Raw genomic sequence first — 57,661 nt, 5'->3', positions numbered from 1 at the left:
TGGGGCTGCTTAGCCTAACACTTTCTTTCATTTATTTTTATTTTTTTAATTCTTCTTAGCTATACATAAATGACAACAGAGTGTATTTTGACGTACATACATAGGGTATAACTTCCCATTCTTGTGGTTGTACATGAGGTGGGGTTGCACTGGTCGTGTATTCATATATGAACATGGGAAAGAATGTTGATTCATTCTACTGTCTTTCCTATTCCCATCCCCACTCCCTTCCCTTCATTTCCCTTTGTTTAATCCAACTAACTTCTATCTCCCCCCCACCATCGTGTGTTAGCATCTGCATATCAGAGAGAATATTCAACCTTTGGTTTTAGGGATTGACTTATTTCAATTTAGCATGATAGTCTCCAGTTCCATCCATTTACCAGCAAATGCTATAATTTCATTTTTCTTTAGCTAAGTAATATTCCGTTGTGTATATATACCGCATTTTCTGTATTCATTCATCTGTTGAAGGTTGGTTCCAAGGCTTGGCTATGATAATGTTTTTTTCCAAATGACACTCAATACTGCCTGCCAGCTCTGAGTTGACCTGTCTGATCCCCTGGGAGCCTGTGAGCTCTCAAAGGTGGAGGTTGAGTCACCTTGTACCCCCCTGGGTTTCCTCTACATCATCTAACACCTGGTCTCCCAGCAGGGGCAGAAAAATGCTTTCAATGAATGAATGAACCAATGCCTTGCTTTGCCAAGTATTGTTTGTTTGCTTGTTTGTTTCTGTACTGGGGATTGAACCCAGAGCTACCTCTTTGGCCTTTTTATTTTTTATTTTGAGAAAGGGTCTCACCAAGTTGTTGAGGGTCTTGCTAAATTGCTGAGGCTGGCCTCAAACTTTTGATCCTCCTGCCCCAGCCTCCCACATTGCTGGCATTACAGGTGTGTGACACTGCACTGGCTCTAGTGGTTTTTGGTCTGCGTTTTCTCTCTCTTGCCGGCTCTCACCCCCTGTCCTGCTAGTCTCTGGCATACTATGTATTTTGTTTATCATTGTGTCCCTCATGAAGGAAGATCATGAGAGAGCAGGGAATTTTGGTCCATTTTGTTTGCTTCTGTATTTTGCACATAGTAGGTGATCAATAAGTGTTTTGAATGATTTCTCTAAGCAGTTCTGGAAGGAAGAAATTTATGCTTCTTAGTGTCTCCCATAGGAAGGGCCTAATAACAAGGCTGTGAAGGGATACATGGGGATGTGGCTCATTCTTGGACTCCCCATTCCATTGGGGAGCCCCTTCACAAGCACATCCTGGAGCAGCACTGGAATCCCCTGGAACACTCAGACTCTTACCCAGCACTGTCCCTATGCTTACGCCTGGACTGGGGATCAAAAAGACCTGGGCTCAGACTAGGGAAGATGAGCAGGTTCCCGATCATAGCACATAGGTCTCTATGGGGTCCCTTTTGGGGGTTCCTGGAGCCTGGAGGCTCCTGGTCCCCCACTAAGGAAAGTTTCTTTTTTTTTTAATATTTATTTTTTACTTCTTGGCGGACACAACATCTTTGTTGGTATGTGGTGCTGAGGATTGAACCCGGGTCGCACGCATGCCAGACAAGCACGCTACCGCTTGAGCCACATCCCCAGCCCAGGAAAGTTTCTTAAGAATCAGGTGCATTGGTGCACACCTGTAGACCCAGCTATTTGGGAGGCTGAGGCTGAGGATCACTTGAGTCCAGGAGTTCAAGACCAGACTGGGCAACATAGCAAGACCCTCTTGAAAGAAAAAAAAAATCAGGATGGAGAAAGACTCAGAATCCTGTGCTTTTCTTCTTCTGCAGAGCCTGCAGTTGGATTTGGGAGTTTCCCATTAGGCCTCAACTTACAGGGACAGGTAGATGCTGAGGGCTCAGAAGCTGGGAAGCTGGGTCTAGGGCCCCATGGCCTCAGAGTGACACAGCTTCTTTCCTCCCACCCTTGGGGGGGCAGTACTGAGCCCCTTTGCGGACTGGCTGCCTCCAGGGCACCCCACACCATGGGACTAGGCTCTGCCAGCATCCACCTCCCTCTGTCTCAGCCCACTCTCCCAGGACCCCTCCACCTCACCCAGGCTTGCTCCAGGTGGGACTGCTCCTTCCACGTTCCCAGACCTGCTTTTATAGGCTTGGGGGAGATTTTCTGTTTCCTGAGTTTATTTCTTTAGTGGCCTCCTTGAGCCTCCCTTATGCAGATGCCTTCCCCAGGCAGCCGTGATGGTGGGGTGGTGGGCCCCTCTGCTGTCCCCTCAGTGGACTGAAGGAGGAAGTGTTCCTGCCAACTGGTCTGACCATCAGGAGCCTGTTGTTTCCCAGTCTGAGGAAGAGGCCTAGCTCTCTTCCTTAGGGAGCACTCGGTCTGACGGAGGCCACATCTCCATTTCTGGAGGGAGGCTCTAGTCTACAAGAGGGACCGGCGTGTGGCAAAGGCCCCATTAGTGCCTACCTGTGGAGTACAGCATGCTGGTGGCTTTCCTGGTATGTGACTACTTGACAGTTGAAGGTTCTGGGGGGAGGAGGAGCAGAGGCACCCCTCCCCCATCCCAGAACTCTCCCATGGCGGGGTGTGTTTAACTGCTGCCTCCCCCTTCTCTCCTTCCCACTTGTCCTCACCAACTGGTTCTGCCAGTAACTGGCCCCTTCCTTATCTGTCAGTCCCAGGTTCCACACCCAGCAGCCTCTCTCTCAGTCCAAGGCCAGCTGGGGTTTTTGTGGTACTGGGATTGAACCCAGGGGCACTTTACTACTCAGCCACACACCCAGCCCTTTTTATTTAATTAATTAATTAATTTGGTATCTGGGATTGAACCCAGGACTGTTTAAACACCGAGCCACACCCCTAGCCCTTTTTTATGTTTTATTTAGAGGTAGGGTCTCACTGAGTTGCTGAGGCTGGCTTTGAACTTGCAATCCTCCTGCTTCAGGCTTCCGACCTGCTGGGATTACAGGCGTGGGCCATTGAGCCTGGCTTGTTTTACTTATTCTTTTTTTTTTTTTTTTTTTTAAGAAAGAGTGAGAGAGAATGAGAGAGAATTTTTTTTTAATATTTATTTTTTAGTATTTGGCGGACACAACATCTTTGTTGGTATGTGGTGCTGAGGATCGAACCCGGGCCGCACGCATGCCAGATGAGCGTGCTACCGCTTGAGCCACATCCCCAGCCCTACTTATTCTTAATTATTATTATTATTTTGGCATCAAGGATTAAACCCAGGGGTGCTTAACCACTGAATCACATCCCCAGCCCTTTTAATTTTTTTTTTTTTTAAATTTTGAGACAGGGCCTCACTAAATTGCCCAGGCTGGCCTTGAACCTGTGAACCTCCTGCCTCAGCCTCCTGAGTTGCTGAGATTAAGCATGTCCAGCAAGGCTAGTTTTTTTTTTTTTTTTGAAAGTCTTCTTTCCAATGTTCCCACTGACATGCAGTTGTGGCACTGCTGTCTCCACATGGCACTCTCCTGTGTGCTGTCTTGGTCATTGTCTCCTCCTCCTCCATCTTCTTCTACTGGGGATTGAACTCAGGGGTGCTTTACCACTGAGTTACATCCCCAGCCTTTTTAATTTTTTTTCTCTTTGCGTATTTTTACTGGTGCATTGTAGTTGTACATGTGACAGGCTTTGTTGTGACACGTCTGTGCAGGCACACAGTGGAGCAGTATAATTTGGGCAATATCACTCCCCAGCACATCCCCATTTCTTCTCCCATCCCATGGTCCCTTGCCTCTTCTGATGGTCCTTTGATTTTCATGAGATCTCCACCCCACCTTTCTTTTCCTTTTTCCCCTCTAGCTTCCACATAGGAGAGGAGACTCATGACCCTTGACCTTCTGAGTTTGGCTTATTTCACTTCACATAAGGGTCTCAAGTTCCATTCCTTTTCCTGCAAATGACACTTTCTTTATGGCTGAATAAACCCCATTGTGTATCTATACCGCATTTTCTTTATCCATTCATCTGTTGATGGGCACCTAGACTGGTTCCATAGTTTGGCCATTGTGAACTGTGTTACTATAAACATGGGTATTCATGTGTCACTGTAGTATGATGACATTATTTATTTTTAATTTTTTTGGTGGTGCTGGGGATCAAACCCAGGGCCTTGTGCAAGCAGTCTACCAACTGAGCTAATATCAGCCCAGTATGATGATTTAATTCTCTTCCTTTTTTTATTTTGGTACCAGGGATTGAACCCAGGGGTGCTTTACCACTGAGCCACATCCGCAGTGCCCTACCTTATTTCTTTATTTATATGTGGTGCTGAGAACCAAACCCAGTGCCTCACACATGCTAGACAAGTGCTCTATTACTGAGCCACAACCCCAGCCCCTCCAAGCCTCCTTTTTATATTATATTTAAAGACAGGCTCTCACTGAGTTTGCTTAGGGTCTTGATAAACTGTTGGTGCTGGCTTTGAACTCACGATCCTCCTGCCTCAGCCTCCTAAGCTGCTGGGATCACAGGCATGAGCCACTTTGTCCAGTGATTTTTTTTAATAGTCCTGGAGATTTAAGGTGTGTGGATGGGCGCTCTACCACCGAACTAGTATGTCCCCAGCCCTTTTTACTCTTTATTTTGAATGAGGGTCTCCCTAAGTTGCCTGGGCTGGTCTTAAACTTGTGATCCTCCTGCCTCAGCATCTCCCTGTGGCCCAATCCCTGGCTGGGTTCGTAGGTGTGCACCACTGTGTCTGGCTTGAGTTGGGTCTTCTGACTAGAGGGTGGGAAGGGGGCTGCTCAGGGAGGGCTCAGACATCTCTGGGGACATGGGGCTGCAGGGGGGATTCCACTCTGAGATGCTCAGGAGGGACTCCCCCAGTGTGGAGCTTATGGCTTTGTCTCCTGACTGTTGTCCTGTTTGTGGGACTCTGGGGACAGTCAGAGGGGCTGGCATCGTCTCTCCTGCCTCTGAGACCCCTGAAGTCTGTCCCCTTTCCCTAGTGGAGAAACGGAGGTTCCAGACGAGAAGCCCCTCGCCCTGGCTCCCGCAGGGAGTGGGAGCAGATCCTCTGGTTGAACAGAGGGTAAGGTGAGGGTCCAGCCCGTGCGACTGGGGCACAGTACAGATCAGATAGTTTTCTTTCTGTTTTATTTTAAAGGAAAAAAAAAAAAAAAAAAAACAGTGCAAAAACCCATTTTCCAGTGTCAGCCATGCCCACCCCCACCCCCAGGTCACCCCCGGCTCAGGGCCTGGCTCCTCCTCTAGCTCGGTACCCCTCCCCTCTCATGCATCCCTAGGGGCTGGAGGTTCCATATCCCTGGGGGAATTAAGGGGAGGAAAGAACTGGGGGGGCAGCCCTGATCTGCCTGCCCCCCCAGGTCTCCAGCCATGGCACCAGGTACCCCTCTTGGCTCTCATTAACCCTTTCCTGTCCACACTACTGGGGGTACTGATCCGGGGGAACTCCCTCCACACCCCTCTTTGCCCCGGGGCCGGCTCGGGGCTCTCCTCACTGAGGTTGGGGGACTCCCTCCCTCCCTCCATGGTGGGGGGAGAGTGTGGAATTCCCAGGTTTAAATACCTTAATGAAAGCAGGGGATGGGGGAGGAAGGGGCTTTAGATCTAATAAATTATTAGCGTTTTAGTGTCCGTGGGGGCAGGGCGGGCAGGGCGGTCGGCCTCCAGGGCCCCCCCTCCCCTTACTGGTGAACTTCATTCTCTATGAGGCTGTCCTCGCAAGACTGGAAATCTGTGTCCGTGAGGCCATCAGGTGGCATCAGCAGCTCCTCATCTTGGGATGAGGATGATGGGGGCTCGTCCCCCGAGCTCCCGGGAGCCCCGTCCCCGTCCCCGTCCCCCTCTGAGTCCTGCAGCACCTGAGCGATGTATTTCTGAGGGGAGGAGTAGGAGTTCGGGTGAACAGCTGCCCCTAAGGGCTGGGGGGGAATGAGAGTCTTGGGGGCTGTGGGGACCAAGGGTCTGGAGACAGGGAGTGTGGGGCAGCCCTCCAGTGAAGCAAATCCCCCCCTCCCTCCCCAGTCCCCAGGCTTCCCTCTCTGGAGGATTCATAGGACACCCAGTTTTGGGGTTGTCTCCATTAGAGGCTCCCCAGGTTTAGCCATGGAGTGGGACACTCACCGCAGATTTCGGGACAGCAACAGCAGTGGGAGGCCGTCCATTACTTCTGGGGCCCACAGCATCTGTCTCCGTGTGCTCAATCTTGAGGGCCCAGAATAAATTATGGATTGGAGGACATGTCTTGGCACTTGGCACCCACCGCAGCCCCATATCCTCTCAATACTCCATTGACCCTGCCCCTGGCCTCCTCCCTTTCCCCTCTAACCCCCCGCCAGCTTCTGCTCAGAGTCAAGACCCCACACCTTGTAGTTGTGGGCACTGAGGTATTTGAAGTGTCCGAAGCAGACGTGGCAGAGACAGATGACGATGGTGATGACCAGGACGACGAACGTGAACATGGATGTGGGCGCTAGGAACCCTGGCATAGGTGGTGGGCAAAGAACGGAGCTGCTACCTGTCCTTCAGGCTCCTTCTCAGGGGCTCACTGCGCCCACTTCTGGTGCCTTCTGAATGTACTCCCCCACTTCCATGAGCTACAGTTTCACCGTGACCTCTCCCGGTCCCTTGCTGTGACCCCCAGCCTGCGGCGCTCCTGTGCTACTCTGCTTTGACTGTGGGCAGCCCCCCTCTGCCCCCACCTCCCAGCTCCCTGAGGGGGGCGGGTGGCCCTCACCCGTGCGCATGGTGGAGAAGAAGAGCAGCCAGAAGAGGCAGAGGATGGGCGCAGCCACCACCTGGTTCACGGCCCCGGAGTGGATCTTCTTGTCCAGCTTGGCCGGCAGGTAGGCGTAGTAGAGATTGTACCTGTCTACCAGGTGCTTCAGCAGCATGTACATGAGCCCTGGGGGAAGCCACATGGCCCTGACCTCGGAACCAGCGCTACGGGACCTTTGTGGGTCTGTCACAGGTTGCCCTGGCTTCCCGAGGTGGCCTTTCACACCTCCGGTCCCTTCCCAGCCCTAATACAGGATGGTGTCCCATGCTCCTGGCAGATCACAGAGCTCCAGCCTCCTCCACTCCTGGCCTTCATTCTCTGGTCCCTCACTAGAGACTCTCAGGAATCCACTCATTTGGTCAGTAAGAATCCTCCTGAAACCCATCCTGCTTTTTCCTACTCCTGTCCCTCAACCAGTGAGTACAAATGAAGCAACACGTTCTATTTCCCTGGAGACGGAGGGAACGGTTCACGAGGACAAGGATGTTAGTTGGGAGTGTGGGGTTTCACTAGCCAGAGAGGGTGGTTAAAGGGTTAGGGATGTTACTGGGGGGAGGCAGAGGCTATTGGTGGGGAAAGAGAAGCTTTGCTAGACATCATCAAAAAGGAAGAGAGAACTGCCAAAGTCACACAGCTCTGCTACGGAGGGCAGCTCCACCCAAAGGTCTTTTTTGGGTTCCAAGGACTGTGAACAGTGTAGATGCCTGCGTAGGTGTGTATGGTGTGTGTAACACGTCAGTGGGAATGTGACGTGTCCACGTATATCCAGTTGGGTAAGGACATCAGTATGGGCACATAGGCCCTGTTGGCGTGACTCTGCTGGGGGACCCAGCACACCAGGTGGGTCCAGGTCCATTCCTGAGCTGAGATGCTCTCCCCCTCTTCCCCTAGGCCGGGCCCCAGACTGGGCCAGGGACCAGGCGGGAGGTCGGAGGGGCCGGTCTCCCACTGGGGCCCTGTCCACTCGGGGTGGCCTGCCTTACTAGAGTGGAGCGGGTGAGGCCCTGGGTTCCCCCGAGCAGGGCCCAGGTCCCGGCGCGGCGGTGCCTACCGAAGGGCACGATGATGGGGCAGGTGATACTGTAGGTCATGACCACCGTGAAGACGCACATCATCCAGGCGTAGGCTGCGCCAAACTGGAACTCGTAGGCCTGATGCTGGGGGGGACATGGGCAGGAGGGTGGCTCAGGGTGAGGGGGACAGGCTGCAGGAGGTCGGGGCAGGTGGGAGAGGGAAGCCAGGAACTCTGGGGCTGGGAGTGAAGTCACCGGGAGCAGGGACCTGATGTTTGGGGAAGGGAGGGCAAAGCAGATGGAGAGAGGGACTTGACTGAGGGGAGTGGGGGGTCGTGATGGGGCCTAGAAAGGGGCCTTCCAGGGACCAGGGGCTGGGAGGTTGGGGGCAAAAGTTGGGAGGATTGGGGATGGGGTGCCTAGAGCCTTCTTGGGGAACTGGGGCAGAAGGACGCTAGATCTATGGAGCTAGACCTCTCCCAATTCCCAGAAAAAACACTATAGCTTCAGAACTCAGGGACCTCTAGGGTCATCTACGTCAACCCTCAGCTACACATATGGGAAAACTGAGGCCCCGGATGGAAGGGGATGGCCCAGGGCGGTAGACCTGGGCTCCCCAAGTCCCAGAAACCCTCGCCCAACTGCTGCTCTTTCTGGATGGGCCACCAGGGGGCACTGTGCGGGCCGCGGCTGCCCCAGCCGGCCATACCCGCTTCACGTTGCGTCTCTCAGCAGCCGAGCGCGCCAGGCAGAGCCGGATCATGTACATGAGCAGGCCTGGGATGCGCAGCAGGTCCATGGCGTTACCGATAAAGGCTGAGGCAATGACGTAGTTCACGAAGAAGGCGCCGTTGTCCGGCAGGAACACACACCTGCGGGCACCGGGTGCTCCAGCACTGCACCCTTGGGGTCACCCAGTGGCCGCCTGTCTACTGCCAGCATGACAGCACACCAGCCTCACCCTCAACCTGCATCCTTCACGTGGACATCCCCAGCTCAGCACCCCACAGCACCTGTACCCCAGTCCCTCAGCAGTGTGAACCTCAGAGACAGAAGCCTGAGTGTCAGCAGACATCCCCAAAGCAAGACCAGGTACTCTCAGAATGTAAATGGATGTAGCCTGACAATGAGCCCAAGTTCTCTAGAACTTGCCTTACAAAAACTCATGGAGAAAGTGCTCAAGATTGTCCCAAACTACCAGAGTGTTCAGGGTGTGTCTAAGATCTCCACAGATAACCCTAGTGGGACCCTCAAAGACTCCCAAGGATGTGAACTGCAGGAGCACCCAGAAAGTTCTCCCCTTAGAGCTTAATCCAGAGTTAAACCCAGAAGGTGAACCTCAGTCACCTCTACAGACAAGCTTCAGAGACCCTTCCCCAGGAATCTGCAGGGGAGGGAACAAGACCTTTGTCAATGCTCGAGACCCCTCAAGTGTGAGTCCAAGATCCACACAGGACTACGGCAAGCCCCTGGAGCTTTTGCACATAACTACAGCCATGCTATTACCCCCAACATGCCCTCACAGGGACTCTCAGAGAAGATGCCCACAGAGGACTCTCCCGTCACACTGCAAACAAGAGCCCGAAACTTCAGATGTTCCCAGAACTTATGCTGCATCAGCACCACAAAGTGTGAACCCCAAAGCCCCCAGAGACATGCCAAGCTGTGAGACCAAGAGCCTCCCATGGCCACTCAAAGGTGTGAGCTCCAGGGACCATCAGGGATACCCTGGGAATCCTCAAGTCGCTCCCAAAGTACGACCGAGATCCCACTACCATTACCTCTCCGGCCGCCCAAGCAAAACTCAAGACTCCCATAGTCAGTCTGGAATGTGAGCTGAGATCCCATAGAAACCCCCAAGTGTGGGCCCCAAAGCTCTTTAAGCACCTTGAGGGTGAGCTCAGCCTCCAGACAGGTTCCCATCTCCACACCCCAGGCACCCTGTGGGCGCCTCTTTCAGAATGACCCTGCAGACCCGTGGTGGTGTCAGCCCCTCTTCCCACAGGGGCTGGGGGGTGGCAGGGTCTCTCAGGCATGCCTGCCCCTGCCATCCGGTCTCACTCCTCAGGGGCCCCCATCACTCACTCAAACCGAATAGCTGCCTCAGCCAGGAATTTCTTGTCGAAGAGCCAACGGAAGAAGAGGTCTAGGCTGGAGGGGAGGAGAGAAGTGGGGTGGGGTGTGGGGTGGGAACGGCAGAGAATACCAAGGGAGGGGGTGTCCCCCCATGAGCCTCTGGAGAGGCCCCAGACACAGGACAGATATCTCAGGAGGCCTGGGGACGGCCAGGCTCTGGATGGTGTGCTCTTGCTTTGTAGAGCAGGAGCCTGAACTGTCTCCCTTCCCTGTCCTGCAACCCCCGACCTGGCTCCCATCCCATCCTCTGAAGCTCACCTGCTCAGTCCCAGAGAGGGCAGGAGCAGCACCATAAAGATGAGGAAGGTGTAGCACTTGTGCATGGTGGTCCTGTTCTCCCCGGAGCTGAAGGGCAGCAGGGGTCAGAGGTCAGACAAGCCCAGCCTCCAAGACCAAGACAGTGTCCCTAGAGGGTTCCCATAGAAGGGGGGCTCCCCAAGGTGAGGACACAGGGCTCCATCCATTCCCTGCCAGCATTGGGCTGGCAGGGCAGGCAGCCCGAATGGCAAAGGGCAACCCTTTCCCTAGTGGGGTCAGTGTACAACTAGAGGCCACTGCAGACAGTGTGTGACCTTACCGTGTCCAGTGGGCTTCAAAGAAGGCAGAGTAGTAGACGATGGTGGGGAGCAGAGCCGAGAAGCACCACAGCAGCAGGGTAGGGAAGAACTGGGTGATGATGGGGTTCTGCAAGGGACATGGAACAGGGGTCAGTTCAGTGGGCCCAGCTTGTTTTGCACACCTGCCTCCTTCTCCACTGAGTCCTGGGCCCACAGCTCTCCAGGCCCCATGTCAGAAGTCCAAAACACCTGGAGGGCCAGGCCGTAAACAAGTACAGTTCCAGGGTGAATGATACGCCCTTGATGAACACCTACTATGTGCAAGCACTGATGTACTTTGTAAATGTTAATCCTCACAACAATGACACTGGCCCATTATATAGGATGGGTCAACTATGGGGAAAAGAGAGCAGATAACTGACCCAGCTAGCAAGCTGTGAAGTGGGGGGATCTGCACAGGGGGTCTGGGTCTTATCCATTATGCTGTTATCACTCAGTGATTTTCAAATTGTCTTCCTTCGGCTGATTTTGTTGAGACAGGGTCTTTCTACATTGCCTAGGCAGCCCCAGACTCCTGGGCTCAAGCAATCCTCCTGCTTCAGCCTCCCAAGTAGCTGGAGCAGCAGGTAAGTGCCACAGTGCCTGGCAGACTGTCTTCCTTTGAATGTTGGGTTCTAAAGCAGTATGCTGTGTGGAGGGGGGCCTGGGGAGGCCAGGCAGAAATGTCCACCCCACTGTTATCTACAAAGCCTGCTTTCCCACACGGGTTTCATGCTAATAAAGGGATCAGACTCTAAGTGAAGCCAAGGATCTAGTCTAACCCTTCCAATTCCCAGTTGAAAAGACAGAGGGATGAGAAAAAGGGACTTTTCCAAGGTCACATGTTTGATCAGGACTGGACTCTCTTCCCTGGGTGTCTCTAGGAGTTGTAAACCCAAGGGTGGTCTCCCCTGGGGGCATCTTGGAGGGGCCAGGCAGGGACAAACAGGACCAGAGCCAGGCTGGGCAGTGGGGAGGAGGCCTTCAGGGCCTGGCATCTATGGTCCCGAAGGGCTGGGAGGGTGTGGGCCTCACGTTGAGGTACTCCACAGGCTTGGTGACGTTGAACTTGTCCATGGTGGTGATGATGATGGCCGGGGTGGTGAGGAAGAAAAGGAGGATGAAGAGGACGACATTGATGACCAGGCAGCGCAGCCACCAGATGAAGCCGCGGATGGAGAGGTGCTCCCTGGGAAGGCGAGGGAAGGATCACTCCAGGGACCCAGGACCCAACTGGTCCCCAGTGACACCGAATCCCTCCCCGTCCTCCTCCTCCCCACTGCTGGCATCCCTTTTGCTCACCAGTAGATGTTCTGGGGGTCGGGGGCATAGGACACGGTCCAGTTAGAGATGTGCAGGGACTCACTGCAGGAGGAGGGCCGTGGCTCCCCACGACAGGTGCAGCCCTGGCACTTACACACGTTGAAGTCCTTCAGGATGCTGGGGAACGGGCACCAGTTACTGTGGCCCCCGCTGGGGATCCCACTGCCAATGCTGGCTGTGAGACAGGGACCTGGGAGTCCCAGCGGGCTGTTTGGGGACAAGGGCCAGGGGTGAGGGCAGGGTGGGGGACTCACATGGCGGTGATGGTCTCATTGTGGAAGGTGACAAATGCCATGCCTAGAGGCTTCTCGTTCACCTTCTCCTTCTCTCGCTTGTAGTCCTCCTTCAGCTTCTGCTCCAGCTTTGTGTAGTACTCAATGGCCTCCACCTGCCAGGGCGGGCAAGGGCCAGGGGCTCTGGTCATAGGGATGGGCTGGTACCCAGAGGCCGTGTGCTTACTACGTGCCAGTCCTGATCCTTGAATTGTTTTAAATTATTATTTTATTTTTGTGGGACTGGGGATTGAACCCATTCTACCACAGAGCTACATCCCAGCCCTTTTATTTTTTTGATATTTATTTTTTAGTTTTAGGTGGACACAATATCTTTATTTTACATTTATGTGGTGCTGAGGATCAAACCCAGTGCCTCGTGCATGTTAGGCGAGCGCTCTACCACCGAGCCACAACCCCAGCCCCAATTCCAGCCCTTTTAAAAAAATTTTTAAGACAAGGCCTCACTAAGTTGGTGAGGCTGGTCTCAAACTTGAGATCCTCCTGCCTTAGCCTCCCAAGTTGTTGGGATTACAGGCATGCACCACTGTGCCCAGCATCCTTGAGGCTTTTTTACATGTGTGGAGTATCTTACAAGGTAGGTAGAATTAGCCCCATCTTGTAAACAAGGAAACAAGGCACAGAGCAGTTAAGGAAATTGCCCAAGGTCATTGCTGTTAATCAATACAGCACAAGGCTATTTTTTTTTTTTTTATGGTACTAAGGGTCAAACCCCAGGGTGCTCTACCACTGCATCCCAAGTCCTTTTTATTTTTATTTTCCATTTTGAGACAGAGTCTTGCCAAGTTGCCCAGGCTGGCCTTGAACTTGTGATTTTTCTACCTCTGCATACTTCTGAAATTATAGATGTGCACGCAGCTTCTATCTGACCTTGTCTTTTTTTCTTTCTGATGTTTTTTAATCTGGGGTTTGAAAACCTGGTCCCTATATGAACAGGACAAACCCAACAGTGGGAAATGGGGCTCTGAGGACTCCAGGGACAGGTGGGGACCCACTGGGGCAGGGGACCCAGTCTAGCCTCCTCCGGGAGTCTGTTTCCTTTTGGGTCTTACTGTGCCCCATGCCTGTTAGTGCATTCATTCCTGGGGCTGCGGGACAAGTTCCACCCTGAGGTGCACTCATCTCTGCTACAACTTGTCTCTCCCAGATCTGTGCAGTCCTCCTGCGACCTGTCAGGGGCTGTGGGGGCCCAGCTGCCAGCTCACATCATACCTGCTCGCAGCCACGCACCACGCAGCAGCAGAGGTGGCCGCAGGGCTTAGGGTTGATCATGGTGGGCACGTTCTCCTTGCTCTGCAGGTTAGTGAAGTAGAGCTTTCCCCGCTCGGCCTTCTTCCTGTGGAACCCAAGTGCCTGTCACCCAGCATCCAGTGTGGCTGGGGCTGGCTTGGGAGGATGGGTAGGAAGCTCAGCTGGAGAGACCCATTCCCTAAGGACAGGAGCTGCCTGTTCTTGGATTTGTTTAGGATGCGTGGTCCAGACACGCCCCCACCCAGGCCTTGCTCTTTCCAGAGTTGAAATAATAGGTACTTTGAATTAAATTCAAATGCCCTTGAAGCACCTGGAAGGGGACCTAGGTTCTCATGTGGCAGTCAAGATGCTCTCCACAATGGGTGGGTGGCCCTTGGTGTCACCCTCCCCTGTCCCCAGCCCTGGTACCTCTCAGCATCAAGGAACATAAGTCGAGCCACGTTGTAACAGGGGCGGGCCTCAAGAACCGTGCAATTGGGGTAGGCCTCCCTGAAACAGAGTCCAGTTGTCATCTTCTGCAGTGACACCGGCCACCTGCCGCCCTGTTACTCAGAACTCCATTTCTTGCAGACACACATCCCCAATCCGAGCACCCCTTTTCACAGTCTACAGAAGTGACAGTTCCCCAGAAATAAGACTTTCCTGTTAACCAGGGGTAGTGGTGCACGTCTGTAATCCCAGTGACTTGGCAGCCTGAGGCAGCAAGATTGTTAAGTTCAAAGCCAGCCTCAGCAACCTAGTGAGGCCCTAAGCAGCTCAGTGAGGCCCTGTCTCTAAATAAAAAAATTAAAAAAAAAAAAAAAAGGTGGGGTAGGGTGGGGATGTGGCTTAGTGGTTAAGTGCTCCTGGGTTTGATCCCCTGTACCAAAACCAAAACCAAAACCAAAACCAAAAAAAAAAAAAACCTCTTTGCTGTTTTATTTTGTTTTGCAATGCTGGGAATTGAACCCAGGTTTTTTTTTTTTTTTTTGCACAGTAGAGCTTGAACCCAATCCTTGTGCACAATAGACAAGTGTCTTACTATTGAGCTTCATCTCAGTCCTTTTGATTTCCTTTTATTTTTAGATAGGATTTTGCTAAATTGCCTAGGCTGGCTTCAGCCTCCCATGTAGATGGGATTATAGGTACAGCGTGCCACCATGCCTGGCAAGAATGAAACTTTGAAATTCCACCTCATGCTCATCCAATTGGGGTGGGGCACAGGTATGCATGGGAGCTGTGAAGGCAGTGTGTGTGATGAACCCAGATGTGTGAGGACATCCGGGCTAGGCCAAGGCTAGGGCTTGATTCTTATGCAAGGCTATGAACTTGAGGTTGAAAGAAACTGTTTCTAGTTAAGCTGTTTGCTTAACCCTGTTTGCAGAAGACAGATCTTGTCCTGATCCAACACTCGGACTTGACTACCCCAACCAACGTACAGTCCTGTCTACAGATGACCTAGTCCCCAAACGAATTCCCTAACCTTGATTTGAGATTAACTAGAGAGACTGTCTGACTCACCAACGCTCGGTGTCCGGCAGGGCTCTTTGAATGCTCCCTGATTGAGTGGTGGAGCAGTTCCTTTTTTTTTTTTTTTTTTTTTTTGTGGTAGTGGGGATTGAACCCCCAGGGCCTTGTGCACGAGAGGCAAGCACTCTACCAACTGAGCTATATCCTCAGCCCAGCAGTTCCTTTTAAAATCTGATTGCATACTGCTCCTGGATCCTAACCTTAACCTAGACTGAGTCCCTATCTTTTTATGTTTTATTAAAATTTTAATGAAGGACCTCCAAGTATTAAAGATCCTTGAGATACAGTTCTAAAGCAACGAGATGGACTTGGCAAACTCATGAGAATTTAGCAATTTAAATCTGGGATGGGGTCCTTGTAAATGAACCTTCCAGAGCTGACAGAACTTTCCCGGATAATGTTGATGCTCACAACATTTTAAGTTTCCTCTTTGGAAGGGCATGTTCTCATTCTCCCTAGACTAATGGCAGATCCTCTAAACCAGCTGCACAGGCCTCTGATTTTGCACACGGGATGTTCCCTAGTCTGTTGAGACAGTCTTCCAATCCAGATAGACCCAAGACCTGGATCACAAGCCCTCACTGACCTTGATGACCACCCCAGAAGCTCAACGAAGACAAGAGCTGCCTCTTGTTTATCACTGTATACCCAGGCCTGTCCTAATCACTTGCATACAGAGGTGCTTAATAAACTGGGCTGACCAAATGGACCAATAATATGCCTATTCCACAGTGCTCCTCCCACTGATCCCCAAAACTCCAATCAGGAGCTCTCTCACCCCTGCTTATAAGCTGATCACTAATTTTAATCACAGATTGTTTCCTAAAGAAAGCTCTAGACCAACCCATTAAACAAACAACCAGGACTGTAACTTCCCTAGTCACTCCCAACAGGTCTGGTTCTTCTTTCGTCTTCCTGGCCTGAAACCCCGAGTAGGTGCACCACACCATGTGCTGAGTGAACAGGAGGCTACAGGCAGGTCCACTCCCTCACGGTGCTCAGGTTTCTGCCCTGATAGGGTCGTCTGGTGCCCACCCCACTGGAAAGAGCAACACATACCGACCCCTGTCACTCTGCCTTTTTTCCTGCTTTGGATCTTAGCAACTCCCTGACTTGACATAGTGTCTGCTGCTAGCTCATTGTTCGTTATCTGCCTCCCCTGACTAAGAGGTAAGCAAGTGAGGGCGGGCCTTTCTTTCCTTGTTTCCTGGTGTAGCCTCTGCTCCTTCCCCAGAACAGGCACACAGTGCACCAGGTATTTGCATTAAGAGAACAGACATCAGCACAATAGGTATCAGCTGACAGCTGATTCCAACTGGACAAGAATATGAAAATGTCACTGAATTCTGAGCACACACTATCCTCAGTCCTGACCCAAATGGACCCCAATGCTGAACACAGCTGGAACCTTGGATGAGACCCTAGATAGTCCCTCACACTGATCAAAGAAGATCTAATTTTTGGGAGCGGGAGGTACCAGGGATTGAACTCAGGGGTACTTGACCACAGAGCCACATCCTCAGCCCTATTTTGTATTTTATTTAGAAACAGGGTCTCACTGAGTTGCTTAGCACCTCTCCATTGCTGAGGCTGGCTTTGAACTTGTGATCCCTCTGCCTCAGCCTCCAAAGCCACTGGGATTACGGGCATGCGCCATTGTGCCCAGTAAGGAAGATCTAATTTTGACAGGTGTTCTGTGTGAGGATAGGGCTTGTTTCTAATGTATCTATGCCTGTCACATAGAAGGCGTACAATAAGTGAATGTCATGTGAATGAGTATCCATTCAATAATGCCAACCTCAACCCAGGCTTAACCCTGTAACACTGGGCCCTGGAATCTGACCCTGATTCAATACTGACTCCTAACCCTGCCCAACCTCTGTCCCTGATTGGATCGCATGCTGGCCTGATCCAGGACAGTGACTGAACTCTGATTCAGGCCAGGTGACAGCAGATCCAATTCCAAGAATACACCCTGATTCTGACCACAGTTCATGTCCTGGTCAAGACCACCGATCCCATTATCATGACCACTGCTGACTCTTGACTCTGACCACACACTGAGACCCATCTCTGATCAGATCTTGGTCTAGCTCCTGAGGCTGATCTCCACGGTGTGAACCCCGAGAGCCTGATGACTTTTCATTCATCCTTTGGAGTCCCAAAGCCCATAAGAGCAACTCATGACCACCAGCACTTGAGAAAGTTTGGTGAGTGAACAGATGAATGTATGAAAGGTCCCCCAATTCTGTACCAAATTGTCCCTACATATTCACACAGATGGGCCATTAACTAAGACTCCCTTCCCCCATGAGCTGCCCCAAGGTACACCCCTGGCCATGGGGGGACAAGGTGAGTGCCCTCTTTGCCCCTCAGTGTCTCTGTCCTTCTCTCCAGTGTCTGGCCACCTGGTTGTCCTGGAAATGCCTCTCCTCCAGACAGAACTCCAGAGCTAAAAAGCCCCACACCACACACAGCCCAGGGGAACCCATGAACTTCAGAATGCCATTGATAATTTTAAAGAAGCAGCACATTTTCAACGCACCCTGGGCCAACAACCTAGTCCAAGTTGGGAGGAGTTGTGGGATGGTGGAGGGAGCCAATGTTGTACTCTGCAATATTTTACTTTATTTCTCCTGCTCTTTAGGTGGAGAGAGAGGATGCTGGGAATTGAACATGCTAATTGAACACCCCGGGACCTGAGCTTGCTAAGCACACAATCCACCAGCCCTCTCCTACTCTTAAAGGGGCCTATCACCCAGGCCGCGTGCTATACTACCCTGGAATGAGAGACCATCTTTCCTGATCTGACCTCTACCCTGTTGCAGACCTCTGAGTTCCAGAGTATGAGGATGCTCTTAGGAGGGTCTGCAGACCTAAGGCTGGGGAGGGGGCAGCTTACTCACTCGAAGTGCTTCTTGATCTTTTCTGACTCTGCATATTTGGAGATTCCGTTGATGAAGAGAGTCCGCTTCACCTGGATGAGAGGGGGGCAAGTTTTCCTTCCTGAGGACTCACCCAGAGGAGCCAGGGTGTGCAGGGAGGGGTTGGAGAGGGGCTTTGTTTTGAAAGGGTGAGCGGAGAGGAGCAGACAGAGTGGGAAGAGATCTTAGGGGCACGACAGGCCCCAGGGAAAGCCAGAGTTGTGCTTCTAATGGAAACCAAGTGACAAAGACAAAAGAAGAGGCCGCTAGCCTTGCTCTGTGAGAGGTTACAGGGTGGGTGGGTGCTACTTTCAGATGCTTGGAGCCTGAGGACGCAGCGGTGGCTGGCATGGAACAGGCACCCAGCACTGGTGTGGTGAGTGACTAGGTGGCAAAGGACCGTGACTACCATAATACCAGCCGCAGCTCTTTCCCCAGGCCAAGCCCCGCATGGGTGTGCAGGGGCACTGCCATGTTTCACCTTCCCAATAGCCTTGAGAAAGGTACTATTATCCCATTTCACAGGTGAGGAAACCAAGGCTTTAGGGAGGGCACGCAACTTGCAGGATGGGGGTTCCTAAGCCAAATGGCCTAACTCCACAGCCAACACCCCTGAAGGCTGAGCAGTCATGGTCTCAGAGCATGGATGAGGCTGGGGGTAGGGACGGGTGGGCCGCAGGCTCTGCCTCACTCACCAGATCATCCTCCTTGTAGCGCATCTTGGAAGTGTGTCTGCGCATGCTGTAGACGGTGAGCAGCAGGTACAGGAAGGCGAAGGAGGTGTGCAGCCATAGCAGGTTGTTCCTGTGGGGGGCAGAGGGGATCCCTGGGGGCCATTGGGCTGGGACACACTGAGATGCTCCCAACCTCTTGCTGAGTGAACCCCTTCATATGGAAGAGGCCCCTCTATTGCCACCAGTCTTTGGCACTGATCGCTCACAGGGTGGGCCCCATACCTCACAGCCCCTAGGCCCCCAAACTGTTCTACTCTAATGGAAGTGTCCTCAAGAGGTCATTGCTTCACGCCTGACCCACTGGCTTTATGTTACCCTTCAACTTGCCCTGGCCAGCCTTCCCTGGACTGAAGGTCACCCCCTTCTCCACAGGTGGTCATCCTTAGAGATCCCTAGCAGGTTCTGCCCTGGTTGTCTCCAACCATCTCTGTGGCCTCAGCCGCCTTCTCCACTGATGATGCTCCATCTCCCCCACCCCCTGCCCTGACTCTGGCTGCAGAGCCCAGACCACAACCAGTTTCCAGCCTCACCCTGATTTCAAGTTGGCAATGGTGGTTCTCCCAAAACTGTAGGCATTGTTCTCTGGAAAGGGGAAGAGGAAGAGGTTGATGAGTGGGCCAGGCATGTGTCTCCTGTGCCTCCACTTCCACCCTGACCCTATGGGCCCTCACTGACCCAGCAGGTCCCCTGAGAAGTTGACAGGTAGCACGATGCCCACGGAGAGGACTCCCACGACAACCAGCAGCCCGATGATGTGCCGCTGGAAGGACAGGTAGTGCACCGCATCGCCCCCACACTTGTCCCGGATCTCGTCGTCCCTATAGGCCGTGGGGGCGGGGCAGAGGACGGGGTAAGGACCAGCCTGCTTGTTCTCTCTCACCCCAGCCCCAAATCCACCCTATCCCTGCTGACCTGGCAGCAGCATGGGGGTGAAAGGGGCCCTCTTGGTCTGGGATTTCCTGGGTAGGGGGAAGGGGGGGGCGGGAGACAGAAGACAGAAGGAATGCATGGAGAAGGGAAGGGACTCAGGGGCAAGAAGGAAAGAAGGAGTGGAAGAGGAAGAGAAGAAATGGAGTGGAAGGAAGAGGAAAATCTGAGAGGAAGGAAGCGTGGGGAGAAGGACCTGGAGTGGGCGTGGTGACAGAAAGGGGCAGAGGTGGGAAGTGGGGCAGCAGTGGTGCCCTTGGGGTGCTGGCTGAGCTGGAAGCAGCCATACTTGGGAAGGGGCCTGGGGCCGGGGGCAGTGCTGACCTGCCGAGCCTCCTGCCTGTCCAGCACTCACTGCCTGCCTGCCTGCAGGCCTCTGGCTGAGGCTCCTGAGTTCTGCCTGCTGGACACTGGCTCCTGCCTGAGGCCCGGCGGGCTGATCCTGGCCTGACTGAGGCCCCTATCCGTTGGCTGCACGGAGGCTGAGGCAGGGGCTCCAGTCCCCGCTCTCAAGGAGTGAGGGGGCAGGGAGAGATGAGGGCAGAGCTGCCCCTCCCCCGGCAGGGTACCACAGAAAAGACTGGGATAAAGTGAGTATCCAGGAGAGTGCAGAGGCCAGGCACCCCCACTGCTCGGCCTCACCGCCCGGAGCGCTGGGCTGGTTAGCAGCACTAGGGCCCTCAAAGCTGCTGGCCTCTGGATTTTGTAGGGAGATGTCAGGTTCTGATGTTTTTTTCTCTTTCTTTAGAGCTTGGAGACCATTCACTTACTTTATCCTGAAGATGGCTGTTAGCCAGGAACAGAAGCCCTGGGGGGGACAGAAGGCTATCAGCTGGAGGCCCTAGCCCAGCAACCCCAACTCCCCTCCTCCTCAAGTCCCACGCACCCCACTCTCACAATCACCTCCAGGCTGTGGCTCACCTTGGCACAGCTCCCATACCCACCCACGCTCCTGGAGAAAAACCCCATGCCCCGGGAATGAGCCCAATCCCAGGGATGGGGAGAGAGGAGAGGGAATGTCCCTGCCATCAGAGATGAAAAAGGCCCAAGGCCAAACCAGGTTTTCTGTGGACCTTCATGTCCAGAGCTACAAAATCCTGTGAAACCCTGTGGTGTGTGGGCCAGGAAGGGACGGGACAGATTGAGATTATAGGAAGGGTAGTGGGGTCCATTAACCTCCAGCTAAGAGAAGTTTGCAACATGGCTGCCAAAATCAGAGGGGCCTGCTAGGCTGCCTGATTCCCTGCCTCTGTCTTCTAGTCTACTCTGGAGGGACCCAAACCCAGGGTCTCCCTCCTCTATCCCCAGGCCTGCCTTCAGGCAGAGGGTGGGGAGCTACAGGGAAGAGCTGGGCACAGAGAACTAGCACCCAACCTCCTACCGGGAGAAGGCCAGGGCCTAGCGGACTGGGAAGAAGGCACCTTCAGTCCAGATGCACATAATGCTCCCTGGGCGTTGCCAGGGTCTGGGGACCATCTGAACACCTCTGGCTAGCAGGGTGTTCTTACCTACTTACCCACAGGAGTCCGATTCAAGAAGCTGACAGCCATCTTCTGCCGGGGCTGCTGTAGGAGCTGCCACCCCCAGACCCCCAGTCTAAGCTGAACTGGAAATAGCTAACCCAGTCTGAGGATTAGAGTTCAGCCCGGGACTCTCACCCTCAGGATGACAGAGGGCCAGGCAGGCAACATCTGCATGCTGGGTCTGATATGGAAGGGAGTGTGGGACTCCTGCGAACTGCCAGGACTGGAGGGGTCACTGCTACTCAGCCCCGACCCCAGCAGGTCAGCTAGCCTCTGGGTCAGGGCTGCCAACCTACAGTCTCTGAACAATCTATCGGAGACGTATGTTTTGCTACACAGGCCCGGAAGGCTCACTATGATTTCTATAAACATGTCTAAGGGGGAAAGGTGGCCTTAGGATTAATCAGCAGCAGAGGTGAGCATAGAACTGTTTTGACAAACAAAATCTTGGATTAGGCTTAGGCTGGTGAGAGACTGACACGGACAGGAGCCAGGAGCTCTGGGCTGGGGTGGCTGTTCTATGACTCTTAGTAAATTCACTTTTCTTGCTGAGAAGCAGCAGCGCCCCTGACCTGTAGCATCGTGAGCTAGAGGTTGCTCAGCCCACATGCCCTGGTGCTGGGAGGGCTAAAATGTTTTGGGGAGGATACTCACGTTGTCCCTTTGGTCAAAGTCGACGGAGCTGGAGACAGAGGTGAGGCGCTCATACCGGTCATGACTATCCCCGTGCATAGCTGAGGCCACGCTGAGGGGTGGGGGAGATGAGAGATCAGAGGCAGGTGTGAGCCCCAAGGGAGCGGCTGTGGGCACCCAGAGCTCTAGCGCTACAGGAAGCATAGAAAGCGCAGAGGCTGAAGCAGGAGTGGTCGCCCTCTACCCTGCCTCCCTCAGATGAGCCCGTTCCCTTCAGGGGCACTGGTGCTGGGCAGCGGGGCACGACGGAGGAGGGTGTCCTCATCAAGGCCCGGGTGGAAGAGAAACAAGGTTACAGGGCTCTGCAGTTCCAGTGCTGACCAGCAGGGCAAAGGGTCAGTAATTGGAAGCTGGACTAGGACAGCTCATAGGGATGGGGGACTGGAAAATGTCTCTCAGGAGGGGCCTTAACCTCCCCGTTCCCTGTCCCAGCAGCTGCCACAGCTCCAACTCCAGTCCTATAGACAGAGACCACAATGAGAGACACAGGCCAGACTTGGGGGCTCCTTGGGCAGCCCCCCTCCTAGGCCTCCAGAAGGGGTGAGCAGGGGACCCTGGAACATGAAGAACTAGCTGTTAGGGATGAGAAGCCAGTGGGGACACCCAATCTTGTCTCTGCATGATTGTGCTGGGGATTGTGCTGGGGATTGTGCTGGGGATCTCCTGGAGGATGGTCCTTCCCCCTCCTGCCAGTGAAGGTCAAAGGCTGCGAAGGCAGAGACACCTAGGCAGGGACTTCTCTCAGACAGGGACCCAGAGGGGGAGCTGAGGGGGATAGGGAAGCAGAGACAAGCTGGGGAGCCCCCTGTTCTGCAAAGCATACCGCCTGCGTTAATCTGAAACGTGAGCCTGCAGAGGAGAAAACTGCAAAAAGAAATCAGCAACTTGGCAGGAAGAGAAGAGAAGCATGAGAGAGGAAGAAAAAGGAAAGCTGGTTTAGTGAGGATGAGGGGCTGGCGCCCCACATACTATTCCTGTTCCACTCGGTCCCTCTCCTGCCGCCGAAGCCTGAGGACAGAGAACAGACAGGGTTAGCAGGGGCAGAGGAGAGTCCCTGGGGACTGGCAAGGGACTGAGGCCCAACAAAGGGTCCTTGTGCCCCCCATGCTGGCTCTGCGACTGGTCTCTCTTGTCCCCCTCAACAAAGGGGGACAAGAGAGGGCTGGCTCTTTCCTATTCCTGAGCAACGTGGAATAAGGAGGGTGTGTGCAGAGGTGGAGGGAGGGTCTCACACCCTTACCTGTCTGCATCCGTCACCAGGGCCAGCCGCCCATAGTCCCAGGCCACCTTCCGGAGGATAGAGAATAAGAACAGCAGTGCCTGGGGGAAGAATGGGGAGTTGGCTGGTGGAGACACTGCCCACTGCTGGACCGGCCAGGGAAGTGGGACAAAGGGGCCTGGATTCTTGGTTCAGAAGGGGATGCCGCTGGCTTGGGTGAATTCTCAAAAGCTAGACTAGGGCTGGAAGTGGGCGTTCCTCCCCAGGGAAGCCTGAGGAGTCAGGGTCAGGTGGGAGAGTAGACGGAACTGGAGGTGTTTGCCAGGGATGGACAAGGTCTGGGCGCCCAGGGAGGGGAGTGGCCTGTGGGAACTCACAAGGAAACACATGAAGTCCAGAGCCAGCACGGTGGGGACGCCCCCAAAGGGCAGGCCCTGCAGGACAGTGCTGCGGATGCGGGCACTATAGCAGTAGTCCTTGGGGTTGCTGTTGTTGAGGGCCGTGGTGCCCAGTGTGGCCAGCAGGAAGGGCAGCATGGCTGCTACTGCCGCATGGTCCTCCTGGGCAGAGGGCAGAGCAGTCAGCTGGGTTGGCCCCCTATTCCCCTCAATGCCCCAGCAGAATGGGCATGGGGAAGGGGCGGTGAGGACAGATCGCCAGGCTGTCTGGAAGGGTGGAAGCTCTGGCCTCCAGAGATAAGGGCCTGGTGAGGGGAGGGCTGAGTCACATGCATTTACCTTCACTGGCTCTCGAGCTGTGACCCTACCCCAGGCCTGGGGAACTCAGCCCAGATGTCAGGCCTGTTCTGGGGAGAGGGAATCCGCGAGGCTGTGTCTACTCCACCCCACCCCACACACTCTCTCCCAGTCTCTCATTTTCTCTGCCTCAGGTAAGGGCAGAGCAGAGCTGATGGAACATGGAGAAGGGTCTTAGGTCTAAGGATCCAAGGTTAAGAGAAGGGATCTCCATGCCAGGGGAAGATGGCCCAGGAGCCAGCTGCCTCATCCTCATCTTCTCTATCTCTATTAGAACATGGTGAGAGGGCAGGGGATATAGCCTTGGGTTCCATCCCCAGCACAGCAGAAAGAAAAGAAAAGAAAAATGGCATAATTATATCTGCTTAGAGTTTTAAACTCTGTTAATTGCCTCAATATAATTGGCCTCAAAACAAGATGTTTGGCCAGGCTCAGTGGCACATGCCTATAATCCCAGCTACTTGGAGGCAGGAAGATCATAAGTTTGAGGTCAGCCTGGGCAACTCATCAAGATCCTGTCTCAAAATAAAAAAAAAAAAAATAATAATAAGAAGGGCTGGGGATGTAGCTCAGTGGTAAACGGCTCTTAGATTAAATTCCCAGAACCAGAAAATAACACTAACAAAACCAAGATGTTTAGCCCTGTGTCCTCAGAGCAGGGGTCTGAGGATGACACACAGGAAGCAGATAAAAAGCAAGACTTCTGGGTTTGTGTTACCTGCCTAACCCCAGCCACTCATGCTTACCCTCTTCCTTTCCTCCTGCCATGGCACTAGATACCCCTGCACTATTCCCTCTCCAGCTTCTTTACCTTCCCAGATCTCTGCACAGGGGTCACCAGAACAGTATGAAGACTACAACTCCCAGAATGCCATGCTCTCACCCCCACAGCAGGGCAGGCTGGGAAAGCTATCCTCTCCAGCAAGCTTTTCCATTGGCAAAAGAGGGGAGAGTGGGCAGCGGTTTGGCCCGTCCAAGCCCCTGCAACCAGGGTACTGCCCTCCTGCCCATTTCCATGCCAGGGCCCTCTGTTCTCTGGGAGGATGGGGTGGGCAGGAGGAGGGAAGGGGAGCCAGCTAGCCGCTTGGGCTCTGGAAGTGCTAGGGGACAGAGCTAAGCTGGGCTCTGGGGAGGTTCCCAGGGAGGAGACATGTAGCTGCAGCGGGGTGGCAGCAGCACTCGCTGCCCCACCCCATCCTACTGGGGGGCCCTTGGGGGCCCCTTTTGCTGACAACAGTGAAGCTCTGCCTAGGCGGGGGATGTCCCCAGGGAAGAAAGGAAACCTGACAAAGAGAACAACAAACCTAGAATGGGTGACTGCAACTTTGGAAGCAAGTGTTCCTCACCCCCCTGGGGTGACTCAGGGTTTCTCCAACCCACCAGCCCTGGGTTTTTCCCTTCTCCTTCCTAACATTCCAACCAGAGGGCAAGAGGCAGAAGCTTTCAGACAGAGGAGGAGGAAGCTGGGGTTGTTTACATGTTTCCTTGGTCCCAGGGAGTCTTGGCAAAGCATGGGTTAGGGAGGCTCAGGGAGTAACTGTCCTGTGTGTATACATGCCTCCCTGTTTTCTAGCCTCAGCTGACTTTAAAAATCACACTAACTTAGTACTTTTAGCAGGCACTAAAAGTACTAAGTTATTGAGTGTCCATTATTTGAAGAGTCATACATGGTTGCATTTAATCCTCAACAATCCTATGAGTACTATTGCCATTTTAAGATGAGGATAGAGGGTTTAGAGAAGTTAAGTAAATTTCCCAAGGTCTCATGGCTACTAAAATGATGGACCCAGGATTCAAACCTAGGTCAACTTCTTTCTTAAGCTAGAACATTTTTTTTAATTCTTTTTTTTTAATGTCGATGAACCTTTAATTATTTATATGCGGTACTGAGACTCGAACCCAGTGCCTCACACATGCTAGACAAGTGCTCTACCACTGAACTTGTCACAAGCCCAGCCCTAGAACACTTTCCCACCCCCCCACCCCCGCCCGACATGCTTAGAATGAAACTCTACAGATTGTTGGAGCTTCATAAATAAAATGCTCACTAAACACTCTCAGGCCAAAGAACACAAAGGCACTGTGGGAAATGTGTGTTTAGATGAGCAAATATGTGCTCTTGTGTGTGCTTGAATGTGTGTGTGTGTGTCTATGTGCCTGTGCTCTAGGGGAGCTAAGGTGGCTGAGGTGACTGCAGTCCACAGAAAGAAGGGAGTTGCTGGGTTTAAGTGGAGGCATGAATGTGGGTGTGTCTGGGTGCCTGGGTATGTAAACATAAAGTGCACAGACCCTGGGGCACCAGAGCAGGTTAAAGGCAGTTGTATGTTTCCAGGGCTAGGGGTGTGGATGTGGGGGACTCTAACTCGTGCCCCACTTTCTCATCTCACCACTCCCAGGCACTCTAGAAATTTCAACAGCCCATTCCTACACCTCACTGGTTCTTTTTCCAAACCCCAAGGCCAGAATGCCATGGCCTCCACCCTATGCTGCAGAAAGATGGTACATTCTGGGAGTTTCTACACTAAGTGGCTCCAACAGGGTAATGAGCGTCCAGCTGAAATCACCAGTCCTTCTGCTGCCACCCTCTTTACTGTTACAAAGCACTCTCCCCTCCAAAACTGTATTGCGCCTCCCCCTGCACAAGAAGAAGATGGGGCAAACTCAGATCACTATCCCCATTTTTTAAAAATGTTTTTTAGTTGTCAATGGATCTTTTTTTTTTTTTAATTATTTTTTAGTTGTTGATGGACGTTAATTTTTTATTTATTTATATGCGGTGCTGAGAATTGAACCCAGTGCCTCACATATATTAAGCAAGCGCTCTACCACTGAGCCACAGCCCCAGCCCTCACTATCCCCATTTTGTAGGGGAGGAAAGGACCCAGGGAGGTAAAGAGACTAGCACAAGGTAACAGGGCAGGTAAGCGATGGAGTTGAGGCTGGTGGCTCTGCAGGTTGACAGGGTTACTTCAAGTTCTTCATTGTGGGGGCGGGGTTGCTGGACAGTTTCATCAAGGGCAGCTGCTCTCAAAGCCAGCACAAGGCCCAGTAGCCAAGAGGAGGGAAGAGACAGAGGTGGGCTATTTGAGGGGTGAAGGTGGCAGTGGGTTGTTCTTTCATTGACATGCCCCAGTCAGTTGTGTGTTGAAGTTTCTCTAGTCTGATACGAGGCTTTAGCTCAAAGTGGGCAGAGTAATGAAGAGTTGTACATTTAACTAAGTTAAGGTTGTGATTTTACCATTAGGGAGTGTGTGTAGAAGTTAAATGTTTTTCCTTATGGAGTTACTGTGGGGAGAGTTAACTTGGGGCTTGGGATCATAGGGAGGCGGAAGGTAAAGATGGAAGCCAGCTGTGATACTGTGTAACCTGGGCCTCAGTCTTCCAATCTGTAACACAGACATACTAACATTGGAGGCCTCCCCTGCTGCTGCAGATTTCAGAGGGATAGGCAAAAATGCATCTATAAGTAAGAATAAATTAGTAACAATGCAAGCCTGGCACTGTGGTCCATGCCTGTAATCCCAATGGCTCAGGAGGCTGAGGCAGGAGAATTGCAAGTTCAAAGCCAGCCTCAGCAAAAAAAAAAAAGCAAAAAAAAAGCAAAAAAAAAGCGAGGCACTAAACAACCCAGTGAGCCCCTGTCTCTAAACAAAAAACAAAAAATAGGGCTGGGATGTGGCTCAGTGGTCAAGTGCCCCTGAGTTCAATCTCAGATACCTTCCCCCCCGAAAAATTGTAACAATGCATTTATCAAATGTTTCTTTAACTCTTTGTGCCACTGTTCTAAGCACTTTGTAAATATAACTCATTTGCTCCCCATCACAACCTCAAGAGGTGACTGAGGTATACAGAGGGTATATAACTTGCCGACATTCAGCCAGTTTGTGGTGGGTCCAGAGATGGACCCAGGCAGCCTGGCTCAAATGTATGCTCTTAACTGCTGCCTCTGCAAATAGAGGAGCCCACTTCCACCAGGGAGCTGAGGGCTGGGGGCTGCCAGCCACAGCTCTGGAGAAATGCCATACTCTTTCTACCTGCTTGTCTTTCCTCTTTCTTGGGGCTCCTAGACCTTCCACTTGGCCTTAGGTTTGTGAGTTCAGGTGCTGGGGGTGGAGATGGGAAGTAGAAATAAGTGACAGAAGCAATAGTCTGGTTAAGAGCAAAGACTCAAGACCTGGCTCCCCCCCACCTTCTCCTCTTCCTTCTTTCTCTCTTTCTTTCTTTCTTGGTACAGAAGTTGGGATGGTAGAACCCTGGCAATCTAATAATGAGTTACATCCCCAATACTTTTTTTTTTTTTTTTTTTTGAGACAGGGTCTCTCTAAGTTGCTGAGAGTCTCCTAAGTTGCTAAGGCTGGCCTCAAACTTGCCTTCTTCCTGCCTCAGACTCCCAAGTCACTGGAATTATAGGCATATGCCACCACGCCCAGCTCCAACCTTTTATCTTGGGCAAATTACTTAATCACCCTGGGCCTCAGTTCCTTCATCTGTAAAATGGGAACAATAATCCAGTTGTGTGACTGTTTTAAGAATTAAGATGACTACGCAAAGCTCTTAATACAGTTCAAGACATATAACAGGCTCTAAAAATAGCCATTGTAATTAATAAGATGTGGAATATGATGGGTTGATTTAGTGGAGGAAAACGGGTAAAAATCAAAATAAAAAGAGAGCACAGAATTCTCTATGGAGGAGGATGGCTTCTCCTTTAGACTTAAGAACTTAAGCTGTTAAAGACTCTGCCACTGAATGGCAAAGAACGTCCCCAAACTCTGCAAACATTCCTATCCATCTGTAGCAGGCTGGGATGTGGGGGTATGGCAGGTGATGTTCTGCCAAGATGGGTCAGAAGTTCAGAGAAGAGAATACATTCATGATCAATTACTAGGTAGGGTGCCAAGCTCTTTACTTGTGTTATCTTGCTTGACAAACCATATAAGGAGGTGGTAATAACCATACTTTTTAATGGACACATAGGTTCAGACTGGTTAAGTAACTTTTCAAGGTCACACAGCTTAATTATGGCAGCACTAGGATTTGAACCCAGGTCTCTATTATTCTGTTATACTTGGAGAGACTTTGTATGACTTCTAAAAGAGGGCACTCAGGTACCTACCACCTGTATTCTGCTTTACAACATCTCCACCTACATACCCACCCACCTACCCACAGGCTAAGACTGCATGGGGTGAATTGACAGCAGGCCCCAGCATGTGCCATCTGGGGCATGCCAGGGCCTGGACCCTCTGATGCCCTGGAGGACAATCATGCTGCCAGTACACTTCCACCTGGAGCCTGGCAGACACTCCCACTCCCTTCCTCACCTGTGCCTGGGAGGCAGGACTGTGAGCCCCTCCTCAGGAGGTGCTGGGCACAGCCTCATTCTTCCTGGGCTGCTGCAGACCCAAGGAGAGGCCAGATTGGTACCGGGAAGGCAGGCCCCAGCCTCCAGAGCAGTGGAGTGCTCAGGCTTGCCTGGAGCTGCCAGTTCTCTGCCCCAGGGACCCAGGCAGGTGGCAGCAGAGACCCAAGGGCAGCCGGCCCCTCTGACCTCTCGTCGCCACTTCCCAAGCGTCCTTCCCTTTGCTTGGGAAACCCGCGGAAAGCTTTGGGACAGTCTGCCCTGGGCGGTTAAGACAGTCAGGAGGGACAAAGCGCACCCCCTCCCCCCAACAGGGCCTTTGCCCCACTCCCGGTTCCGCGTCTCAGTCTTTTCCCCACCGCACCCTCCAACGCAGGCCCGGGCGGCTCATGAATGAACTGCCCTGTGTGGGGCGCAAGGAGAGGACACACTCCCCGGGCCAGTCGCCTCTCCGGCCCGCCGATCAGTCCCCAGAAGGGCCGGGGGCAGCAGCCGGCCTCGTGCCAGCACCCACGAACCCTGCCCTTGCCTGAGCCCGAACCCCTGCTCTGGGCCAGCCTCTTGTATACACTGGCCCCGGAACAAGAGAAAAGATAAAAGAAACCGAGGACATCAGACTTGGCGACCCCGGAATCCAAAACTCAGGGGCGGGGGCGGCTGGTTCCCCACAGCGGCGGCGGGCTGGTGGGGCGCAGCTGGAACCCCGGCGGGGCGCGCAGGGGACGAGCATCTGGTCCGGGCAGATGGGATAAGAGTGGCACTAGGGGGCCGGGACAGGGGTCCCACCCCTTGGGATCTCCCAGGGCCTGGGGTCAGAAGGCGGTGCACATCTGGACCCCGGACAGGGGTCGGAGGATTCACCTTTGGCTAGGGATGGTGCGGGGTTTGGGGGCAGTGAGCGCCACCACTGGGTCCCGCGGGCCCGGGCACCTCTGGGTCCCGCAGGAGGTTGAAGGGAGGGGACGCGCAGCTGAGTCCTGGTTTTTTCTTGGGTGGTGGTGGGATCTTCCAAGCAAAGAGAGGGGGCTGGGGAGGGTCGCGTACTCACCCCCAGGCGCAGACTCGGCTCCGGCTGGGAGCCCCGGGTTGGGGCGGGGCGGGGCTGGGGGAGGGGGAGGGGGAGTCGCTGGGCGGCTGGAGCTCTGGGCTCCTGCGGCGGCCGCGGCAGTGTATGGGGGAGGGGGAGCGGGAGGAGGGAGGGGAGGAGGGGGCGGGACCCCGCGGGTTCCACCCCCCACGCCAGCACACGCAAGCTGCGCGCGCACTCGCAGATCGCCGCTCGCCCCGTGAGGCCGGCGCGCAGGCGCAGGGGGAGAGGCCGCGTGGGGGAAGGCGGTGCTTGGCCAGTGGGGCTCGCGGCGGGATATTCCGGGGCAGCGAGAGCGGTATGGAGGGGGAGCGAGAGGGGGTCAGGTTCCTAGCTGTGCTCCTCCGGTCTCCCTTTCTTCCCTGCAGCAGGGGAGGCTCGCTCCCTGGGGATGGGTGACGGAGGATTTGTGGGCCCTTTGCGCCTGGGGGTCAGTGGGAGGAGTTTCGACGGGGAGGGAGGCCTTAGACCTGGACCCTCCTCTGTCCCATTCTCCCTTTCTCCTTGGGCTGCGGGGGGTCCCTGCAGTTTCTGCGCCTCCCTCCCACGCACCCGGCCCGTGCTCACCTGCCTTCCCAGGGATGTGGAGCCCGCCTGGGAAGGGGAGGGCTGCGCTCAAGCCTTGGCGAGGTGGTTTTGGAAGGTCACCCTGGCGCGCGGCTCCCGCAGTTATCTGCTCCTCCCTCCCCTTTCCAACTTCGGAATGGAGATGAGTTTGCTAGGCACTTGGATGGCCTGAGGAGTGAGTCCTTGCTTTCACTTCTGTTTGCTGAGTGTCTCCCCTGGTGCAGGGGGTTTCCTGGTTTCTCATTTCACCAGAGACTGCAACTAGCCGTAATTAAGACTGGAAAGATGGAAAGAGGGAGAGACGGACTGACTTTCTGTATATACCCCCACAAAGATAGGATCACAAAGACCCGATGAGCACCATCTTTAATTTCGTTTTCCTGAAGGGGACAAAAAAGGAAGCATTGCTTTCCATAGTTGACAGTCACTTTGGGTTACTTGGAAAATGCTGGCGATGTGGGAAATACTTAAACCTTGCAACCACTGCTGGACAGAAGGATACTGCCTATTTGGGAGCCACTTGTTCTTGTAGTTGGTCGATGTCTGTTCTGTCTAATGGCTTTTTAAAGGTTCTGGGGTAGCTTGTAAATTGCAACTGTAAGACTTGATTAATTGCAATTTCCAAACTGTTGATTCCTATCGGTGAGTTAGAAATCAGTTTAGAAAATCTCGTCCATCGTTTTTAAAAAGATGAAATAAAAATTATCCGAGGGTGTTGCATTTAGTAAGAATATTGCTTCTTGACACTTGCTTTAGGTGTACACACGTGAGTGTATAAAGAGGTGTTGTACAATGTGTTTCCGTGTGTCACAGTTAGAAAATTCTGAAAAGCATTGATACTCCTGTACCCTGTTTGCCCTCTTGTCTTCCTTAGCTTGAGTTTCTTGTGAGTTCAAATTGCCCAGGGGATGCAGTTAGTATACCAGGAATATACACTGAAAGACAGAGTGGTATCTTCCAAGAGGTTACTTCCTAGGAGAGAGAAAGTTCACTCTTAGTTCACTGGAAATACTGAAAAATGGATTTCGTTGAGGATAGGAGATAAATTGGCTTTTTTGGGAAAGGGCAGTTTTTCAACTGTGACACAAAGTTGGGTGGGGTGAAATTGCTTTTGTGAACTTTCTGGTGGCAGGAGTCTTTGTAAGCTTGGATTCTAAGAATTGTTTTGGGTAGGAGCAAGCAGTTGATGAAAAAGGATAGGCTGTGATTTTTTTTCTTTCCTTTTTTTTTTTTTTTTTTTTAAAGGATTCTTCATTTTACCCCTAGACCTTTTTGGATATATATTTTGTGTGGAACTTTTTACATTTTTAACTTTATCGTAATAAAACTAGTGTGACCAGTCTAGCGCGGCTGGAGAGTTCAAAGCCAACTTCAGCAATGGCCAGGTACTAAGCAACTCAGTGAGACCCTGTCTTTAAATAAAATTACAAAATAGGGATGGTGGGGATATGGGTCAGTGGTCGAATTCCCCTGAGTTCCAACCCTGGTACCAAAAAACAAACAAAAACCCCCAAAACTAATGTGACCCATTGTTTGCATGGATCAATCAAATTCATGTTGGGGCCAAAGAACACTAGTAGTGGATACTTGAAAATGGAAATGGGGGGCATAGTTACCTGGTTTTGGGCCTCCAAGATCACTGGAAGACATTTCTTAAATATTATTTTTAAAAATTATAAAGTTATGAATCTGAACATATGGTTGGTTGATTCCTGAGCTATTCCTACCTATCCCTAGTTAGGTTCATCACCTATTAAGGAGTATACGGACCATTAGGTGACTCTTTTTAGTTAGAAGATGGGAAGCATTTCAGCGAGCCTGATAAGAATTGAGTTAGGTGCATTGTAGAATCCATAAAGAAACAGTCTGTTTCTCAGGAGTAATTTAGAATCTCCTCAGCTCCTAGAATCTTAGAGGATGCAAAGGTCCTTTAAAACCTATTTTGCTCCACTCCTGTCCTCATTATTGTGATATTTGGATAGATTTTTTTTCTTTTCTTTTTTTTTTTTTTTGGTACTGAGGGTTGAACTCAGAGGCCCTTTACCTTTGAGCTACATTCCCAGCACTTTTTTTTTTTTTTTTTTTTTTTTTTACTTTGAGACAGGATCTCACTCGCTAAGTTGCTGAGGCTGGCTTTGAACTTGTGATCCTCCTGCCTCAGCCTCCCAAGCTGCTGGAATTACAGGCACCGCTGCACCTGGTTGTATTTTTCTATTGTTTGTGTTAGTTGGGTAATTCTTACAACTTGGGGTGGAGGGGCTTGGGAGTGTCACTCAAAGTCAGGTTATGATTTAACCTTCCATTTCAGAGGCTGATGGTTGTTTGGGTTGTTGCTCACCCTGGTATGATTTTATAGGTATGTTAACAATGACAACCAGTGTGTAAGAGAGGACTGAGATTCAGGTCTCAGCTTTGTTGTTCTCTGGGTTAGGTAATATGCTGAATATTAAGAAAGATGCAGGTAGCTTATTATTCACTAGGGAAATATGGGAAAGAGTAGGAAAGTCCCTGTCAAATACTTAAAAATTATTTATGTCTTTATGAAGGAGAAGAAACACTTTTCCATGCCCACTCTAAGCTGTACTCCCCGCCCGCACCCCTGTTCCTAGGCATTGAATCCAGGGGCACTTTATCACTGATCTTTCATACCCAGCCCATTTTATTTTGAGACAGCTCTGCTAAGTTGCTCACACTAGTCTCAAACTTTTTGATCCTCCTGCCTCAGCCTCCTGCGTAGCTGGAATTACAGGTGTGCGCCACTGCACCTGGCTCACCCTAAGCTAAAAATCATGGTGCTTCCCCAAGATCAAGGAGTGAGGCTGCTCTTCCTGTTTAGGGTCTGGGAAACAAACTGCTTATCCTGCAGATCTGGTCCTACTGAGTAGTTCCCAGGGATTTCCCAATTGATCCCTTATGGGAGTGAAGCAGAAGCACTTGCCTCTTTGCTCTTCCTAATAACCTCTACTTGACAGGGTCAGGTTGACTTGGAGAATTGTTGCCCCTGCTCCTACTGGGGATTGAGCCCAGGGGTGCTGTACCACTGAGCACTATCTCAGCTTTTTAAAATTTTTTATTTTGAGACAGGTCTGGCTGTGTTGTCTGGGCTGATCTCAAACTTGTGAGCCTCCTGCCTCAGCCTGCCAAATAGTTGGGATTGCATGGGATTATGGGTTTGTGCTTCCATGCCCTTGCTAGACCTAGAAAAGTGATTCTTAGGCCACAGACTTAATGGGAGAGGAGGGGAAGCCTGGGTGAAGGAAGATGCTTTCCATCAGCAGCTTTTCCTCTTTGGTTTTAGGTACCCCCAGTCCTATACACCCCAGGCTTTGGCTTTTCCTCACTGTCCTCCTCCTCTCCTGACATCTCCACAAACCTGGCTCTTTGCCACTGACCAGTGTAGGTACTAACAGAGAATATGTGTGCGATTAAATAGACTTAACTTTGCCTTGTGCATTTTTTCCTGAGTTTGACTACACCAAGAGCAATACAAATTTATTTCTGAATTATATTTGTTTGCCCATCTGTGAGTCAGGGATAGGAGGGGGACAAAGGTAGACTAGATTAAATTTACACATTAAAAGACAGTTTGAATGAGTGAGAATTGATAGATGAATCTAAGACTACTGCTTTACTTTTGTAACAAGGTGGGACACAAGTTAAACAAATATAAGACAGAGAAACCTTGGGCCTGTTCATCCTTTGTGGATCAAGTTGAGAAATGTGACTTTTAATTTTTTTTTCTTTGCAGTTCTGGGGATTGAACCTAGAGCTTTGTATAGGCCAGGCAAGTGTTTTACCACTAAGCCACATCCCCAGCCCGAGAAATGGGATTTTCTCGGTGACATCTGTGGTAGACATTTCCCTTTTGCTTTTTAAGGATGCTTTGCTCATTGGTAGTGGTGATTGACAGGTGATTCTGAATCAGCTGGCTGTGCTGGGTATAGCATGGATACTTACTGATACTTTTAAAATTTTTTTTAGTTATAGGTGGACACATACCTTTATTTTATTTTTATGTGGTGCTGAGAACTGAACCCAGTGCCCCACATATGCTAGGCAAGCACTCAACCACTGAGTCACAACCCCAGCCCCCAAGAGGCAGCTTTTTATTGTCTGATTTTTAAAGTTGTGCAGCAGTTTTTTTTTTTTTTTGTACCAGGTATCTGAGCCCTTTTTATTTTGTGAAAAGCTCTGGTTAAGTTGTTTAGGCCCTTGCTAAATTGCCGAGGCTGACCTTGAATTTGTGATCTTCCTGCCTCAGCCTCCTGAGTCCAGGATTACAGGTGTGTGCCACCTTGCCCAGTTTGTGTGGCAGCTTTGACAAAGGAGTGCCCACCTTGTGTGTGTTGGATTTTAGGTGAAGTCTGCTAGAGGTTAAGCAGCAGCATCTTAGGTGTGCCGTTGTTGTGCAGGGTGTGATAGAAACAGCCTTGGGTTCTGGTCTGGACTTTGTTGCCTTCTAACCTGGGATGAGTTAGCAAGTGTCACAGTGTTTCTGACTTTGTTTCTTCATCTGTAAAATGACACTTAACTGCCCTGAGCCCTCATAGCTAGTCCAAGTCCTTAGTCTGTTCAACCTCACAAGACTGTTGCTTTCTGTGTTTGTCTTTGTGTTTTCATTGGGTGCTTAGGAATGAAATCATCAAAGAAAATGATCTGGGCGAGAATACTTTGGGAATTGCAGCATGTTACAGTTGTGTGAAGTTAAACACATACATTCATCTTTCTGAAAGGGAATTTTTTAATAGCCAAATAGAAATGAATCTCTAAGTATCAGTAGAAGTATTTATTAGTCCAGGATGATTGGGAGAACCCTGCCAAGATCAAAGTATCAAACCTGCATGATGGGTGAAGCATCTTGAGAGTTCCTCCTTTTTTAATTTTTTTTTTTTTTTTAATATTGGGAATTGAACCCAAGGATGCTGTACCACTGAGTTACATCCCCATCCCCAGCTTTTTTTTTTTTTTTTTTTTTTTTTTGACATAAGGTTTTGCTAAGTTGCCAGGCTGGCTTCAAACTTGGGATCCTCCTGCCTCAGCCTCCCAAGGCATTGGGATTATAGGCCTGTGCCAGCGCACCCGCCTGAGAGTTCCTTTATTTGATTCTTCAAAGCTGCCAGGCTGTTGCCTTTCCCTGCTTTGATGAAGAAGGACATTCACAAGCTCACACTAGCAGTTTGTTCTTTTTGTGGCTGGGCTTTGCATTTGATTTCTTAGTGTTTCTTTTCCCTTCTGTTACATGCTAACAAAATCTCCTTTAAGCACTCATTTCTAATTATGCTGGACTTTTTGTTTTCTTCCTTTTCTATAGAGCCCATTCCCCTTGAAAAGCCTTTGAAATGTATGACCCATTCTAGGCACCTGAATTTTGTCATTGTTGAGGTGGAGACAATGTATGGATAGATGTGCGCTGGTTACTAGGCTTGCTGCATTGTGGGTAGAGCTGCAGTACATTTGGCTGATCTTCAAAACTCAAGTAATGGTTATTTTCCAGCTTTCCAGCAAACATTTGAGGTGTCGGTTCTTTTTGTCTGTTTTATAAACTCAGACTTTGTGTATGAGATCTACCTAAAAATGAGTCCCCCAAGCAGTCACTGGGAGCCTGGGTAAAGGGCGCAAGAAAACCTCCTCAAACCCCCAACATGGAAACTCTCTTGCGCTGGAGGTTGAATTGCAAATCAGTTCTGTCCATTTGACACACGTTCTTTGGCTCTCGCCGTGTGCTGCACACTGACCAAGGCAGGTTCCCGTCTCTGCTCCCAGGGAGCGTTTATTCCAGTGGACCTGTAGGGTGATGAGCCAAGAAACAACTCATTTGTGTATCTGTGAAACCGAAGCCATCATGCCCCTTGCACTCCCTCCCCCCACCGTGCTTCTACAAACCAAGGGATCTTAAAGTTAAGCCAAGATGAAAAATGAGCCTGGCTCTTGGATGGATGGCATTAAGCAATTTCTCTTCCCTCTTCTCTTTTAACAAAGAGGCTGTGATTTATACCCTGAAATGGAGGGTAGTGCTCCGTACTGACCGGTAAGTGGCATGAAAACCCCTCTCTGGCACTACTGTCTTCCAAATACCTGGCTTCCTCTTTGAGAGTTTTGACTCTGAACAATGTTGGCTGTGAAAGCGTTATGTATAGAGTAGGTTTGAAGTGAACCAGGCCCTATGTCCTTGGGAGGGGTATATGCTGGGAAATAACCACCAAGGTCCATCAAAGTTGCTTTGAAGTCAGTTGCTGCCTCCATTACTCATCCCGGGTCTGAGGCAGATCTTCAGGGGTGGGATGAGGCACGTTCCACAGTGGGCAGGGCAGGCGCCAGGCCAAGAGGTGGATCCAGGGGCCTGCAAACGAAGCACAGGCTTCTCCCAGGACTGGCACCTTCCTGCCACCAGCAGCGTTCTGCAGTGTGTTCACCTGAGAGGTGCAGGTCCCCATGTGCAGATAGGTGCCTGCAGCCTGGGATTGTGGCCTGGAGCTGGGGTGGGGTGGGAGTGGGGCCTGGTTTTCTCCCAGCCGGCTCACTTTACTCCATTCAGCAAATGCCTGTTGTGCTCCTGCTATTTATCTGGATCTGCTGGGGAGGATAGGGAGGAGATAATAGTTTTTTTTTTTTAATTTTTTGTTTTTTTGGGGGTAAGGGATATATAATATAGTAAGTGAAATATTTGACTCTTGCGCTTTAAGGTCATAGTAGTGCTTATGGGTGTCCATTTGGTGACTAAGTTGTCTGGGTCAGGATGGAGGTCAATATCAAAATCACTAAAGAGGTAGTGAAAGTTTTCAGGGTTTTTTTTTTCCTTGTAAAAATGGAAGCGCTCCCTGGAGGCATGACTCTGTCACTCTTGTGTCCAAGGCAAGACGTGTCATCCCTGCCATCTGAGTCTGTGTGACTCCTGAATTCCTGTAGCCAGTTCAGATGCCGTGCTGTCAGGTCCTCTGTGGTTTGTGTGTTTTGGATAATAAGTAGCAAGGAATAGAATGTTAAGGGACATCAAAAAAAAAAAAAGGGTCCAAGTTTGTTTAGTGTCTGTGTTCGGGTAGTGCGTGCTGTTTCTGACAGTTCCAGCAGGTTACAGAGAGTCCCCAGTGTGCAGGAGGGACGGCAGCTGGTGCTGCAGTTTTACACAGGCTTCTTAGAGATAGTGGGCTTGGGACCAGGTCAGAGGGGTGGGCAGAGAAGGGGCATAGGTTGTGGGGTGGCTTGAGAGCGAGGCGGGGAGAGGAAGTTTGGGCTTGTGCACTGACTGATCTAAGGAGTTTAGTGGGGTGCCTTAAGTGCTGGGGTTTGTGGTGAAACCCAAGCCAGGAGAGTTCTGGGAAGCCCCTAGACGCTCTGTCCATGTTCCTGAGGAGCAGTGCAGAGTGGAGAGGCAGGAGGAGGCTGGGTGTTGTGATTCTCCGGGGAGGGAAGGTGGGTGGTGCTGGGTTATCTTAAGGAGTAACCTGGGAGCCTCCTTTCTCCCAAGGAGCCAGACCAGGGGCCTGCCAGCGTCAGGCCAGAGGGGACGGCAGCCAGGACCAGAAGAACTGCTCCCCTGTGTGTCTCCTTCCCCTCCCGCCCTAGTTTTAGTTGTTGCTTAGCGTGGAGTTCTTTTCACCACCTACACTCTACAGATTATCTCAAGACTTAAATTGGATTAAAGTGAATGATTTTCACCTGGTGTTTGTCTACATTTTGATTGATTCGGCAGCACAGAGTTGGCTATGAGTAGAATGAGCATGTGATGTCAGTATTCTTTTTTTTTTTTCTTTTTAGATGTAGATGACAGTGGAGTGTATTTTGACATAAAACATGGAGTATAACTTCCCTTCTGTGGTTATACACCATGTGGAGTTTCACCGTTTGCATATTCTTATGTGAACATAGGAAAGTTCTGTCCAGTCCATTCCACTGTCATTCCTAATCCCACCTCCCTTCCTTTCCCTTCTTTCCACTTTGTCTAATCCAGTGAACTTCTAACCCCCCCCCCCACCATTGTGTGTTAGCATCTACATATCAGAGAGAACATTCAGCCTTTGGGTTTTTGGAATTGGCTTATTTCACTTAGCATGATAGTCTCTAGTCCATCCATTTACTGGCAAATGCTATAATTTCATTCTTCTTTATGACTGAGTAATATTCCATTGTATATATATGCCACATTTTCTTTATTCATTCATGATGGCAATGTCTTGATGGAACAAGAGTGATTTAACAGTTGGAAAAGTATTGATATTTAAATTGCAATTGCCAGGTTTACTCCCTGATAAGTAAGACCATGGGTTCAGGAAGCCAGCTATTTGGTTCAAATTTTTGCCTTGTCAGTACTAGCTGTGTGTCCTTGGTCAAGTTATTTAACCTCTCTGGGCCTCATTTCCTTGTGTGTAACACTGAGGCTAATAATAGTACTCATTTCCATAGAGTTTTTGTGAGTTTTAAATCAGAGGGCAATGTAAAGCACTTAGCCTGGTGCCCAACACATTGTAACCAGCCAGTAAATGTTCAGAAAGAAAGGAGACGGGCCAGATGACCCTGGAAGCTGCTCAACTCGGGAGCTCCTCATGTGCAAGGTGCTTGTGGTGGGAATGTCTTAGACCCAGGCCACAGTCATTTCTGGTTCTGGTTCTTCCCTTGACAGGTTGTGGGCTCGATATAAGTCACTTAATGTCTCTGTGAGATGAGCTGCGACATCAGGAGGAGGAGGAGGAGAGCAGGTATGGGGTGCCAGGCCCTGGGCTGAGTGCTCTGTGCAGTGTGTCTGGCCCAGTCCTCCTGAGCACAGGATCTGTCAGTGTCCCAGCGTTTCACGTGGGAAAAGCTCAGCACTTTAATTACTTGTCCAGGGTCATTCAGCTAGCAGACATGAACTTGGCCTTCTCTGTCTGTCGCCTGTGATTCCGTGTGTCAGTTGTTAATAGTTTCATAGGCTAGCTGCCTGCCTTTGATTTAATTTTCAGATCACAATTATATTTGGCCAGTGCTTCATGGATTGTTTTAAGAAAAATACTTGGGAGTAAGCCTGTGATTTGAGGCTAACTTGTAGTTCACATGCATTTGTGGAATGTGTAGGCATTTCTGTGGTAGTTAAAGGGTCCTCCTCACCCACCTTTATTAAATAAAGTCTTATCTGAGGTGCTTTGAAGTTGTGCAAAACAAAGCCAAGTGTAAACACTACAGTGTTGAGTTTGGCTCTGCAGAGCTCTTGAATGAGACCCTCTCAGTCAAGTGTTTGGGTGGAAGAACAGGCATATTCTGCAGCTAGAACCCACAGCAGGCTGTAGGCGCTCTTGAGCACACCCGTGAGTGGTGTTGAGGTGTTGCAGAACGCTGGTGACTGTCATAATTGATTGTTAAGGTCGAGGTCTGCAGACTGGAGTCACGAATCTTAGGCTGGTATTGGCTCTGTCACCTCTGCCTGCTTTCCCAAGCCCACTTTCAGCTCTAAGATGGTGTCAGTGGTTTTTCCATGTTAGTGTTGTTGGGGAGACTGACCCAAATATAGACTTTGGTCAGTGACTTGGCAAGGACGGTCTTTGGCTCTACTTTGTTGACCTTGAGCTATACAGTGTTCTGACTTTCACATTTGGGGGAAAGGTGATGTAGTGACAAGCAGATGGGCAGCTGCTTAGACCACCTATTTCCTTTTTCTCTTTGTTTTGTACCAGTAATTGAACTCAGGGGTGCTTAACTGAGCACATCCCAGCCCTTTTATACACAGACAGACACACACACACACACACATACGCACACACTTGCCAGCTTTGAACTTGCAATCCTCCTGCCTCAGCCTCCCAAGCCACTGGGGTTACAAGCATGTGCCACTATGCCTGGCCAATCTACTTTTTTTTAGGGGATTAAGGTCTGATATCAAAAGGTATTCAAGGGAAATAGTGTGTGTGCAGCTCCGTGGGGTTTTTGGGCAGTAGTCACTAGTTAGGGCATGCTAGAGGACTCAAGTTCTCCTGCCTGTGGAAGTGACCGCGATGCAGGCATCCCTGTGTTGTGATGTTACTTACTGTGGAAGTGTTGAGGGCCAGTCCTGCTCTCTGACCCCAGAGTCAGAATGTGAATCAGCAGAATTTGGAGCTGGAGTTCTCCATCTAATCGTCTGTGTATCTTTTAACCACTAAGATTTATATTTAGTGACTAATAGTCTTGTGCTAGAAGTGCCATCTCCCACACAAGTCCCCAAAGAAAACTGGCTCTGAGTCAGGACTTTGACTTTGAAATCAATTTTTTCTTCCCCCTTTTCCATCAGGATTTGCTGTCTGGCGCCCATGACTGTCTTTAGTGGGCTCTGGGGCCCCGTCACCAGTGCAAGCAGAGCCTTCAGCCAGCGCTGTTTCAGGTAACTTTCCGCATTAAGTTCTCAAAACTGTGCCTTTGAGTAAACCTCTCATCAGGGCTGGTTAGTATGGAAACTAGATTGGGAGGAGAAATTCAGGGAAGTGTCTTGGGGTCAGGGAAAGCTAAAGGAAATCAGCTGAGCTGGAATTTGGCAGGATGGTGAATGGTGATGGTGGGTAAAGAGGCGAGTTCTGTCTGGTAGGTGACAGGGACTAGCATATGATGGAAGCTTGTTACTTTTCAGTCTCTGTGAGACTCTTACAGAGATTCTGACATTTCTGACCTGTCATTCTCCTGGGGCATTAAAACTTTCTCTTTTAAGAATGGAAAATGTATTTTAATTACAAAATAATACTGCTTGTTATTAAAAAAAAAAAAAAGCATGGTAGAAGTGTGACCTCCTGTCCTCTTTCTAGACACTAAGCTAGGACAGCCCTACCCCATCAGTGTCCCCATGCCACAGGCATTTTCTGAGCACTGTGCCTGGGGCTGGTCATACAGAATCAAATGAGAGTTGCCTCCTGCCATGAAAGAGCTCTCAAGTGGGCTACAGGAAGGAACTTGAAAACAAATAACTCCAAGAAAAATTGATGAGTATAATAATAGGGTACTTGGGAAGGCTTGAGCCTGGAGCTGCCAGTGGGGGCTGGGGGGGAGGAAGGCAAGGAGGCAGTCTTCCCAGAAGGGAAGTGGGCACAGGTCCTGCCCAGGTCCTCAGGGAGGCTGGGAGGTAGTGTACTTAGAGTTTCCTGCCAGCTGCTGGGGCCCAGCACAGGTGTGCAAGTGGTAGGGTGTGTGACCTCAGAGGCGGGTAAGTTGGGATCAAGTTGTGAAAGTGGAGAACTATTGAACATTTCTATGCCGGGAAATTGCCTCAGTTTTTGTTTCCAAAGAGAGCCCTGGCCAGCAGAGTGGGGTGCGGCAGGAACCAGTGAGCACACCTGTGTCACAGTTGCAGAGCAGAGGGAACTGCTTAACAAGGGGCATCGTCAGTGAGGGTACAGAGAAAGGGCAGTGCTTAGGAAGTGGCGTCAGTAGGACATGCTGCTGGTGGATGTTTGATGGTGACAGAGGTGTATGGGTGGGAGCTGGAGTTTCTGGAGAAACCATTCCCTGAGTAGGAAATGCAGCAGCAGAACGGGGCTTGCAAGGGCCCCAGGAGGTCAGTGTGCATTGGCGGTAGGGCAGGTTCTAGGGAGCCCTGGGGAGTGGAACTATAGGACTGGAGATGGAGTTCACTAGTTGGCAGCAAGGAGAGTGGCTGAAACTGCCCAGGTGTGTAGAATGAGAGAAGAGGCCCTAAGGTGACTACCAGCAGTGAACATCTGGAAAATAGAGATCTCACTGTAGAGATCACTCTGTAAACACCATCTCGGCCTTTAGTACATACTCTAAAAAACAGTCAAAAAAACCCAACCCCTTTTAGTATCAAAATATTGTTACCTTGACTTAATTCCAGTTTCTGCAGCATGTGTCAGCGGATTCCCTTAGCAAGCCTGCTCGTTCCCATCTCCAGGTTCCCAGCAACACGTAGATGAGAGCATTTGGGAGTGAGTGTATCTGGGGAAGCAGGTTTTGCAGGATAGGCATTGGCTGTAGGCCTGGTCCATAAGGGATTCCTGAGTTCTCAAGAGATCTTTTGGAAATCAGAGGCTTTAAGTTAGAGCTGCCATGAATGATGGTGTAATAGAAAAGTAGAATTCTCTTTAAAATCCATCCAAATCAAGATCTTGCCACAGCAGCAGAAGCTCTTGATTGTAAGGGAATTTGGGTATACATAATCCTGCCTGCCTGTCAAGACTCCAGGGCTGATTGTGCTCTGTGTGTGTGTGTGTGTCTCTCTCTCTCTCTGCCATGAACTCTCTTGCCTTACGAGGCCATGCACCTTGGCCTAGACGGGAACAGGTCACAGCCTGTTTTTTTCTTTCCCACCAGCACCACTGGGAGCCTCTGTGCCATTCAGAAGATGACGCGGGTGCGAGTGGTCGACAACAGCGCCCTGGGGAACACCCCATACCATCGCCCTCCTCGGTGCATCCACGTCTATAACAAGAATGGGGTGGGCAAGGTGGGTGACCGGATACTGCTGGCCATCAGGGGACAGAAGAAAAAGGCGCTCATTGTGGGACATCGCATGCCTGGCCCCCGAATGACCCCCAGGTTTGACTCTAACAATGTCGTCCTCATTGAGGACAATGGGAACCCTGTGGGGACCCGAATTAAAGTACCCATCCCCAGCAGCCTGCGCCAGAAGGAAGGAGAATATTCCAAGGTGCTGGCCATCGCTCAGAACTTTGTGTGAACAGAGCCCAGGCCTCTGGCCGCAGGGGGCGTATGGATAGAGCAGCTCCGAGAGCTGCACCTTGGCTGAGAGGAGCCGCCTGCCATGTGGCTGCTGTGCGGGGTCACAGTGTTCCGTGAGAGAATAAACGTTTTCATGTATGTTTTCTTCCTGTGCTTTCTGGGATGTGGGCATGGGGTAAATGACACCCAAGCAGTTGAAAGGTGGCCAACCCGTCTGGCCACGTGTGATGACAGTCTTTGCATGGAACGGGCTATATGCAGGGGCTGGGCCCTTGCCTTTCTGGTTTGGATCCTATGATATGAGTTTATCCAGGATCGTCAGGCTCTGGGAAACTGGTATGAATCAAATGACAATTTATAATGTACCACGGAGTCTGTCACTTTCGAACTAAAAATGGTTTTGTTCTGTTTTCCATCCTTGTTTTAGAGGACCTGAGGTATGGAATGGTTGTAAAGATTACTGGGTTTTGGAATCGAGCAGTGGAACAGTGGCAGCCTTTCTTCACTCGAGTATTTCTCAGAACACTCCTTTTTTTTTTTAGAGAATTTTATTATTTATTTTTTAGTTCTCGGCGGACACAACATCTTTGTTTGTATGTGGTGCTGAGGATCGAACCCGGGCCGCACGCATGCCAGGCGAGCGCGCTACCGCTTGAGCCACATCCCCAGCCCCCAGAACACTCCTTTTTGCCCAGTGGCATAGGGCCTCCTCCCAGGACTGGTGGAGAAATGGACAGGTCCTTCTATTTTGAGATGACATAATCTTGGGCCTGTGCACATGATTCAGTGACAGTTTATCTTCTGATCACTTGTTGGCCTCGTTGGGAAGATTAGGAGCTCTCTTAGTGTCTTTAATGGAATCTTATCAGGTCATTTATAAATTCATTCATTTAAAATGCCTTGGGGGCTGGGCACAGTGGCACACAGGTCCGCTCGTGAGGCTGAGGCAGGAGGATCCTAAGTTCAAAGTCAGCCTCAGCAAAAATGAGGCGTTAAGCAACTCAGTGAGGCTCTGTCTCTAAAGAAAATACAAAATAGGGCTGGAGATGTGGTTCAGTGGTCTAGTGCTCCTGAGTTCATTCCCTGGTATCAAAAAATAAAATACTTTGGGGTGCTTCTTAAATATTTCAGTGGCCTCTGAGAGGCAGAGTAGTGTAATGGTAAAGAACACAGCTCTGTAGCCATACTGCCTGGGTTTTAATCCCATCTCTACCACTTACACTTCATGACTTTGGGCAAATTATTTTACCTTTCTGCCTCAATTTCCTCACCTGTAAAATGGGGATGTATTAAAGATATAATACTTGATAGGGTTGATGTGCCTGTAAGTGCTCAGAGCAGTACTTGGCAACAACAAGCACTAACTGCTCTCAGCGATTTCCTGTCCTCAGGGAGCTTACAGCTTCGCAGGGGAGACCAAGCCAACATGAATTAACTCCCCAGATGGATGCAAAACACCAAGCCTATCAAGGGCCTGTGATAAAGGGTTAGATTCTCAGTGGGATTAGAGGCAGCTTCCCAAAGAAAGGGTTGCCTCAGCTAGAGTCTGAATAGGTGTTATCATGGAAGTCAAAATAGGGTTCCTAGAAGATTGGGAGTGTGTAGACCAGAAATGGATAAGAGGAGCCTTATTTTGTGTGTGTGTGTTGGGGCGGGGGGCGGTTATTAGGGATTAAGCCCAGGGGTGCTCACCGTGAGCTATATTTCCTAGTCCTTTTTAAAAATTTTTAATTTGTGATAGGGGCTCACTAAGTTGCTGAAGGTAACCTTGAACTTGGCTATCCTTCTGCCTCAGCCTCCTGAGCCTAGTGAGGAATTATTCTTAGTGATGTACATGCTCTAAATTTAGATGAGTGTATACCTTTGTAAATAATTAATGAGCTGTACCCTAGTGAAAATAAACAGATACGCATTAACTAGGTGAGAGGGGGGGAAAGGTTTCAGGCAGAGAGAAGAGCATGTGGGTGAACCCCTGGTGCAGGGACTGGGGTAAGTACCACAGACTGGAGGAAAAACCAGTGTGGCAGGAGCAGCTGAGCATGAGGCTGTGCGTTAGTCACCTTGGTGTTGCTGTAACCACTGCCTGAGATTGTCCACACCTGAAGGTTCACTTTGGCTTCCAGCAGAAAGGAGGAGCCGGGGCCGAGCGGAGCTGCTCACCTCAAGGCTCAGAAGTGAAAGAAAAGGAAGAGATGAGGGGCCACTGTTCCCTTCAGGGGCATGCCCAGAGTGGCCAGAAGACCTCCCACTAGGCCCCGTCACTTTGTGTGTGTGTGTGTGTGTGTGGTGCTGGGGGTGGCATCCAGGCTTTCCCGTGCCAGGCAGTGGCTCTACCACTGAGGCACATCCCAGCCCACGGACGCACCTCTTCAAGTCTCCACCACTTCCAATAGCCCCATGGGTTGGGGACTAAGCTTCTAACACATGGACCATTGGGGGACATTTAAGATCTAAACTAGGGCTGGGGATGTGGCTCAAGCGGTAGCGCGCTCGCCTGGCATGCGTGCGGCCCGGGTTCGATCCTCCAGCACCACGTACAAACAAAGATGTTGTGTCCGCCAATAACTAAAAAATAAATAAATATTAAAAAAAAAAAAAAAAAGATCTAAAGTAATAGGCCAGGAGAGGAGTGGGGCTCCTCTGGCTAGGGCCTCCTCAGCCTCAGGAAGGAGGGGCTATCCCAAGGGCCTGGGCTGCTCAGGAGGGAATTTCTCAAGCAGGGTTGGGGCATGGGAGGGGATAGCAGGTCAGGCCTTCTCTTCAGAGGGGCTGAGGGAGGCTAGAGTGGAAGAGCATGGCTTTGTGATAGACTGAGCAAGAGACTGAGGTGGACTAGGGTAGATTGGAAGCAAATGGACGCCTCGGGGAGAAACAGTTTGCCGGACTTGGCTAAGGCTAGCTAACGTGATGGGGAGGCCAAGGGTGGGTTGGAGGTTTCTGGCTTCCACACCTGGGTGGTTAGTCATGCTGAGCACTCAGCTAGGGTGCCCAAGGGTTGGGGAGGGCGAGCAATAGCAGGCTGGCTAGGTGTGTGTACCTTTGGTACATTCAAGAGATGTCAAGCAGGTAGCTGTATGTAAAATATCTTGAACATTGGAATAAAAGTAAATTTTGAAAACATCTGGGTACATGCATATATTCTTGGTGCTCCTCCCAGTCCTCGGGCTTTGCAGGCATTGGTCCCATTTCTTGGGTGTACCCTGAGTTTCGGAGGTAACATGGTTTCTCAGGACCCCATTCCCAATAAGTGGTAAAGCTGATTTCAAAGCCAGATCCTGTGGCTTAAAATTCAGGGTCTGGCCGCAGCATCACTGGGTGTCCTTTTTGTAGTTGGTGAGTCCTTGCCATCTTGTCTCGGTTCTGGCCAGCTGTGATCCTGCAGGCTACTGTGCTGATTCTCTGGGTCCCACGGGTCCCTCTTGCAGCCCACTGCTGCCGGCTTTGCATCTTCCAGCTGAGGAACTCTCTGCTCCCCTCTGACTAAGCTTGACCCGAGGTGCTCTGGGGATTTGGGAACCTCAGGCCCCTCTCCATCTGGTCCTCCAGAAGGGCTGGCAGAGTCAGGGGCTGACAGGCTGCTGCAGTGGTGGCCGTGGCTGAGGAGGCTGGCGAGCATGGCCAGTGCGGGGTGTTTCTCTGGTCCTCAGTGGGCTCTCGACTTCTCTGCTGTCTGTGCCGTTCCCCAGGGGCTGTGGGAGGACGAGAGCCCGGGCCTGGCACACGGGAGCGGTGGAATTGTTACTCTCAGCCTGTTTTGGGGCTGGACCTTTCCTCTGGGACAGCTTGATCTCATCTGTCCTGCTGCTTCTGGCCACTTGCTTCCTGGGGTCAGGCCCTCTTCCTTCTGCCCTCAGTTATGTCTTCGCAGGGTGCTGACTGCTCTGCTGCACCCCCTGCCCTCCTCCCTGCTATTGAGCTCACCAGAGCCACCCAGATGACTCTGTCCTTGCTGTCCCGTTTGGTCCCCCAAGGACCTCGGCACTCCTCCCAAGGTATTCTGCGCTGACCACTGGAAGGCTGTGGTTTCAACACCACCGGGTGGCCAGGCCTGTGACGCAGGCTCTCGCGGCACTCAGCTCAGAATAGCCCAGCCTTGCTGCTTTTCCAGCTGCCCTATCACTTTGCAAACTGGGATCTAATTTGCTGTCCGCCTCCCCCACCCCAGTCTCTCAGCCAGTGCTGCTTTCTTTGCCCATGAAATATTTATAATCACAGATTATGTTTCCTCTATGAGTATAAACTTGCTTTTGTTTTTTCCCCTTCTGTGCCCTCAAGAAGCCGCCCCTGACGGGCCAATCTCTCTGGACTAATGGACTTCACCGCAGTGTCTTTGCTGAAGTGTCTGACTCCACCCATGCTGTGACTCCTGCTAGGCCACTTCAGAAGAAATATGGTGGAAAGAGCTCTAGATTGACAGCTGTGGTTGGGAGACCGGGGTTCCAGTTGGGACCTTGCTGCCATCTAGCTGTGTGACTTTGGGCAGGGCACAGCCTCAGGGGGAAGTGGGAGCTTACTGCATGATGGCTTGGTGCTTGGGAGGCCTGAGGAGACCACGGTGACACTGACCACAGCCCTCACCCTAGCCTCCTTGAAGGGCATGCCCTTGGCTGCAGATGGGGGCCTGGCCAAAGTGTGGCAGATGGTGCTCACCGTCAACACTCCTGAGACCAACCAACTGTGGCAGGGGGTGTCAGGCTGTGCCCTGAATGTCAGAAAGCTCCTTCCTGGAATCCCCACACCTAAGCTTGCTGTAAGGCAGGCAGCTGGCACCTTGCCCCCATGGGCAGGGTGAGGGGGACCCTCAGCAGGCAGCACGGCAGGGCACAGCTCCAGTAGGCAGGCTTCCCACCGACTCGGCTTCCATCTCAGTCCCCTCCCTGTTCCCCTTTGCCTCTTGTTCTCTCAGGGTCCTCCTCAGAGGCTGAGAAAATTGCATGATACTGAAATCAAATGCTGAACTGAAATTCAACTCTCCCCTTGCAACTGCTGCATTCCTTTCCTCCTTCTAATTTTGTAATTCAATCTTTTTAAAAACGTTGGGGGATTTTGTTTTATTCTTTCCCACCTGGAGGGTGCTTATGGAAATTCAGTTCTCAGCATTTTAGATACTTTCTTGCTAAATTGTTTTGCCAAATATTAATAATTTTCCAAATTATTTCGGCATCAAGCCAGTGGTTCCCAGATCTCCCAACAGTGATAACCTGTTGCCATTGGCTTGGTATTATGACAGGCTGTCCCCTAAGACTTACCAGAGTCATTTAAAAAAAAAATAAACTTATTTTGATAATTTTATTATCAAAAGAGCTCTTGCACAATTGGGATATCCTTGGGTATTATGAAACCTTGATGAGTGAGTGATGTGAGGCCAAATATTTACATGTCAATATTTACTGCTGTCAGTAGAGCAGCACTTGGTCATCCAGGACTGAGGATCCAGCAAGCAATCACAGCTGTCCTCTCTGCTGCCCACTCTGGGCTCCCTGTTAATTTGTACCTACTCTCAAGGGGCTGCCTGGCATAGGAGGAGCAGGGAAAGAAAGACCTTCTCTTCCAGGTGCTGGCCTTCTCCAGAGATACCACGCCTGGCCTCTGGTGGATTTCCAGGGCTTGGGAGTAGGCTGAGCTGACACATCCAGGCTAATCCAGTGCCTTCCTGGTTGGCCATAGCTGATGCCCATAAAGGGACAGGCAAACACAGGCCAGGGAACAGCATTTGTGTATCCACATAGCTCACTGGCACGTGTCCTTAGCCAACTGCATTAATTCATTGGCTTTCGGCCAGTTCCAATCAAAGGGTTTCTGGTACAGAAGAATGAACCCCTTGCTTGTATTGAAGTTTGAGGGTGTTCTGTGGACCTTGTTTCTCCAGGATGGGTGCTCACAATTGAAATAGTTACATGCTTCTCCAGTTATTACCAACAGTCTTTGTTTAGACCTCCTGACTCCTTGTACTTAATGAAATTACTTTTGGATAGGTAACTGTTTACACTAATCCATATATACATACTCATTTTCTTTTGTTTCATATAGGAATGAATTTTAGTCTTACTCATTCCCTTTATAAGATCATGTATTTGGGGCTGGGGATGTAGCTCAAGTGGTAGCGTGCTCACCTAGCATGCGTGCGGCCCGGGTTCGATCCTCAGCACCACATACAAACAAAGATGTTGTGTCCGCCTATAACTAAAAAATAAATATTAAAAAAAAAAAAATGGGGCTGGGGATGTGGCGCAAGCGGTAGCGCGCTCGCCTGGCATGCATGCGGCCCGGGTTCGGTCCTCAGCACCACATACCAACAAAGATGTTGTGTCCGCCGAGAACTAGAAAATAAATATTAAAAAATTCTCTCTCTCTCTCTCTCTCTCTCTCTCTCTCTCTCTCCTCTCTCACTCTATCTTTAAAAAAAAAAAAAAAAGATCATGTATTTGGGCTGGGGATGTGGCTCAAGCGGTAGCGTGCTCACCTGGCATGCGTGCGGCCCGGGTTCGATCCTCAACACCACATACCAACAAAGATGTTGTGTCCGCCGAGAACTAAAAAATAAATATTAAGAAATTCTCCCTCTCTCTCTCTCTCTCTCTCTCTTACTCTCTCTTTAAAAAAAAAAAGATCATGTATTTGTGTGGTGTGTTTTTGTTTTATTTTATATTTTTGGTACTGGGGATTGAACCCCAGGGTGTTCTACCACTGAACTACATCCCCAGCCCTTTAAAAAAATTTTAAAATTTTGAGACAGGGTCTTGTTAAGTTGCTAAGGCTGTCCTTGAACTTGAGATCCTCTTGCCTCAACCTCCAGAGTAACTGGGATTATAGACATGTGCCACTGGGCCTGGCTGCAATAATTCTTCCATATTTCTTATATTCCTAATATTATTTGAAATGTAAAATCTTGCTGGATACAGTGGAGTGTGTGTTAATCCCAACTGCTCAGGAGGCTGAGGCAGAAGGATTCCAAGTTCCAGGCCAGTCTGGAACTTGGAATCCTTCTGTCTCAAAACATAAAAAGGGGTGAGGACATAGCTCAGAGGCAGAGTGTCCCTGGGTTCAATCTCTAGTGCTGGGGGTGGTGGTGGTGAAAAAATAAATATTGCTTTAAAAAAATGACTAATGACTGATGCCTTAAAAATATGACTCATGACTAAACCAAGCCCACTTTGAAATGTGTTTCCACTGGCTATCCCCAAGCATAAACCTGAGCTCGTGGCTGTGGGCTGCCTGATGGGAATTGCTAATGGCAGGAACCAGAACAGCCTGAGTCCACTCACTCCTGACCACGCCCAGCTTCTGGCTCTGCCTGTCTCATTTCCTGTCCCTTCTCCCCAGGGACTAGGCCTGAGCTGTATTCTTCCCTTCAGTTTAGGACTGTGATTCTATGATGTCTTCAAACTTTGTATTCCCATCATCTGGCTCATAGTAGGCATACGTCTAAGTGTTGAGTTAATAAATCATTTCTGTTCAAGCTTGTGGTGAGGTTTTTATGGTTATTTTTTTGTGGTGCTGGGGATGGAACCCAGGGCCTCACACATGCTAAGCAAGAACTCTAGAACTGAGCTACACTGCAGCCCAAGGTTAAGGCTTTAAGGAACCTCCTGAAGTGCCTCCCAAGTAACGAGTGTTAGTCTAGAGTCCACTTGGAGTTTTCCTTTTGAGCCGGGAGTGTATAGGGCTCTTTCTCCCAAGGCCAAGGCCTGGTCAGAGTCAACCCATCTGTGGCTTGAAGAGTTTATTTCCAAACAAAGCTAAAGTGAACTCCCATCAGTTAGGTTTGGACCCTTCTCTGACCACAGAGACTTGGGGGCTGAAGACTCCCCAGATTTAACTTATGAAAGTATCAGATTCGGGTGGGGAATGTGGGTTTTCTGATTCTCCTCCTGGGCCACAGCATTTTATTCCATTACAGCTTGAAAATCTGATGAACTTTCTGAAGAGTGCTTTTGCATGGGGCCATCACAATGCAGCCTGAAGGGACAGGAGGCAGCACAGCCTGCAAGGAGCTAGGGAATCTTGGCTGCCCCCGAGTGGCCTCCTGAGGCAGAGTGACCAGCGGTAATGAAGGGAGGGAGGGAGGCAGGGCTATGGTCTAACACCTCTTCTCTGAGTCCGTTTCTTCACCCCTGGACCGAGAGCTTGGAAGCTCCCTTCCTGCTTTCTTCCCTCCTCCTGAGTAGTGGGTGCTTCTTCACTGGGACCCCATGATTTCTGAGCCCCTGGCGGCAGGCTACCTCTGTGGAACACTGTCCCCTTCTTGGAGTGCTTTTGCCTTGGTGGCCTTCTCCATACCTGCTGCTAAAGCTTTGCCAGCCTTGAATTTCTGTGACTCCAAACCTGATGATAACTCTGGGTGAAGGTAGGGCTGATATTCCTGTTTTAAAGATGGGAGAGAGCTGGGGGTGCAGCTCAGTGGTGAGCACTTGCCTAGCAGGTGAGAGGCCTTGTGTTCAAGCCCCACACTGTGAGGGGGTGTGGGGGGAGATGGGAAACTGAGTATGTAAGCAGGGACGCTAGGCCTGGTGTTCTTGTCTTCCGCTGTGGGGGCCGCTGTGTCCAGTTCTTCCCCAGCAGAGCGCGTCTCACACTAGGGTGGCATTAGACAAGCCCCATCGGGACGGGAGCAGTCTGTCTTGCACACAGCTCTATCATCTGTCAGTCAATGTGGAAAAGAAATACTGAGTGCTCAAAGGTTAAAATTTGAACTCTCAAAAAAGAAAAAAAAAATTGAGGGGCTGTGGCTCAGTGGTGGAGCACTTGCCCCCCAAGTGTGAGGCACTGGATTCGAGCCTCTGCACCATATAAAAATAACTAAAAGCTATTGTGTCCACCTACAACTAAAAAAAAATATTAAAATAAAAATTGAATCCTCAAGTTAGAAGTCTGTATATCAAAGTCTAGTGTGGGGTTGGTAAAAATTCAAACATTTGCAGAGTGGTTACAAGGACCCATGCTTAAGGATCTATACACGTCTCCCAAAGATCCTTACCCCATGGACTTGACCCATTCTGGCTGGATGCCCAGTGGTTCCTGCTCATGGGGTGTCTTCCCAAGCCAAGTCTATACTGATGACCCAGTTAAACTGGAGTTCACATTTTATGTGCAAAGAATCACCGTGTACTTTCTTGGGGAGAAGCTATAGTGTGGTGTGGTTTTTTGTTATTTTTGGTTTTGGTTTTTGTGGTACTGGGGATTTAACCCAGAAGCACCCTACCACTAAGCTACATCTGCAAACCTCCTCCCCACTTTTTTTTGAGACAGGATCATGCTATGGTGCCCAGAACTTGCAATCCTCCTGCCTCAGCCTTCAAAGCCTGGGATTACAGGCATGTGCCACCATACCTGGCTTTAAATGGTATTCTTGGAAGCAGTAATAGTCCTTGGGCTTTGGCAGGGTACAGATAAGGGAGTAAGAGCAGATGCACATGAGGGAAAGTGACTCTGTGTCACTACAACTTGACTTCAGTGTTCTTCAGTTCTCATTCTCAGGCTATAAGTTTCTTCTTTCTCTTTCTGCCACCCTCCCTCCTTCCCTTCTCTCTCTCTCTCTCTCTCTCAAGAGGTGCTCTACCATTGAGCTACATTTCCAGCCTTCCTTTTTTTTTTTTTTTTTTGTACTGGGGATTGAATCCAGGGGCGCTCCACCACTAAGCCACATCCGCAGCCCTTTTTTTATACTTTATTTAGAGACAGGGTCTTGCTAAGTTGCTTAGGTTCTCGCTGAGTTGCTGTGGCTGGCTTTGAACCTTCGATCCTCCTAGGAGGATCCTCCTAGGAGCTAGGATCATAGGTGTGCACCACCACAGCTGGCTGTCTGTTGTTTCTTTTTGACAAGCCTTCTCTATTTTCCTCCCCTGGTTTTCCCTACCCTCTCCACCCACAAGGTTGTGGAATAAAATTTACTGATGGACTAAAGTTCAATTGTTTTTTTCCTCTTTTTTCCTTTCCATTTTTGGAGGGGGAAAAAAGGCTGTGCAAGAGATAAGGCCATGGTACTCACCTGGAGACATTTGGCAATATCTGGAGACATTGTTGGTTGTCATAGTGACATTGGCAGCTCTCGTGGGTAGAGACCAGGGATACTGCTGGCCATGCAATGTATAGAACGGTCTTCATAACAAAGCAGCTCTGGCCCCAAGTGTCAATAGCACCGAGGGTGAGACTTGGTGGGGCCCGTAATGTGTAGAAGGGACAGAGAGTACCTGAGATTCAGTAAACTAACTGTTGGCTCATAAATAATGGTGTAGGATGAGAGGATGAGACCGATGGAATTCTACTTGACCACTTGACCAGTCATGATTTGAGACCTAATGTTTGGAGCAGGTAATAAAAAATTCAGAAAGGTTGCAGCTTCCCGAAGGGTTGCGACATGGACCAACAGAGGAATGGAGTGATTTGGCCCACAGAATGAGCTTGGGGACCTGATCCACATGAGCGCATGCACAAGCTACTGGGCTGGGGGCCAAGGTCGAGCTTTGGCTTGGACTTGGCTGCTGACCCACGTGTTGGTTCACCCTGGCTGGTCACTGCTCAGAGCCTTGGTTTCTGCCATGCCCTTGTTCTCCGTGACTGTCCTAGTGATGGTGCTTGCGACCTTCCCACCTTACGAATCTGACAGCTGTGGAGTCACTTTTGAGCTTGTTCTGTTTTTCCCTTTCCATTTTGGGTCTTGGCAAAGTGTTGCACATTCTCCTACAGAAGTAATATTCCTCCTCCTTCCAGAATTTGGCCAATCTGCTCCTTCTCCATCCCAGGGTTCCTACCCAGCCTGGGCATACTGCCAACTCATCATGACAATCTAGCCACCCACCAGAGGCAGCTCCTGGAGGAAGAAGCCATCTCTCTTTCAGCCTGGATCTGCATCACGTGCTGGTAGAAGCAGAGAGGAAAAAACTGCTGCGTACGGTGGTGGCGCATACCTGCCATCCCAGTGATTTGGGAGGCTGAGGCAGGAGGATTGCAAATTGCAGGCCAGCCTTAGCTATTTAGCAAGGCCCTATGCAACTTGGTGAGATCCTGGCTCAAAAAATAAAAAGGACTGGAGATGTCACTCAGTGGTAGAGCACCCCTGGGTTAAATTCCAGTAAGCAAAAAAAAAAGAAGTGGTTTATTGGGCCCATGTTGTGTTGGGTACTTTGGATTCACTGTGTGCCTGATTTATGAGTGAGAAAACAGGCTAAGAGGAGCTCAGGGACGCGTGGGAAAGTGCCAGGTTGGGATTTGAAACCAGGATCACTTGATCTCATAGCTCCTGCCCTTTCTGCTGCACCGACCTGTGGTGGAAATATTTCTTGGTACCGTGCCCTCCTCAGGCTATTAAAGTTGTTTTCCGGAAGTAGCCATTGGATGACCACTGTGGACACCACAGTGCTCCCAGTTGCCCATCAGGTCAACTCCTTCAAGCCCAAGCCAAGAGCTGTGCTTCCTGGGTATCCTGGCCCCTGCCTTGTTTAACAACACAGCTTCCTGCCACTCCACAACTTGGTCATCTGCTGTGGCCAAGGAAATGGGCCCTTATCTTCCCCTCTCTGCCCCTGGCCCACAGGGGCTTCCTGGGGCTGGAGTCTTGTCTTGGTTCACCATGGGGCTCTCAGCACCCAGCCCTACTGGATTCCTAATGTTCCCTGAATGAATTACCAGTGGAGAGTGTGGGTCTTTCCCCATCCCCATGGAAGGCTGCCTGCCTCTCTGCTTCACCAAACCTAGTTCCTCAGCCCCTGGAAAATCCAGGCCAAGGAAGTCCCTTGGAGACTCACTAGACAGTTTAGCTTGCTAGTCCCTTCATCATGGAGATGGGGTTTTGTCCCACTCCAAGACTTCTCATTCCCTCCTCCTTTCTCCTGCCCTGTCCACACAATTGCTGCTGTTGCATCCAGCATAAACCATGAAAGGCCCACTGATGTGTTTTTGGCTAGCAACATCCTTTCCTCCCCAGGGCGGTGGCCGGTCATTCCGAGGAACTTTGCTCAGACACCTCATCCAGCAAATACTGTTAACAACTGACATTTATGGTATGAGGTTGGACACTTAATTTTCCTTGGAGAGTCCTTCCCACCCCTTCCATCCTGCTCTGCCCTGGGGGAGGGGGCAAGCTGTGTGGATCACAAGAGTGGGAGGTACCAGCAGGAGCTTGAAGGACAGGAGAGAGGAGAGGGAAGGTATGGGGTATCTGTCACTACCCCCTTTTCTCCAGGAAGGGCTGGCCACATCCCTGTTCACATCACAGCTGCTCTCCACTTTCTTCAGGGACTGGACCCTGGGCATCATGATACTCAAATCATCCCAATTTGGCCCTGAGTGGCCCACCTGTTGCCTGCTCCAACCCTGCCCAGTGCGAACAAATAAGTGTGTGCTCCCGGCCCTGGAGAAGCTCCTGGGAAGGACACAGCCCCGTGGACAGTTTCATTCTACTTCAGCAAGGATTAGGATTGCCTGTATGCTATGGCAGTCAACCCAGGAGAGCCAGAAAGACTTCCAGAGGAGATTCCAGAACCCGGAGGCTGAGACCTCAGCAAGTGTTAGTCAAGTGACAGGGTCAAGTGGGAACACCCCTCCCTCCAACCAAAGCCAGACATGTGACAACAAGTGAGGTGTACTGAGACCTGCCCTCAGTTTGAGGTTCACAGAGGTGACAGGGAGTTGAGGATGGGGCAAGCTAGGTCAGGGAGAGCCATGTAGGCTGCACCATGACACGGACTTTAACATTGTCACTATCCTGCTTCAAACACCCCTGCCTCTGCACCCCGGGTGAGTATTTATTTATCTTTATTTTTGGTCCTGGAGATTGAACCAGGTCACTTTACCACTGAACTCTTTAGCCCCAGCCCTTTTTATTTATTTTTTTATTGAGTTGGGTTCTTGAGAAGTAGTTGCTAAAGCTGGCCTGGAACTTGAGATCTTCCTGCCTCAGCTTCCTCAGTCTCTGGAATTGTGCCACCACGCCTGGCCCAGATGAATATTTATAGATGGCTGTGTAGAGAACTCCTCTAAGGAGATGGAAGGGGGCCCAGGCAGGAGACAGGGAATTCAGTAAGCTCAAATGGTGATGAGAAGCCAGCGGTGATGGCACTTGCCTGTAGTCCCAGATACTCAAGAGGCTGAGCTAGGAGGATGGCTTGAGTCTAGGAGTGTTTAAGGCCTGGGTAACAGAATGAGATCATGTCTCTTTAAAAAAAAGTTAATGAGAGCATTAAGGTGGGGTAAGGCAGGGGTGGAAGATAGGGGTCAAGAGAGATTTGGCGAAAGACATTGAGCAGGTTGAAGTCACTTGGCATAGAGAAGTATCCAAAAATTGAAGTTAGCACAACTAAATATTTTGGGATAAGCTGTTGAAGGATGGGATTTGTATGCAGAGGGACTCCAAAGGGAAGAATAATGGGTAGGGGGGTTGCAGGCTGTGCCCGTGAGGGAGATTGACCAGCTCAGCAGGTGATTAGTGGGGACGTGGGCTAAGAGCACCCCAGGGGAGATGTCCACAGCTTTCTTTGTGCAGCTGGGCAGGCCACCGGGTTCCGTGGGGAGGTCTGGTTGGAAAGCTGTGTGATCTGAGTCGTGGGGCTGTTGCCCCTTGCATTCTGGAGCAGCCTCTCTCTGGGACATGGCTATGGCCTTGAAATAAAATGCATCCATGTGTCCCTGCACTTTCAACCTACAGGGCCACCCAACTCATACATCCCCAAAGTGGGATGGGCAAGATTTAAACAGAGTTGGAAAGAGGTGAGGCCCCTGGGTCTCCTGGCTCAGTGGGTGAGGTGGGATCATCTCAGGGTCCAGGATCCTGGGAGGAGAGGGAAGGGAGAAAGGGAGTCTTGTCTGCCTGTTGAGTTGCACAGTTTGGGAGTTGACCGGAAATGCAAAACCTCAGGCCAGGGGAGAGAACAGAGTGAGAGATTTCAGAGGCATCAGGACACAGGTGGTATTTCAAATCATGAGGTCACCCAAGGAGAGGGAAGGGAGGGAGGGAGGGGGGAGCTGTAGCCTAGGGCACAGACAACAGGGAGGTTCAAGAGGTGGGCGGTGGAGGAGGAAGCTGGGCGAGGGATCCAGAAGACATGGTCAGGTCGGGAGGAGAACTGGGGAAGTGAGGTTTGAGGAGAACGTGGTCAACCTCATCAGACAAAGTGATGCCACAGAGGGATATGAAGCGACCACAAGCTGTCACCAGTGGAACTTGGGGTCAAGGGCAGCCTGCAACGGGGTGGGGAGGAGATGGGTTAGGAGATGATCTCTGGAGGTGCCCATAACTTCTTCAAGGAGCTTGGCTGAGAAGGGTAGGAGAGATGAGCTGTAGTGAAAGGGGACATAAGGACTTTTTTTGTGAACACATGGGCTCTTCCCCTGCTGAGAGGCTTCTGGTGAGAAGATGTTAGCACGGTAAGTACTAAGAGGGCACCAAGCTCAGTAAGAGATGAGGCGCTG

General features: G+C 50.8%; 2 protein-coding genes across 5 annotated transcripts; one reads left to right on the top strand and one right to left on the bottom strand.

Moving 5' to 3' along the window:
- Positions 1-5,051: 5,051 nt before the first annotated feature.
- On the bottom strand, positions 5,052-30,151 carry TMEM63B (transmembrane protein 63B). 2 transcript variants are annotated; one of them, XM_081294663.1, is made up of 24 exons: positions 30,020-30,151; positions 23,232-23,414; positions 22,876-22,955; positions 22,605-22,643; positions 21,597-21,687; positions 20,190-20,227; positions 19,168-19,310; positions 19,023-19,074; positions 18,454-18,562; positions 17,741-17,811; positions 13,734-13,814; positions 13,287-13,410; positions 12,036-12,169; positions 11,761-11,898; positions 11,494-11,647; positions 10,440-10,546; positions 10,121-10,207; positions 9,812-9,877; positions 8,436-8,598; positions 7,765-7,870; positions 6,672-6,839; positions 6,301-6,416; positions 6,059-6,139; positions 5,052-5,811 (listed from the first exon to the last, which is right to left on the bottom strand). In XM_081294663.1, the coding sequence occupies exons 2-24, from the start codon at positions 23,388-23,390 to the stop codon at positions 5,620-5,622; spliced, it is 2,499 nt and encodes an 832-aa protein (XP_081150789.1). In that variant the 5' UTR covers positions 23,391-23,414; positions 30,020-30,151; the 3' UTR covers positions 5,052-5,619. The 2 variants fall into 2 exon arrangements, with proteins under 2 accessions (XP_081150789.1, XP_081150790.1); XM_081294664.1 differs by lacking the exon at positions 22,605-22,643.
- A 76-nt stretch (positions 30,152-30,227) lies between these two features.
- On the top strand, positions 30,228-43,393 carry MRPL14 (mitochondrial ribosomal protein L14). Of its 3 annotated transcripts, XM_081294665.1 has the most exons (4): positions 30,263-30,356; positions 36,605-36,653; positions 40,863-40,952; positions 42,887-43,393. In XM_081294665.1, exons 3-4 carry the CDS (start codon positions 40,882-40,884, stop codon positions 43,251-43,253), a joined length of 438 nt encoding a protein of 145 aa, XP_081150791.1. In that variant the 5' UTR covers positions 30,263-30,356; positions 36,605-36,653; positions 40,863-40,881; the 3' UTR covers positions 43,254-43,393. The 3 variants fall into 3 exon arrangements, with proteins under 3 accessions (XP_081150792.1, XP_081150791.1, XP_081150793.1); XM_081294666.1 differs by lacking the exon at positions 36,605-36,653 and having other exon boundaries at positions 30,228-30,356; XM_081294667.1 differs by lacking the exons at positions 30,263-30,356; positions 36,605-36,653 and adding an exon at positions 30,657-30,800.
- The last annotated feature ends 14,268 nt before the right edge of the window (positions 43,394-57,661 follow it).

This window comes from Spermophilus citellus (assembly GCF_964194105.1).
Source record: "Spermophilus citellus genome assembly, chromosome: 5".
In the NCBI taxonomy this organism is placed as follows: Eukaryota; Metazoa; Chordata; class Mammalia; order Rodentia; family Sciuridae; genus Spermophilus; species Spermophilus citellus.
This window is presented reverse-complemented; position numbering and strand designations above follow the sequence as displayed.

Coding starts and splice junctions, on each gene's coding strand:
- TMEM63B (XM_081294663.1), bottom strand. CDS start 23,390: ATGCTGCCCTTCCTGCTGGCCACACTGGGCACCACGGCCCTCAACAAC. Junction 11,899..12,035: donor AATGAGACCATCACCGCCAT/GTGAGTCCCCCA, acceptor CCCGTTCCCCAG/CATCCTGAAGGACTTCAACG. Junction 10,208..10,439: donor TTTGAAGCCCACTGGACACG/GTAAGGTCACAC, acceptor GCTGCCCTTCAG/CTCCGGGGAGAACAGGACCA.
- MRPL14 (XM_081294666.1), top strand. CDS start 40,882: ATGACTGTCTTTAGTGGGCTCTGGGGCCCCGTCACCAGTGCAAGCAGA. Junction 40,953..42,886: donor TTCAGCCAGCGCTGTTTCAG/GTAACTTTCCGC, acceptor CTTTCCCACCAG/CACCACTGGGAGCCTCTGTG.